The following is a 72089-nucleotide window of genomic DNA, read 5'->3' on the forward strand; positions in this document are numbered from 1 at the left end:
ATGAAAATTACAATCAAGTTTTCCTGAGTCCTGTGTCAAAATTAGAAGAAATGCAACAAGGTTGGCTACCATAATTAATTAAAGTATTTATTTCCAGTGCAAATATTTAAAATTAAATTAAATGGAGACTTTGCAGTTTTGACATGCTTTCAGCACCCCCTAGAATCCAGTTACTAAAACAAAAAGTGAAACGTATCTCCTCGCTGTGCGTTTGTCTTTTTAACACCTTATTCTAACAGCTGAAACGTCTCCTCAGCCTATCTGAGTCATCACTAAATAAAACAAATCAACTGTGTTCATGATCTAAAATGTGCAGTAAATGTGGAAAACAGACTCCAGTGCCAAGCATTTCAGCTCTCCTTTTACTAAGTCTAATAGGAGGTGGTCAACCACTCTGAAGTTGCAAGTGCAATATTCTGGCAACAAGGGGTGGTGGGAGTCTGAATAACATTTCACTAACCCTGTAAATGGTCATTTTAGCACATACTGGCTCAAAAAAGGTGTGTGTGGGCTACGGCACAGGGCGTGTGTGATGCATCTGTTGCAGTATCACAGTACCACTGCCGCTGGCCAGCTCCGCCAGGGCAAAAATGGGAGCCGAGTGTGTAAGCCTCCTCAGGCCAGTACATAGCCTCTCCACCACCAAGACTCCTACGGTGCCTCCTCATGGCCACACATGGTAACTGGGTACTTTGCAGTCCCAGGCTAAAATGCAGGGGATCTCTGAGCAGCAGGGGGCCTTAAAGACAATGGATGCAGGCCCACAACTTGTTTGGGCATGCACTGACATATGTCATCCACTGCCCCAGCTAAGGGAAAATAGCCCCACTGCTTTATGGGTATCCCTAATGAGGCAAGGCTAAGGGAGCACACCGCTACAGAAAAGGAAAGTGCTGGTGGTGCACTAAGGCAGGCCTAAATAAAACTAGGACCCGGCAGCCTCATGCAGCTATAATGAGGGGCCTACCCATGCCACTAGGTTAGCCTCGTCATGGCGAAGATGGTGCAAGTGGAGATAACGCACCTCCTAAGGCACTTTAAAAAATCTCTTTGCCCAGGTATCCACTTTTATTTTTCACCCATGTCCTGTCTGGCTGTGAAGCAAACAGAACTAGTCTGAATGCTGGTGACAAGCCTTACAAATTTACTCTCAGGTGGAGCATCAAAGCATCTGCTTTTAATGTCACGCCTGATACTTAAAACTTTATTGTTATTGTTCTTTATATGCTTTTTAATTTCGACCAGACACGGAGACAGAGGTGAAAGAGAACACAAGAGACAAGGGGGCCCACAAAAATAAACAATAAATGATGAAAAAGAGTCTGCTTCTAGACCTGCAGAAAAGAAAAACACAACAATACAATAGGAGCAAGCTATCACTGCGTCAGCTTGATGAAGAAATATAAAATCAACATTGTTTTATTGAACAATCACATGATGATAAAACACAGTGCATTAAGTGCCAACCACAGCCTTGTCATGTGTCCAACTCCATACTTATGAGAGCACCATGTGAGCACCTGTGCGTGTACACGCACTTGTAAATGTAAGGTTTCTCTATAGGAGCATCCAATAGAGAGTGTGAGGGGCCACAGATTTGCCCCCCCCCCAAAAAAAAGATGTGTAGGAGATTAAGGGAGCTCCAAGTCCCAGAGATCCAGGAGCTGCCCCAGAGCACAGGGACCCCAAGGAGACTGTGACCAGAAAAGCCCCTGCCCCCCTCGAGAGACGCATAGGATCGCCCCGTGGGGCCACAACCAGCAGCCAGCAGAGCTCCGACAGATATCAGCGGCAAGCTTACAGGCCCGCCCACAGCCTCCCACCCCCCAGCCGGCCAAGCCCAGGACCCAGGGGCGACCATCCCTGCCGGGGACCCAGCTGAGCTCAGGGACCCAGACCCCACCAGGCAGCCACCGGGATTGATCAGTCAGACGTCAATAATCTTAAACTCCCTGACCCGGGACCCACGAACACTCAGGCAGACCAAGGCACCACACTCCACACCAGGTGTGGCAGGGGGAGGGGAGACAAAGATCTATATCATCAAAAGAAGTCCCAGGAGAAGGGAGGAGTCAAAGGTCCCACTTGATGTATACAGTCATACACAGACACAGTCACACACTCCCTCCCTCATGCTCGCACATACACATACAACCAAAATGCATGCCAGACACCCACTCATACTCCCCATACACATCCTATTCACTTTGGTCCCGGTACTGCTGCACATTGGGTACAACCATTACCGGTTCCCAGAGTTCAACCCTTTCTGCTGGGGTGCTGATAAGCAGACCCCCCCCGCCCAACGCTGAGCAAAGCAACCCACCACCCCAGACCCCAACCAGACGGCCAGATCTCCCTCCTAGCCTCCAGCCCCAGGAAGCCAAGCGACAACAGAGGTGTGCTAAGACCCCTAGTCTCACTCCGCCTGCTCCAATATAGTGTTAGTGCATATTGATGAGGTGTATTCCAAGGCTGTGGTGAGCAGGTAGTGCGGGCATCGTCTGGCCTACGCCAGCTGATGCACCACACTACCCCACTTACACCCACAGCCCTCAGTGTCTAAGTTCAATTTAAAAATTGGAAGTGGGCACCGGCACTCGGGATGAGGCTGAAAAATCCCCCTGCCAAATGCCGTTGAATGTACTCACTCCCCAGGCCCTAAGTGTGTGTTTGCATGGAATGTCGTTGGTGGGAGTGTTTAAGGTGCAAATAAAATTGGGGGGCAGGTTGCCACAGGAATGCGGAAATGGGGTCCATACCCGCACCCCCTGACTTGTCCATCCCCCAAGGTCCTATGTGCATGATTGTGTGATGATGTGAGCAGTGATGGGAATAACGTCGTTTAAAATAATGGCGTTACTAACGGCGTTCTTTTTTTGGGTAACGGAATTATCTAATTAATTACTTTTCCCGCTGTTGCAATGCCATTACCGTTACTGGGGACGGAAGGTTGTGCGTTGCTATGTGCTTGTCGAATGTTGAGCAGCAGTGTGACCTCCACACTTCAGCTGCAGCCAGGGAGAGAGAGGTGTCGGTAACGCACTTACAAACACGATGATGATTGGCCGGGTGGGCGGAGACCCTCAGTGTTCTCACTGTCTCAGTCACTGCCTGCTGTAGACACCACAGAGCAGTGATGGGAATAACGCCGTTTAAAATCACTACGTTACTAAAAAAAATTTTTTTTCAGTAACGAGCAAACTAATTAATTACTGTCTTCTTTTATCAAAACGTCGTTTCTGTTACTGATGAGAAAATGCGTGCGTTAAGCTGCGCGGTGTGTTGAAGCTGTCATCAGCTGATCAGGAGCTAAAGAGGCAGATGTTTTCATCCAAACGCATCACAGCCCATAAAGAACGAGGAAGACGTGATGAATAGTCTATGGCTGCAGGTGTGGATCTGCAGCCGTGCCCTTAGCATGACAGCGGGACATCCCGAAGGTCCGCTCACCTGTTCATCTCTCAGACGTCCTGATCTTCTACCTTCCTAGATCATCCAGCTGTAACCTGTTTCTGATCATGTCTTTAGTCCCGCTGTAACACTGGTTACATCAGTCTCAGACGTCTTGAAGCTCAGGTGTTATTAGAACTACCATGTGTGTGTTTACCTGCCAGCTTCAGCTTTTCTGTGGTTGGGTCTGACCCACGTTAGTACATTTAAGTCCTCCATCAGGTTTGTGCCTCTTCTAGTGTCATTTTAAAGGATTTTATTTATTTATTTAACCATTACTAGATTAGCAGCAACAGAAATGCTAATAAAAATGGGCTGCATGGTGGTGCAGATGTTAGCACTGTTGCCTCGCAGCACGAAGGTTGCAGGTTCGAAACTTGGCTGCGGCCTTTCTGCGTGGAGTTGCTTGTTCTCCCCATGCATGCGTGGGATTCCCCCGAATACTCCGGTTTCCCCCACAGATCACAACATGCCCTATATTGCAAGTCGATTTGGATAAAAACGTCTGCCAAATAAATAAACATAAACATAAAAACACACAATTATGTGAAGCTGGAACAATTAAAATACTGTACATTAATTTCTGTAATTTAACTAGACTGAGAGACCATGTAAAGGCTCAGGAACCTTTACAGGTATTTCTATTTGCAATTTTAAATTGTAGCTGATTGGGGTCTTGTTGAATATCACACAGTGACCTTTTAATAGTCTAAATAAGTGTAATGTTCCTGTTAGTAGTTCCTCCTGTTAGGTTCTTATTTATTTAAATAATTCAGGTTCATAAAAACATTTGGACTTACATTTTATTATGTCCCAGTTATTAGTCATTTATATTTCACTACTGTAGCAATTTATAGTAAATTAAGTAAGTTTAATTAATCAATTTTTCTTGCATTCTTTAATGAAACAAAGTAAGTAAGTAGTTATTTTTCTTTGTAATAAGTTACTTTTATAATCTCATAACTCTGTAAGTAACTGTTACTTTTTCACATAGTAATGATTAACTATAACTAATTACTTTTTAAAAGTAACTTTCCCAACACTGGATGTGAGGGAGCAGGAGGAGAAAAATGTGTGGGGATGGGGAGGAATGGCTGGTTGGACTTAAGCCCTCCAGGGAGGTATCCACTTCTGACGATGGTGAATACTACTTGGCTCAAAAAAAGATTTCAAAATATGAAAAAGTTGCAAGTTGTTTTACTTGAAGGCCTTGGTTGTTGTCCCAACCCCCCCCCCCCCCCCCAACCCCCCCACCCACCCACCCACACCCACACACACACACATTTTTAAAAACAGACGGCACGTTTTTGGAAACCTTGGTTTTTGTTCCACAGACAACAAGCCTTTATGGCAGTCTTGCAGCCAAAAAGGGAACTGTCTTGTTAATTTCTTTGGTAGGTTCAATAATTTTATACTTGGGGTTTGCACTCAGAAAATAACCTAATGCAGTCTGGTAAGAAGGCCTTTAACTTCTCTGTTTTCTTTTATTTGGGGTATCTGCCTAAGACACAATCTCTCTGGGCTAACCAGCTTCCTCCCTGCCTGTCTGGGTTTACTGGGACCGCATGCAGACCAGTTTGCTGCATTCAAAGGATGCCAGTAACAACATTTAACTCCTTTTCTTTTATCTCAGCTTCCATTGCTAAATGTAAGAACATGCTCATGGATAGATTCCAGTGTTCTTAGGATAGACTATTAACACATTCCTTTTCATCTCGCCTCCACCATATTGTTTACAGCGGTTCCTTTTGCTTTCACACCACATTTACAGAGCATTGCAAAAGTCTGTTCACATTCATGTGCCACTTAGTGTTGGTCCCTGACAGAAAAGCTCTAAGTAAAAAGTTTAAGTTTTTGGTTGTAAGGTGTTAAAATGTGTGCATGTTCACTGTAACTAGATGAGTAGCGGAGTCTGTGTTACTATATCGGTTCATTATTCAAACAGATGGGATAATGTAGTCTATGTTTTACATAACAAGTAACAAATAGAAACTTGTGTTTATGATACATTACTCATGATTTTAATCTTGAGAGGCGCTATATAAAAATAGTTTCTTCTTCTATTACTGGGACAGCAGTAGCTCAGGAGATAGAGCGGGTTGTCCAGTAATTGGAAGGTTGCAGGTTCAATGCCAGTTTGACCAGAGAATGCTGATGTTGTGTCCTTGGGCAGGACCGCCTTGCCTGCTGGTGGTGGTCGTAGGAATTGGTGTAGTCAGTGTTAGGCAGGCCTCACCTCTGTCAGTGCATCCCAGGGCAGCTGTGGCTACATCAAAGCTCATCTCCAATAGCATTGTGTGTGTCACTGGGTGAATGACTGATTGCGTTGTGAAGTGCCTTGGGGTGTTGTAGAACCCTAAGAAGGCACTGTACAAATACGGGCAACCCTAACCCAATACCATTTACCATTTACATTCCACTAGATCAATGGACTGATAAGCATAAAATGTTTTATGGCTGTGTCTCAATTCAGGGTCTGCATCCTACCTCGGCCGGATTCGTCGGCCGGTTACGTCACAGCGCCGCGACTCGGCCTGTCCCAATTCGAAGACTCCTTCAAATGCGGTCGACGAATGCGGCCTTCTTTTCGCCTGAATGAAGGATGGGTCGGGTGTATCCTTCAATAGGTAGCATTTCCCAAGATGCCTTGCGGGCCGGCCGGCAGAAAAACTTAAAAACAATGGCGGACAGTGAAGCGGGAGCTGTCGGAGAGGATTGCGCTTATAAATGTAAGTATAAACTTGAAAACTGTCAGTTTAAGGACTTTTTGTGATACATGAACGTTATTTTAGTTAGAAATGTTACAGTAAAAGTGCTTGTATTGCGGTCTCGGCTCGTATGTTCGGCCGCGCTCGGTGTCGTACTTCTCCCACTACGTTTCCCCCTGATTTTAATAGAAGTTTGTATTTTAGGACCAAAAGAGAAAACCAGGGAATTTATTAAGCTTAGGGCGGAGATGGACCACATGATCACCGGAGCAAAGTATTCGGCGGCTGTGGCATGGAGGTACAATAACATCTCATATTTTAAAAACTCGTTTGAGTATATTTTTTTCTGCGAAAACATGAAAGGAATAACCCGTTGTCCTCTTTTCTCTTCCTGTTTCTTTTCTTACATGTTTGTTAAGACTATTCTGGAGAAAATGGGCATCCAGGGGAAGGTGCCAGCGATGAGCTTCTGGAGCTGATCAGGGAGGATATGAGGCTGCAGAGCAGCAGAGAGCACAGGAGAGAAGGAAGAACTTTGACAGCTTTTTACTTTGCTAGAAAAAAATGGTTAATGAAGATTAAACATGTACATGTAAAAGAAATATCTAAATAAAATCAGTTCTGCATTAAACTCTTGAATTTTATTTTTGTTTACAAATGAGAATTGTTTACTAGAGGGTATCCGCTGGGTCTTGAAAAGTCTTAAAAGGTGATCAATCGGTTTTGGTCAAAGTAAGACCCTTAGAAAGTATTAAAAACTATTATCACATCTTTGCTCAGGCTCAGCTAGTCTAAAGTATTTTCTCTGAATTAGCTCTCCAACAGTCAAGGAAATGATTAACCCCCAGAGACCCACGGTTGTAGTATTACAACATCAGATTTAAGTCTACAAAAATAAACCTTCCCCATTTTTTTTCTTTTTAAAACCACATTTACATTGCTAATAGGTCCTATTCAGTTCTGCAACACTATTGGCTGTTAAAATGTGTAAATAGGCCCGTTTATCTGGCCTCCTAGAACAACATGTGAAAGGTTAAAAAATATTTTGCAGTTGTTTTCTAAATTTGGGTTTCTGGGGGTTAAAAAGCTAAATAAAACGTCGAGCTCCATCGTTTAAGGTTCCTTCTGCCTTCTGCCCAGCGGTTCCACGGTTGCTAGGCGACGGAACGTTCGCCGAGGGAGTTCATGAAGGCTAGGCCTGTCCAAATTCACAGCCGTTAACATCCGGTCTACCCGGCCGACGGAGGACGCAGCCCACGTCGGCCGGGTGGGCTGGGTCCTTCGAAGGATGCAGACCCTGAATTGAGACACAGCCTATATGTGTAGCGACATGAATGGCCTCATTTGTGACCCAAAGGTCACACTTCCCCAGCTAGGTTGAGCTGGGTCAAGCTGTACTTCTGTCCACAGATTATCCATCACAGGAGACGTAAAGTCTGCTAAAACCATCTTTAATCTGACTGCCTTTTATCTTTCTGCTGTTCCGTCCCAAGACGAAGGACACTTCAAGATTTAAAATATTCATTTTTTATAAACTCTTTTCACTGTGTATTACAAGGTTCATAAATAATCATCATAAATAATCATCATGGTTCATTATAAATGTATTTAATTACTGAAATGACTTATTATTCTTTGGTTAATAATAACAATTATTTATGATAATCAGTAATGTTTGATCAGTAACCAGAAGGTCATGTACACGTGTACACACCATGCAGGGGACTGAATCAGGGTAAAGGTAACTGCACCTCACATGTCTTTGCTCCATAGCCAAAGCTTTCTGTCTCTGAGAGGGCGTGTTCTGAGGTTTTGTTAAAACCAAAAACTCCTCAGTTCAAGTTCAGTTCTGAACCAACCAAAGACTCTCTGTGGCACGAGAGTCCCAGAGGACAAGGGTCGGCTGCCCGAAGCCTCACTAAGCTGTTCTGGCACGCCGATAGAATCGCTCTGAATAAATGCCACCTGCACCAGCTGACGCAAAACTCCTTCAGAGTTATTGATTTTTTGAGATGCAACCAGTTCCATCAGTCGTTGTGACCCAGAGACATCTCAGGACCGATTTGGTCGCACCAAGGTTCCTCTACCCACCTCGTGCTCGGAGGTCATCATCTCCTCCTGACATCTCGGATCCAACAGGGGGTCTCCTAACTGGTTGAGATAGACACTTCCGACAGATAGCGTCCAATGCTGTTCTCTCTAAGAAACAACTTAGTTAGCTGCAAAACAACTCTTTAACCCAGAACGCGTTTCTCTCTCTGATAGGAACCTTCTGAGATTCCATCCACGCATCCAAACGCACACATTTCTATTTAGTTTTCACCCAGACACAGGTTGTTTTTAACACCAAGTTTTAATATCAAAGCTGTTATAAATTGTCACTTATAAATGTCATTTTTAAATTGTCATCTTTAAATTGTTAGTAATAAATTCTTAACTTTTTAAACCTGACTCTTCTTTGAAATGAAACACAGAATGATGTATATTTGGTTATTGAACAAGCAAAGATTCCATTAAGTCTTCTGGTAATAAATAAACTTTTGCTATTAATTTAAATCTCTTAAATTAAATATTAATCTTTGGATTAAATATAGACCAAGCAGGTTGAAGTATTAACTTCTATCCATTGTATAAATATCCTGGATATTTATACATGATATAAGCTTCATATGCTAATATTGTTTGATCTTTCTCAGGATCTAACAAAGCTGATGGTAAACAGCATTAAATCCTAGTATGTAGATTGTCAATGCGACATATGAATAGACGAACGAGTACTAAGTGGACAACTAGGCATAATAAAATAAGTTATGACATCAAAGTTAAGCCCACTACACTTTATCTGTTGTTCACTTGTCCTCTTTCCATATTTATAAAAGGTCTTAACAAAAATCAACATAGGTTGAGTTCAATGGTGTACTTCAAAACATACATTCCTTTTCTTGTCTCTTATAAAGTAACACAACATTGATCGACCTTTTTTATTCATTAACCACACAGATGAATCTGGAAATACTGTAAATCCTCTAATAGAGGCCCGGGCCAGTATTTGACTCACGCTCATCAAGCTCCAGGCCTTTATTGGACGGAGGACCAGAATTAGAGGCAGGCCTCAATTTCTATTTGAGCAAAATGAACTAATGGTTCGCTGGAGTTTTTGACAATTAAAATTGCGGCCACATTTTCAAAGTTAAACACATTTCTTTTAACAACGGTAGTTTCTGCTTCAGCCCCCCCCCCCCCCCCCCCCCCCCCCGCACAGCGGCCGCAAACTCACTGATGCGCCTGCAGCCTCTCAGAGTTCCTGCTGCTCTAAACATTAAGATAATTATTTCATTTTCTCTTCCTCACTTCTGATTACCTTCAATGGTGTCTGTTTGTTGCAACCACCAGGTACAAAAACTAACTTGTTTTTTTTAGTCTATTTTTCTGTTCTCTCTGTTTATTATCTTCCTGCATCTCCTCTCAGTCCTAAAGAAAAACTCCTACCTGGCTTCATATATATTCACCTTATGAGTTACCTTTGAACTACAGTTCTAAAAGATCTACCGACCGCAAAAACAGCGGAGTGCTCGCCGGCCACATCAGTGATCGGTGTGTCACCGAGGACAAAAGAGGTGATGCGCCCCGATCCACAGCAGCAAAACGCATCAGGCACAAATAAAGAATAAAAGACAGAAAGCATAAAAGGAAATGAGCCGACATGAACGATCGCATGTTAAATTAGTTTTGAGGTGGCGACACCTGATTTGATAATGTTACTGTGGCCGTGCTCAGGACGCAGATGTCTGGAGCGCGTCAACAATCAGAGCTTTGCATGCGCAAGCTGGTTAAGGTTAGGATGGGGGTGAGGGGAATGTTAAATTGCAAGAGGGTAAACGTCACAATTTGGTTAAATGTCCGTTTTACGACGGGTGTCAGTACCGACGCTCTGGCACAGCGCGTTGCCTCCCGACGCTCAGGAGCTTGTCACCTGCAGACAGCAGGCTGCTGTCTTTTCTGAGGACTGCATCTTGCCGGCCATTATCACGTGACAGCGACTAGTTGATGACAGGCATAAAAAGTCACTATAGAGCGGTGAAGTCGACTGGTGACTAGTTCATACAACCCATGCTACTGCTCCCCAGAGTGTTCTGCAGCATAATCAGCACGTTCTCTTTGAACTTGATATCAAATTTTCGCCTCCTCTTCATCTCCGCAAGGTTAAAGTTATCCTCGCGGTCTATCACTGGCAAATCAAAAGTGAGACGGATGACACAACCACCCCCCGTACTTGTTTGTTACCACATTCCACCCGGCCACAATGAAAAACCGGCCATTATTCACCTCCGCCGACTACGACACCGGCCAAAATATGATACCTGGCAGTTAATTAAATACAGACTAATATTAGAGGATTTACGGTAAGTAACAAAACTACTAATATTCACAGAATCGATGCAAAAGACCTTTGGAAAGCAGGAAGTGCTTTTGCTCAAAATCACTCAAAGAGCAAGTCACCCCCAAATCCACTTTTTTGCTGATAACTATAGAAATGGTTGTCTAATCGTGCTGTAGAAACATCTAGTCAATAATTTGGCACTTTAGAACATCTTAGTTAAAATTTAAATAATCTGCCTAAAACTTTCAGTAGTGCAGTGCTTCAGGTAAAACTTTGTACTGCATTTGAATTTAAATCTGCCATTGCTATTGGCTAAGAGATACCGTATGACGTTAGCTGGTACCATATGATGTCAGTGTTGCTGTGAGCCTGAGTGTGTGTATTTGTTAGCGACTCCACCCTCTCGGTCTGACAGCAAACACCTCCTTGTGGCGCATTTTTCAAACAGGAAATGGGAGTTGAGTTAGACTCTGGTAGAGGGGGACTTACTTTTTAAGAAATCTTAGACTGCTTGCTTGGAAATGAAGTATGAGTGTGTCCACAATATATACATGACCTGAGTTAGACCACAATTAGTAAAAGATCTGACCAAATCTTCTGACTGGTCCATCATGTCTTTGATCCGAGGAGTGTTGTAGTGCATTTGACCAGACTTTCTCATGTTCTTGACAGAAAATTAACATGACAGTAATGTTAGAGCATTTGTGTGGTCAACAGTGACAATTAGAGACAGATTTTATTTATTTTTTATATGAAAGGAAATTCTTCCACTGGGGCACAGTCAAGGCAATGGAATGCAAGAAGAAACTAGCAGAGAAAAATGGAGATGATGAAGAGAAAAGAGAAGAAGCTGAAGCATTAGGCTTAACAAATGATGGGTTGAAATAGTGTGAGTACCATCTCGCGAAAGTAGCGCTGCTTTCTCCGTTTTTATCTCGGTGTCTAACAGCTTTTTAGCCTCATATTTATCTTATGATGTCTGATACAAATTACATGAGTGCAGGAAAACTAGTGAGCTCAAACTACAAATTAAATGAGGTCTGCATTTTAGAACCATAAGCTTTCAGTCGTCATGTGATGGTGTAAAGTGGCAGAGTGGAGGGTGGATTTTTGGAAATGGTGTCGGTTTTATGGAAATTAACACAACTAGGCCTCAGTGGGATAGATGGTTCATACAAATGTTACTCAGATGATTCTCTTTATCTCTCTGAGCGCGAGCGTGTGTGTGTGTGTGTGTGTGTGTGTGTGTGTGTGTGTGTGTGTGTGTGTGTGTGTGTGTGTGTGTGTGTGTGTGTGTGTGTGTGTGTGTGTGTGTGTGTGTGTGTGTGTGCATACGCGAGCATATCAGTTTGAAACAAAAACAAACAACATATTTTTCCCTCTGAAGGATTGGAGAGTTTTGTTTTTCATTATAAAATTTTTGTGATTGTCTCTTGCTTGTTGTGCCATTGTGGTGTATGCATTAATACTTTATCACTTCATTACTTTTCTGATTATGAGGTTTAAAGTGCCAGAAGCGATCCTCCGATGAGACCAATAAGATCAGCAATAATCTCAGGGAAACAATTGCTGTTGTCCATGAATGTAGGAGATGTGATTGTCCACTTTTTTCTTTGAGCTCATTATTGGAGTGGCCCAAAGAAGTTTTGGTAATCTGCTTGTTTGGAGATCAAACAACAAAACACTCCTTCATTTTATTTTAGAATTATTTTTGTTTTGGGCTTATTTATGGTGTGACAAAACTACAAGGTCCATGATGCAACAGGATAGCAACCCTATCAGAATTGGTCAATAAACATTTAGGCCCAATCCCATTACTCGCACGTCCACCCTTGCACCCTTAAACTGCATGTTCCAGTCCAGGAGTGCAAGTGCATTGGGTGTCCTGATCCTCAAGTGCAGAAGTTGACCACGCCCCTTTTACACCCTTGATCTGCAGTTGGCCCAAGTCTGCATCGATGCAAAATTGGGTGAAGGGTTTTACCCACAATCCATTGCTGCATAGGAATTTTGAGAAGAAGGTCAAGTGCTCAAGTGCTTTTTCTGAAGCTATGTATTTTCAAACAAAAGAAGTTAATTTTAGGATGATTAATGGTATTTATTAATGCTCTAAATGTTTTAGACTAACCCCTTCCTTGTACTGCACATGAAAGAATTGTGAAATGACCGCAAAACGTACTACGTGCCAATTAGCCGCCATTATAGTGGATGAGTTCCTTTCCACCAGCAGCTAAAATTATGCACGTGCCCCAGAAAAAAGGACATGCAATCATTACCCTCAGAGTCTATTTTGACACTCAACACTTCCCAAACATGTCAAATTCCGCAGATGAGATCGGGTCAGATGGGAAGTCAAACACAAAAACAGTGTAAAACATCCAAAATCCTTTATAATAAAGAGGATGTGCTGTGATGTGCCTCTCCCTGGGCTGCCACCTTACTGTGGTAGAGAGGTTTGAGTGCCCCAATGATCCTAGGAGCTAAGTTGCCTGAGGCTTTATGCCTCTGGTAGGGTCACCCATGGCAAACAGGTCCTAGGTGAGGGATCAGACAAAGAGCAGCCCAAAGACCTCTTATGATGAATTATATAAATGGAAACCATGAACACCATGTTCAGACATAAAGGTGTCCATATGTGCTCTTGGCACAAGGATACCTTAGGTCGCAGCTCGATGATCGACTTTGTTGTTGTTTCATCTGACCTGCGGCCGCATGTCTTGGACACTCAGGTTAAGAGAGGGGCGGAGCTGTCAACTGACCACTACCTGGTGGTGAGTAGGCTCAGGTGGTGGGGGAGGATGCCGGTCAGACCAGGCAGGCCAAAACGTATTGCAAGTGTCTGCTGGGAATGTCTGGCAGAGTCTTCTGTCAGAAGGTGCTTCAATTCCCATCTCCGACAGAACTTCCAAAATGTTCCAGGGGAAGCGGGGGACACTGAGTCTGAATAGACCCTGTTCCGTGCCTCCATTGTTGAGGCGGCCGACCGGAGCTGTGGTCTCAGGATCGTTGGTGCCTGTCGTGGTGGCAGCAATCCAAAGCTCTGATGGAACATTCTGCCCACAGGACAAATGTAAGTCATGTACACCACAAACCTGCCCTAAATGGAAGAGTGGCAATAAGAAAGCCATTGTCGACAGAAAAACACAAAAAGAGCAATTTGCAAGGAGTCATGCAAGGGACACAGGACATGTGTGGGTGCAGGTGTTCTGATCCAAACAGACCAAACATGAACTATTTCCTTATGTGTGGCAGAAAAGAAATGCTGCTCATCCCCACTGTGAAACATGGTGGTGGCAACATCATGCTGTGGGGATGCTTTTTGTCACACCCTGTCCTGTCTCTCCATTTGGTTCAGCCTGTGTCCCTGTTGATTGCTCCCACCTGCCTCTTGTTTCCCAATTACCCAAGCTCCCAGCCCTCCTGTATTTAAACCCCTCCAGTCCTTTGTCTCTTGTTGCTTCATTGTTTCCATGTCCTGCGTGCGTGAATCATTAAAACCCTTTCAGTTGTCCAGTTTGTCTGCCTGCCTGCTTTCTCCCCTGCATTTGGATCCTCACCTCCGCTCCACTCACCAGCGCACCCTGACAGAATGAAGCAACCCCCAGTTGAAGGACCCAGCGGGGAGATTCTCCCGAGGGAGTACCTGCTCCAGTGGCTCGCTCCAAGCCACCACCCAGCTTCTCCAGCTCCAGCTCCAGCTCCGCCTCGCCGCGGACGACGGCGTCAGCGTGCACCCTCGGCCTTCCTCTCCACCCTCCCAGCGCCTGATGAGAGACCGGATCGCGAGACGCGTTCGGATCACTCCAGTTACGTGGGCACCCGTCTGGCTGTGTGCTCCCCCGGCGTTGGTCCACGGCGTGGGGAGAGACGCCGGGCTGCCCCGCAGTCCTGTGTACCGGGATGGAGTTGTGTGCCCGCCGCTGCCCCTGCTCTGCGCAGCAGTTTGGACAAGCCCCCGGCCAGACCTCCGACCCAATCGGCGCCTCCGTCATCTGCTGAGGGAGGAGCATTGGCCGCAGCCCAGCTGACTGAGCTCGTCAGTCTCCAGGCGGAGCTTGGCCGGTTCCGCCAGCTCATCAGCTTCCAGGAATCCCGCCTGGACGCTCTATCCTCCTCATCTCAGGACCAGACGAGCGAGCATGGTGTTCACCCAGCGGAGCTCGCCGATCTCCGGGCTAAGCTGGCCCAGCTCCATTGGACCCTCAGCCTTAAGGAGCGTCAGCTGGACGGTCTGTCCTCCCTGCTTTCACAGTTCTCAGCACCACCTGCTCTGTCGCAGCCAGCTCCAGCAGTGGCCCCGGTGGACGCTCCGCATCCAGTTCCAGCGGTGGTCCCGGAGGTCGCACCGCATCTGGTCCAGCCTGGCCAGGCAGCTCCTCCTGCAGCAGCTCTGCCTCCAGCCCAGAAACTGATGATACCGGTCCGGAAGCAGGCGGTCCCGGCCCAAAAGCAGAAGGTTCGGGCCCCGAAGCAGACGGTTCCGGTTCCGGCCCAGAAGCCGAAGGTTCGGGCGTCGAAGCAGACAGTTCCGGTTCCGGCCCAGAAGCAGACGGTTCTGACCCCGAAGCAGATGGTTCTGGTTCCGGACCAGAAGTCGACGCCTCCGGACCCAAAGCCGACGCCCCCGGACCTGAAGTCGATGGAAGTCGACGCTCGTTCCTGTCCTGAAGTCGACGCCCGTTCCTGTCCTGAAGTCGACGCCCGTTCCTGTCCTGAAGTCGACGCCCGTTCCTGTCCTGAAGTCGACGCCCGTTCCTGTCCAGAAGTCGACGCCCGTTCCTGTCCAGAAGTCGACGCCCGTGCCTGTCCAGAAGTCGACGCCCGTGCCTGTCCAGAAGTCGACGCCCGTGCCTGTCCAGAAGTCGACGCCCGTTCCTGTCCAGAAGTCGACGCCCGTGCCTGTCCAGAAGTCGACGCCCGTTCCTGTCCAGAAGTCGACGCCCGTTCCTGTCCAGAAGTCGACGCCCATTCCTGTCCAGAAGTCGACGCCCCTGATGACGTCTCCTCTGAAGTCTGCTCGTCCGACGACGTCGCCGCCTCCCAAGTCTGCTCGTCCGACGACGTCGCCGCCTCCCAAGTCTGCTCGTCCGACGACGTCGCCGCCTCCCAAGTCTGCTCGTCTGACGACGTCTCGTCTGACGACGTCGCCTCTGAAGTCGCCGCCTCTGAAGTCGTCTCGTCTGACGACGTCGCCTCTGAAGTCGCCGCCTCTGAAGTCGTCTCGTCTGACGACGTCGCCTCTGAAGTCGCCGCCTCTGAAGTCGTCTCGTCTGACGACGTCGCCTCTGAAGTCGCCGCCTCTGAAGTCGGCTCGTCTGACGACGTCGCCTCTGAAGTCGCCTGCTCTGCAGTCGGCTCGTCCGATGACATCGCCTCTGCAGTCGGCTCGTCCGATAACGTCACCTCCTCCTCCGAAGTCGGCTCGTCTGAAGTTGCCTCGTCTGAGGATGCTCTTTCCAGTCCAGAGGTCGACGCTCTCTCCTGTCCAGAGGTCGGCGCTCTCTCCTGTCCAGAGGTCGGCGCTCTCTCCTGTCCAGAGGTCGGCGCTCTCTCCTGTCCAGAGGTCGGCGCTCTCTCCTGTCCAGAGGTCGGCGCTCTCTCCTGTCCAGAGGTCGGCGCTTTCTCCTGTCCAGAGGTCGGCGCTCTCTCCTGTCCAGAGGTCGGCGCTCTCTCCTGTCCAGAGGTCGGCGCTGTCTCCTGTCCAGAGGTCGGCGCTGTCTCCTGTCCAGAGGTCGGCGCTGTCTCCTGTCCAGAGGTCGGCGCTCTCTCCTGTCCAGAGGTCGGCGCTCTCTCCTGTCCAGAGGTCGGCGCTCTCTCCTGTCCAGAGGTCGGCGCTCTCTCCTGTCCAGAGGTCGGCGCTCTCTCCTGTCCAGAGGTCGGCGCTCCCTCTAGTCCGACGTCTCCACCGTCTCCAGTGCCAACGGTGGTTCTGGAGGTCATACCGTATCCGGTCCAGCTCTTCTACGAGTCTCCGGTCCAGCCCGTCCAAGGGGCTTTGTCCCCGGCCCAGTCTACAGAGCTCCTCTGCCATAGACGCCGGCCCCCAGGAGCCCGTCGTCGCCTCCTCCTCTACCCCAGGCGCAGGCCCCCAAGAGCCCGTCGTCGCCTCCTCCTCTGCCCCAGGCGCAGGCCCCCAAGAGCCCGTCGTCGCCTCCTCCTCTGCCCCAGGCGCAGGCCCCCAAGAGCCCGTCGTCGCCTCCTCCTCTGCCCCAGGCGCAGGCCCCCAAGAGCCCGTCGTTGCCTCCTCCTCTGCCCCAGGCGCAGGCCCCCAAGAGCCCGTCGTCGTCATTGCCTCCTGATCATCGGGCCCTCTGTCCCTCTCGGCCCTCCATCCGGGTTCCCCTCCTCCGGCCCTGTTCTGTGTTCCTGTGGGCTTCTGGAAGCCGCCCTTTGAGGGGGGGGGTACTGTCACACCCTGTCCTGTCTCTCCATTTGGTTCAGCCTGTGTCCCTGTTGATTGCTCCCACCTGCCTCTTGTTTCCCAATCACCCAAGCTCCCAGCCCTCCTGTATTTAAACCCCTCCAGTCCTTTGTCTCTTGTTGCTTCATTGTTTCCATGTCCTGCGTGCGTGAATCATTAAAACCCTTTCAGTTGTCCAGTTTGTCTGCCTGCCTGCTTTCTCCCCTGCATTTGGATCCTCACCTCCGCTCCACTCACCAGCGCACCCTGACACTTTTCTTTTAGCAAGGTCAGGAAAGCTGGGAAGTTCTGGAACATAAAGTAGTGGAGGCAGCAAAGGGCTTGAGACTGAAGAGATTCATCTACCAAAAGGACAATGATCAGGTGCAATAGAATGGTTTAGATAAACTAATTTATGTTAGAATGGACCAGTCTAATTCCAGACCTAAATCCCAGCATCTGTGGCAAGACTAGCTGTTCACAGATTCTCTACATCCAATCTGGATGAGCTTGAGTGATTTTGCAGCAAAGAAAAGGCAAAAATGTCATTCTAGATGTGCAAAGCAGGTGGAGACGTACGCCCAAAAGTAGTGCAGCTGTGATTGCAGCGAAAGATGGGTCTACAAAGAATTGATGTTAGGGTTTGAATACAAATGAATGCAATACTTTCAGATTTTTTATTTGATTAATATTTTAAAAACCACGAATGATGAATTATGTACACAAGTTTAAGGGGAATGAAAATGTTTGCAAGGCACTGCATCTCAAATACATCTAGTTCTTGGATTTGAAATAAATTAGAATTTTGGCTATTTTTGTTACAAATTGTTTTTATGGTTAGATTTAGATGCGGCTGAAGTTAAATTAACACTAAGATATCAGTTTATGTAAATTGGTTAGCCAGGGAATACATTGTGCCTGGAGAGAGAGAGAGAGAGAGAGAGAGAGAGAGAGAGAGAGAGAGAGAGAGAGAGAGAGAGAGAGAGAGAGAGAGAGAGTTTTCAGGTGTGATGTTGAACAAAATGGCAAAAGAAAATACCTCATTTATATACACAGAGACACGGGCTTAATGAAACAGAAGCTCTTCTTTGAAAACTGGCACATTTCACAAAGTAATGATAAAGCAGTCCATAGACTAAAGAGATATTTATAGATTTTTTTTCATGATTTTAACAACATCTTTAAAAAGAAAACTTCAAGAACACTGAAGAGGTGCACTCACTGATTAAACACTATTAAGTTTTTGGGTCTAGAAGCTATAACATGGTGTATTTAAATCACTTTCTATGTTATCTAAAGGTGAAAAACTATATAACTAAAAAATACTTCTTTTTGCTAATCATTTGGGTAACACATTTGATTGAGGCTTAAACAAACAGACAAATCAATATTTAATGATATTTCACAAGTTTTTTTCTTAACAGTCTGTTCAAAACAGCAGGCAGATGTTGTCTATTTTTTCTTGTTTGTTTGTTTTACAAATTTACCAAGTTCTTTTTTATAGTCCATAAACGACTGAAATTGAGCTGTCAGTGTTTCTCTTCACACTTTGGGCCAGTTTTACTGATCTCTGGACTGGCTTGTGTTGGAATAGAAAACTGCCACTATATCTATTCATCTACTCAAGCCTAACGCTGAATCTGACAATGCTTGTATCAATTAAAAGAATAATTTTAGTCTTCCGCAGTTACACTATTCATTTGATGTCTGTTCTTTACTTTATATGCGTTGACTTGAAATTGAACCGACTTTTATTTTCAAGACTATTTAAAAATCAATCAGAATTCAGAAACCATAAAAACATTTTGGAATCATCAGATACTCACTGGTTTATTTCCCTTTTGGCAATTTTGTGTGTGTCACACGATCAAAAACATGGATCCTAAACTTGCAGACAGGTAGCAGATCCCAACGGCACCACAGCCCTTGTTTCATAACAGCAAAACAAACATCTGACAAATGACTGTGCCTATATGTTTACAGGAGTTAGCATGCCATTACTCATACAAGAATAAATATCATTTTGATAACAATGTATTGTTATGATTGTTATATTGAGATGTTACAGCAAACTGGGACAATAAAACTGATTACCGTTTGGAGTCAGCCTAATTAGATTTTTTTCACCTTATAAAAGCGTAATACATCTGGAACGCACTCAATTCTACAGATACTGTGAACAAACCAGTGCTTATTAAGTACTAAACAGTCAACTGGGTGAACAGGGGAAAATATGAGAGTTTATTAGTCAGGTAGACCAATGTGTGTAATTTTGCATAGAAGCTGATGGAAATAGAGGATATTCTAAATATAAAAAGTGAGCCCAGGGTTGCACGCTGTGGAACACTACATGCAGATTTTTGTAGGAAATTTTAGAAGTCTGATGGAAGCGGCTGGGATGAGGATCAGCACCTCCGAATCTGAGACCATGGTTCTTGACCGGAAAAGGGTGGCTTGCCAATTCCGGGTCGGGGGAGAGGTCCTACCTCAAGTGGAGGAGTTTAAGTATATCAGGGTCTTGTTCACGAGCGAGGGCAGGAGGGATCGGGAGATCGACAGGCGGATTGGTTCGGCGTCTGCAGTGATGCGGACGCTGAGCCGATCTGTCGTGGTGAAGAGGGAGCTGAGCCAGAAAGCCAGGCTCTCGATTTACCGGTCGATCTACGTCCCAATCATCACCTATGGTCATGAGCTTTGGGTAATGACCGAAAGAACGAGATCGCGGATACAAGCGGCCGAAATGAGTTTCCTCCGTAGGGTGGCCGGGCTCAGCCTTAGAGATTGGGTGAGGAGCTCGGACATTCGGGAGGGACTCGGAGTAGAACCGCTGCTCCTCCGGATCAAAAGGAGTCAGTTGAGGTGGTTTGGGCATCTGGTCAGCATGCCTCCTGGACGCCAACCTGGGGAGGTGTTTTGGGCATGTCCTGCCGGCTGGAGGTCCCCGGGTCGACCCAGGACACGTTGGAGAGGTTACATCTCCAGTCTGGTCCGGGAACGCCTTGGGGTCCTGCCGGAGGAGCTGGTGGAGGTGGCCGGGGAGAGGACGGTCTGGAGCTCCCTAGTTGGGATGCTGCCCCCACGACCCGGGCCCGGATAAGCGGAGGAAAACGACAACGACAGTTAGGAAGGAATGACTATGGTAAACTATTTAGAATCAGCCGTCATCAGTGGGTTTTTATAGACTAGAGTCGCTTTAAGGTCATCGCTAGAACTATTATCATGTGTCGGACATAGTAGAGTCCCCTAATTTTATACAGATTTTGAAGTTCCTGAGTTTCTGCTAGTGATAGGAAAAAAATTACCAGAGGATCAACAACCTTCTTACCTTCTCAATAGCCTAGTGGTAAAGTGTCCACCCTGGGACTGGGAGACCGAGTTTCAAATCCCGGTCAGCTCATACCAAAGACTTTAAAAATGAGGCCCAATGCCTCCCTGCTTGACACTCAGTTTTGAGAGGCTGGATTGGAGGGTTAAACCACCAAATAGTTCCAGAGCATGACCAAAGCTGCAGCTCACCTCTCCCCATGTGGGTGGGTCAAATACAGAGATGAGTTTTACCAGTGTCTGATAATGGGACTTTAACTTTGACTTTAACTTTAACAAAGTAGAGATGACAGTGGCTCAAAGATTACTGGCGACTGATTTTTGACAAAATAGGGTTAATAAGCAGTGGTTTGCAAAAGCTGCAGCAACACTGCACCAAACAAGACGATAAGTCTTCACAGGGAGCATAAAGGAGAACATTTGGAAAGATATTTCAAACCGATACAGGTACAACCTTATTTATCATAGAGAAACTGACAGTCATATTGCAGGAACCGTGCTCAGTTAGTGTTTTGCCACCTGTTTAACTACTCTGGAATTGATAAGGAATTGGATCGGTAGACAGAATCGACAATGCCATTGATATTGATTAAAAAAACGTACCAAATCCCACCCCTAGTACCTTACCTCCTAGTAAGCAGGAACTCATAAAGTTCCTGAAAACAAACGTTCATCTGGCCTGGTCAAGTGGAGAGACTCGCATGTCGGGAGGGTCTTGTAAATTTACCCCGAAGTTCCGGTCATGGAAACACAGCAAATGACTAGATGTAGTAATTCTATTTAGAACAGTGGTTCCCAAAGTGGATCACTATGAACTGCACATCTAGAATTAGTGAAAAAGTGACAAAGACTTAGGTGTGCATGAAGAAGGGCTATAAAAAACAGTACTCTGTTAAAACGAGTTCCTGATTGTTTCATTACAATTCCTACTGAGGATTCTTCTCTGGATGGATTGTTTCATCGGTTGGACGATGAACAGATTGAAACTCATTCTGGTCCACACAGCCTCTGCTCTCTCATCTGCTCTGTGTCTACTAGGATTTATTCATGGCCAAGTATCAAACTTCTACCAAAACAAAGAAAGTGAAGAGGGTGACTGATGAGAGCAAAGACAGAAGTGAAAAATCTTTCCATCCACAATCAAAATGTACAGAGATTTGACTGAGCGCTATATTCTGCATATCTACATCACTTCACTCTGGCATAAGGCAGATATTTCTTATTTGGTGCTGTGTTTCCCAAATGAAAAATGTCTGCGCTGCATCGGTAATGCCCATTTAATGTTCACTGACTGATGGATGTGTGCTACCTGTGCAACAAAAGAAAATGTAGAGCCAAAAAAAAACAACCATCTGTCGCCTCAGTAAACACACAATGCAGAGCTCATTCAAGCTACAGATTTATTGGGTTTGTGTTACTTAGAAGATAAAAAATTTGCCTTTCTCCTGATTTTGTTTGGAACACTGCTACCTTTGCTCGCCCATTGTTTCCCCACCATACTTCAAGAAGACACTTTCTTCATATGCAAATGTCATTTACACAACCCCATTAAATAAATACTCTGAAACTTGAGACCTGCGGTGCACAAAATCTATGGGATAACTGTGTCAAATAAGCAGGGTTTGGCTGTAATTCTCAGTAACCCTGCATGAGATCAAGGAATTCGGGTAAGAAATGAATCCCACAGAGGGCTCAATATAGAATTTGTAATGCTAAAAGACAGATCAGAAATTGAGGAAAGACCAGTTATAAACATTAGATTTTTCTTTCACTGTCTTTGGAGCACAAACTCAGCCTTGCACAATGGGATAAAAGGATGTTGACTGACATTGACAGGAGGAAGCAAGCGAGTGGAAGAAAGGAAGAGAGATAATGGAGAAGAAAAAAAACATGATACTAAACGTGATAGAGACCGGAGGTGTCTCAGTGCAGTGACTGTCTAATGAAGCCGCCTCGCTAATTACACACATGAATGCGTTTGAACATACAGGCTCACATTGACACACATGCTCGCTGCAGGAGCAAGGTGCCTGCAGGTGTAAAAATGAGTCTATACCTGCATCATTCCAGGTATGCAAAAATAGATGGTTTACATGCAATAAATTCACAAAGTTTAATTACCAATAGAGAAAGTGTAGAATTATATACTTGAGAGAAAACAGATGGTACTAAGCAGATGAGATTAGTCAAACAGGATGAAAGAGAAGACAGGTTACCAAAATGAGACAGACTCATAGGTGGAGGACAAGTCCTCTATTCTTCAGCCAAAGTGTTTTGCTTTTGCAAACCAGCTAAACACTCCTCTAGGTGATTTTGCTACTGAGTGTCACACCCTGTCCTGTCTCCCCATTTGGTTCAGCCTTGTGTCTCGTTAATTGCTCCCACCTGCCTCTCGTTTTCCCAATCACTCTAGCTCCCTCTTGTATTTAAGCCCCTTCTGTTTTGTGTCTTGTGTCGGTTCATTGTTTCAGTGTCCTGCGTGTTTCGTATTAAAGTTTATGATAAACGTCCTACCTGTCTGCCTGTCTTCCTCCCCGCGTTTGGATCCTCGCCTCACCTCTGCACACCTCGCCCACACGCTGTGACACTGAGGACATGCTAAAATGCACTTGTTCTGACACATTTATAAACTTTAATGTACTTTTGATACAGGTGAATGTAATGAAAGTTTTAACAGGTTTTTGGATCAATAGTTTTTGGTCGATCACCTTTTAAATTCAACTGGGAACATTGTTTAAATTTTATTTTTTAATCTGTCAAAATGCTGACAAAAATATTTTGTCTTCAAAATTTAAAAGTAAACTGGCCTTTATACAATAGTTGTCAAGTTTGTACAGCCAAAGCCTCTGGCTTTTCCCATGTCTACGAGCAGAGGGGATCTGATTTTGTTTTAATGCGTAAATTGAGATTGGCACACTGCTTGACAAAACCAGAGAGCAGCACGACAACAGCATTGTTTCTCCTAATGGCTCTATTTAGCTAATCGTTTGTCTTCAGCTGTTTTGTGTTTGAATGTCAGATGAATCAGTCCGCTTGTTGGAACAGACGGAATTGAAGATCTGGTCCCAGGCAAAAAGGAGGATGACAAAAATGTGTGTCCTCTCTCTGAAACAAATAAAAGACACACCTTTAAGCTGCTTTTCACAATTAAAGATCAAGTTCACTTGTTTTTTCAGTACATTTACAGATCTCTACAAACACAAGCCAGAAGGAGTTCTGCTGTATGGCAGAGTTGCTAACAGTTGGCATCTACTAGCCAATGCTAAAACCAACAACAGCATCCCCATCATGAGTCAATATGGGTGAGTCCATGAATGTTATATGACAGTGTGATGTAGATCTGTTTTTCCATCTATTTTCTATCAATAGCTAATGCAGTAAATATGGGCAGAAGACTATTTTTACACTCAGGCTGCATGTGAAACTCGGAGTGATAAGTAATAAGTAAAAAATGGTTTCTAGTAAACTTGTTCTAATCTAATCTATCTGGTTTAATTAACCTTAAAAAATTAAACCAAAGAAAAGAAGAGGAAATATATTTGACAAACAAATCAAATTGTGTGACTGAACTGGCTGAAATGGGTCATTTTTATTTATGAAACGTTTTCCTGACCTGTCAAACCATCCCAGGAAAACATTGTTAAATTTTAATGGGATGCTCGGGAGTGCACAGCATAAAGCTGATCTCCTCCATTACCTCTTCAAAGAAGTGACGGCTTTTCTTCTTCATGGGACATTGGTGTTTCTACTGCACAGATGAGGCAATCCAAGTATGAATAAAGCTGGACAGGAACAACATGTTTCTTTTTTTTACTTCCAGTTGTAATTAATAATTAATTGGCTTTACTGTATGTCACTGGTCACTACATCTTCCCAAGCTATGCATTAATTTTACAGTTTGATTTCTGCAAACTAAATTCTTGCAAAAATAAGGGTCTAGTCCTCAGTGCATTATTTAGCATTAACGACATTTTATATAACTTTTTTACATTTTTAAATTCTTTTCTTGAGCCAGTATGTGCTAAAATGACCCTTTACACGGTCAGTGAACTGTCACTCAGACCCCACCACCCTCTGTGGCCAGAATATTGCACTTGCAACTTTAAAGTGGTGGGCCGCTAAAGTGGAGCTGACATGCCAGCAATGATGTCTGCTTCCAGTATGTTTCCTGCATGTTTAGATCATGAACACAGCGGATTTGTTTTATTTAGTAATTGCTCCTGTAGAAACTGACAAAGGCTGAGGAGACATTCCAGCAATTAGTTTAAGGTGTTAAAAGATGAACACACAGCAATGAGAAGAATTTCACTTTTGGTTTTACCACAGTGAATTAATAACGAACACTAGAGGGTGCTAAAAGCAAGCCAGAACTGCTAAGTCTCCCTTAAAAAAACAAAGACTCTCTTTATTAATGTTACCATTATTTTTAAAGTGGCAGTGCATAGTTTCCTTCCGCTAGGAGGCAGTACATACATACATTTCTGGATAGTTTTACACTATACCTTCCTGACTGTTGCTAGTTTAAAAAACATCACAGTAAATGTTGTTGCCTGTGGAGCAGAAAGCATGCAGCCTCAGCGTAACTCCTCAGACTTTGATGGTCCTTAAGTTAATGCTATAAGGGAATGCAATGTCGATTGTAGTTTTCTAGCAGCTCACTTTCTGGAAGTACTCGGGGGGGCTGCACCTGCCAGTGATGTCATCATTGTGTTTTTTTTTGTCAGTTCTGCTCTTTCACATATGTTTGGGAAAGAGTTTAGAGGTTTTGTTATTGAATTTGTGTTTCTTACTGCCAAAATGATTTTGAGCGTTGTAATGTGAGGTCTGTGATTTGTACGACCAGCCAATCCTCTAATGTGACATCATCAGCAGGCATAGGACCCCAAATTGGCCAGAAGGAAACACGGGGTCCCCCAAAGATGCTAGACCCACGTCCTATGTACTTTCAACCTGATTTTTATGGTTGTATGGTACAAAGCCGCCAATATTTTTTTAAGAACTGGACATTGTTTAATTAATTTTCAACAACGTTAGGAGAATGAAGATAAAAACTATGGATTGACTCTTTAACTATGAAGTGTCCTTATACTGTTAGGAAAAAGGGCCAGGGGTGTCTGCTTAGTTATGCATTACATAATGTTAAGCACAAATTTAAGCAGTTGCTCAGTTTCATTTAACTCTTAAATAATGCTTAATAATGCACTAAGTAGCATCAGTAAAGGGACCTCGATTGTAAAGTGTTACCCACAAATTTAAAATGTGTTTAAAATGTCATGACAAGATCAATTTGGAGACATTTGCAAACACACCTTCAATGCTATTTACAATAGTTAACAATAACATGCTGATTTTGTTCAGTTGATTATTATAATTCAACATTGTCAGTCTTACACATTTACAGCATTATACGTAGCATAGCCAAAACACTTCACTGAATGAAGGAAAAGTAATGAGACATATCTGTGTAAGTCTTCCTTTAGGATGCAGTCACACTCACTCATGTGCTGCCAGACATCACACATAAGCTTTTGTGCTGTTGCTCATAACGCATTTCCTCCTCATCATCCAAACTGTCTTGTCTGGCATCTTGGCATGAACTTCACTTTTCCTCCTCCCCATTTACTAATACTCTCTTCTCTGGTGCCCTATAGCACCACACCCCCTATCACCTTGGCAAAAAAAAAGTCTGTGTGTATCCTCTAAAAACCCTCAATAAGGTATACATTTATAGGTGCTCATCATTTTGTTGCACAGTTTGGCTATGCTTGGCAAAAAGAAAGTAAATCATTTAATTTCTCTTTTAAAAGTGACAATTGATTGTGTTTCCTGAGGGGATGTATTTGTGTGTGTTTTGACAGAGAGCGTTCTTACCTCCGACAGGCTGACAGAGGGGTGATGACTGAAGCAGGATGCTGCGGGAATACATTTCCTCAGGCTCCATTAGCAAAAATAAAACATCTGGTTGATGCAGGCCTCTTTGTCTCTATGCGAGGACTTGACTGAATAAGACTGTGATGCATTGGGACTCTGCTAGCACTTTAAATACTAAAAATGCATGTCTTGCATCCCAACCTGCCAAAGGGAGAAACCTGATGTGGCTCCATACTGTGACACCAGCAGTGAAGCAGAATGTCCCACAGCGAGCACGGTGAGCTGGGTTCTTCCTTCATCCCCTTTGGCCCAAGTGCAAAATCAGTCCATCTTACAATGTTACCAGTTTGTGCTTGTAGTTGCAATAGGTAGTGGTGAGAAAATACACACACTTCTGTGTTTTCACAAGTAACACAAGATATCTTTATGTTTTGGATAAGACAAACACATCATTTGTCACATTTTAGATTCAACATGTCCCAGATCATTTGCAGCCATTCAGCATACAGTATCAGATCATTTACGTTTTTAAAACTTGCAAAAGTAAATGTTATCATTTTTCTGCCAACACTTTGATGTGCCTTTACAAATTAGCAAGCCAGTAGAGATTTGAAGGTCTGTGAGTGTTATATAACATAATATCCTATTCAGCCCATCCCTCTAACCAACATTTCTAACCAAATCTTGTGGGATATTGGCTGTTTATAAGATGTGGAGAAGGGGAGGGGGTATAAGCTGCTCAAGCAAAGAATATCACAAGTAGACATGAAGGTACAATTCAAAATTTTGGGAAAAAGTTGACTCATTTCTGAATAAACAAAGCACACCGTGGTCATTGAACTAGCTTTTGCTACCTTTGGCAGTGTGGGCAGGTTCCAAGTCCTGGTGTGGAATTCCCAGAACCCAGTGGACCGACACCAGCAGATGAAATGATGCCCCAAATCATCACTGACTGTAGAAACTTCACCCTGGACTTCAAGCAAAGTGGATTAGGAGCCAATCCACTCCCTTATATGTTTGAATGAATTTTGCTTGGTAATTATTTGTCAACACCAGTTCTCCACGTTGCTGGTGCACCTTTTCCTATCCCACTTCAATTCAGTTTATTTATATAGTGCAAATTCACAAAATCAGTCATCTCAAGGCACTTAACAAAGCAAACGCTCCAAATGAACATGTTTATCCATGCAATGAGTTCTGTTCATTAGTCCAATTTGTTAAACATTTCCTTTTTGTAAGGAAATCCATCAGATTGCATTGAATCACTGACCTGTTTTGTCAGGGTCTTTACAGCAATCCTCACACTAAACAAGCATGTAGTGACAGTGGAGAGAAAAAACTGCACTTTAACAAGGAAAAAAACTTTGATCTAGTAGTAGCACTTTCTATGTTAAAGAAAGTAAAAAGTTTATATCAGGAAAGGGGGAATGTTCAGGGGTTGGATGTAGTGTGACTGCCGAGGGCCCCCTTCAGGGAGGTATCACAGCACCAGCAGAATGCCAGACCTGGTATAGCTTCTCTGGAGAGAAAAACACTTAGAGAAAAAAATGTTAAACAGTTGAAATGGTGCCATGGAGAGTAATGGTAGAAGAATGTAATAGAGTGTGGAAAAGTGTTCAGTATGTCCTCCAGCAGTCTAAGGTCAACTTAACTTTCTATGAATATGCTTGGATAAGACACTCCCTAAATTACCAGAGGCTGTGCTTGTTTACATGCTATAATTCTGATGCAGTGGATGGCATTCTGGCTATTTTTACTGGACTTTTTCAGCAGCTATCTTCTGAGTTGACATGCAGAGGTAACATTAAGAAATGGAATTAAACAACAACTCTTAAACTCACTTTATTTCTCAGCTTGGGCACGTCCTGAGCACAACTATTTGGATTTATATGGGGGGGGGGGGGAAAGCAGCATTTCAAACTATAAATGAGTCTATATTGCAGTCAATTTATTTAAGCAGGTCTGTGAAGCATTTACATTTCATTAGCATTTACTCAGCACTTGCTTTCATCCAAAGGAACTTACAAGTGAGGTACAAGATTTATGCTGCAGTATAGTTGGAAAACCTGACAAAACAGTAAATACTGAATGTATTTAGATTAAAGTAAAAGCAGGTTTGGCATGTCAGGGTGTTAGAAGTGTTAGAGGAGAGTTCTGTGAGGAGTTTTCAAAAGAGAGACAATCTTACTGAAAGCAATTTATATCTTGTTCAAGAAGCAGTGAAGCACAATTTAAGGAATCTGTATTGAGACCTTTTTGTGGATAAGTGTGTCAATATCACCAATCAAAGTGCACTACATGTATCTAAACCATCATTGGTTTAAGAAATGTGTACACTATATCACTGTAGCCTTTCACTGAAATTTGGTCTTTGGTTCCAAAACATTTCTAATGACCCATTACCCCAGAAGATATCAATTGAAAGGTAAAATGAAAGCATATATAGGCTGAATCCCATTTTCTAATCTGATCACAACTCTGACCTTTGACCCTAAAGTAAAAGACACATGGGACAGGGGTTAAAACATTGCACTTTGCAATGGGACATCCTGTCGCAATGCTGATACACCATCAGTTTTCACCGATTATTTTAAGTACAAAAATACTCTATTTATGTTCTCAGTTGGGCTGCGCAGTGGTGCAGTGGTTAGCGCTGTTGCCTTGCAGCATTATGCCCTGGGTTCGCTTCCCGGCCTGGGATCTTTCTGCATGGAGTTTGCATGTTCTCCCTGTGCATGCGTGGGTTCTCTCCGGGTACTCCGGCTTCCTCCCACAGTCCAAAAACATGATTGAGGTTGATTGGTCTGTCTAAATTGTCCTTAGGTGTGTGTGAGTGTGTGTGTGCATGGTTGTTTGTCCTGTGTGTCTCTGTGTTGCCCTGTGATGGACTGGCTCTCTGTCCAGGGTAAACCCCGCCTACTTGCCCGTTGACTGCTGGAGATAGGCACCAGCCCCCCCCACGGCCCTACATGGACTAAGCGGGTTCAGAAGATGGATGGATGGATGTTCTCAGTTTTTTTTATTAGAGAATCTCACGACATTTACGAGTTTCTTCGTGCGTGCAGCTCATATCGCTTAATTTCATGTCTGTGCTTTTGAATGTTTGAATGGCCAGATAATTCTAACCTTTCAATCTTATTTGCGATTACAAATACATTTGGAACACCCTCTTTTAACCTGGGATGAATGCACAAAAATTAGGAACTAGGCTAAAGAAGAGAAGAAATGAAAGGGTATTCAGCCAAAAGATGTCCTCAAAAAGGTTCCAACGTTTAGGTCTATAAATAAATAGGGTGGTGCCCTTTGCTCCTTCACAGAAAGTGCTGAAGGCACCGTACAGCAAAGAGATGCATTGATCAATCTCAATGCTTATGTATGGCCAAGAACCTTGACTAATGACCAATAGAAACAGGTCAAAAGTACCAAAGGCTGAGAAGAAGTAGGTGGATTTCGGTCTCTCACAGCAGACCCCTGCTCTCTCACAATAAACAGGCCCAGCGAGGGGATTCAAGGTTGTCTCTTTTTAGAGTTCTATCAGGCTTGGCCAGCTGGTCAGAGGTCATTGATGCATCCCAGTTCTCACCTGATAAATTATGTTTCCCACTTGGCCAGGTATGACTTGGATATCTCCAGCAGAACACCAATAATTAACATTTATTTTTAAAGCACCACTGTCGTAGTTACTTTAGTAAGAGATTGATTGCATCATGGGACCGACACAGGCACACACACCTAAGGTCAGTTTAGAACCCAACCTTTAACCTAACAATGGTTTTGTGGGAGGAAGTGCCTAGAAATGTCACACATGCACTGACAGAACATGCAAACTTCAAAAAGGAAATGCCCCAAGGGAAATTTAAACCAGTGACCTATTTCCTGTGGCGTTGCACTACCGACCAACGCACCTTCATGAAGCCCATTTGAAGGATCTTTCTGCTAAAAGCATGTCGGACTAGAGCAAAGAAAATGGGATTTGAATTTCGAGCATTTGTTTCCTCTGAAAATAAATGAAACACCACACAGGGAGTTGCTTGTCAGATTAAACTACTTAGCACACTTAATCTATTTCCCTCTGGGATTAATAAAGTATTTTTGAATTAATTGAATAAGGCCACCATGATGTGATTGAATGTATACAAAGCTGTTTTCTCTTGTTATTTCAAAACAGGGACAATGGTTTAACTGAATTTTATGGTGATTTTCTGATGGTTTCATGTATTTAAGTGTGTAATATAAAAAATGTAAAAAAAATCAAATACATTAAAGCAAGATCCTTCTGTCTTTCATCTTCATGCCATCCTCTTAGAGCAAGGCTCGGCTGATCTTTTTTATGCTTCACCTTTTTTGAGTCATTTTTGCTTTTGTCAGGATATTGAATCATCGTCTGATTTGCTTTTTCTGCTGACTTTCTCTTTCAGAATTTCATAATGTCAAAGTGATATCCTGAGTGATGCCTTCACGGTGTGTGTTTTATTCTTTATTCATCCATTATTCAGTGTTCTTCACATTTATTTTCTCAGTAAATTGACCCAAAGCTGTTGTCTTGTTTCGAGATGAGCGTCACATTGATTGTTCTTGTGGTGGAACTAAAATATTATGGATTTTCACTTGTATTTATAGATGTGATTACAGCATTGATGCGTTTTTGCATTTCATCCATCACAGTCAGACCTGACAACATTTAGCCAAACGGCTATATGGAGAATACAACTAGAGGACAGTGAAAGACGTATGTAAACAGCTCAATGGTTGCACCTGTGAAATCACTTCTTTAAAAATATATTTTTTCATCAGAAATCAAAGTTTCTAAAACAGATTTTTTTTATAAAAATAATCTGACCATCTGTTTATTTGTCCCCATGAAATTAAGAATCATAATTTAAAAAAAAAATGTTGGTTGGTTTTGTTTTCTACAGCTTGTAAGTTTTATAAAGTTGTTTAAAGTTGTTTCCTTTTTCCCTTCTCTGACCTATTTTGTTTGAATTTTGAATTGTTAATATTGTCAAAAATTCTGTTTGATTTCCAGTTCTTTTGATTTGGTTCTTTGTTCCAATAAAACAATGTCAGAGTTGACCTGCCTGCTCCCTGCTGCCGCATCTTGTCTGCACAATACATTGGTTTAAACCTCTCCGTTACATTTATTTTTCTAGATTTTAATTGAAATGGTTTGAATACCAACTCTGTGTTGGGAACGAGACACTGCACTGGGTAGAAGAGTTTGTGTGAAATGGGATATTGTGCATGAGTGAAGATAGAATGGAACAGGAGATTGATCGGCAGATTGGGGAAACGCCTGCAGTGACGCTGAGGGTGTATCCATCTGTTGCAGCGAAAAGAGAACAGAGTTAAAAGATTTACTCTCAATTTACCAGCCAATGTTCCACATCTCCCCTGTGATAATTGGTAATGCCTAAAACGATAAGATTGCAAATACAAGTAGCTGAAGTGAGGATCCTCTGCAGGGTGGCTTGCCTCATCCTCGGGGTTGGAAGCTTTGCTGTAAAATGAAAAAGGTTGAGGATGCTCCGGATGTTTTCTATTAGAAAGGTTTCAGGCATGTCCTACCGGAAGGACAGGTCAGCTTGCTTGGTAATGCCAGTCCCTCCCCGTGGATGAACAGGAGGTGGTAGCTCGGGAGATAAACATCTGCTGCTTTTGCTGAATTAAAACCTTGTTTAGGGTAAGCAGCAAAAGACTGATAGGTAGATTAAATTATTTTACCCCTTTATCATTTATTCATTTCCTTGTCCGTCTTCTTTTGTGTATGTGTCTGTATGTGTTGTCGTGTCATCTCTCATTTTTTTAGCACCTTTGTGAAAGTGTGGTATGGCTGATAAAATGTGTGGTTTACAGTAAATAGCACAAGTATAAAAATACCTTTTTCACACCACAAGGACTTTATGATATTCAAAATTGAAAAGGCTTTTTCTCACCTGCCAATTTATGTAAAGTATATTAAATCAGCTAAATTAAATATGATATCCTTGAATGACAAAATCAAGAGAGCTATTATTCATTTATCTTCCATTGTGCTTTTCCACATCATCGTGAGTTAGATCAGAGAAGGCCAACAATGGTACCAGTTTTAGTAAGAAGGCCAGAGTGATGGAATAACATGCTTGATAATGTTCTTGCAGTCAGATGAACATTTTATTTTTTTATGAAACTCATTTGAAGGTCAGCTCACAATGTACATTTTATAGTTTTGTATGTTTATGTCACCAACATGAAGACAACTTCCAGCCTCCTGCTGAGCCTCTTTTGTACATCAGTCTGAGCGACGGTTGAAAATGTAGATTTTGACACACATTTTAACAATCACGTTTTTTAAACAAGCCTTTTCTGTTCACACGTTATTTTTCTATACAATAACAGCACTTTAGGTGTTTTTCTAGGTGTTTTTCTTGTGATACATAAGTCTGCATCATTGAGGATTAAAACCATCCAACCTGAGAGACATTAAACAAAATTTTTTTCCCACTGAGACAAACCCCAGAGAGACACATCATCTTACTCTACAGCTTTACTTTCGGACATATTTATGGGATATTGTGGTTCAGCATAACCACACTCAGAATTCTTAGCTGCAGTGATGAAAATGTTTTTAAACACCTCACCTGCAGAGAAGAAGCAATTAGCTGGAAGAAAATTAATGGCATTCATTATATCTGTACTTTTCACGCTGAGGCATCTCAAAAGGTAGGATTTTGAAACTGACTCTCGGATTAAGCATCTGTCGATCAAAAATATGAAGAGAGAAAACTGAAGCCAGTCTGTGACTGAGAGCCCCCATTGTTCCAATAAATCATTTAAGACTTGCATCCATCATAGGACTGATCCAAATTTGTGTTTCGGCTACAAAAGGAATTTCCTCGTTTGTGTGATCTTGTGGATCGTGGATGATGTCAGTTGCCTTGTAGCATAACTGTCACCACCGCCTGATGGAAAGATGTATTTTTAAAAATGGTGCACAAGTCATTAAATGATTATTACAGGAAATCATTTTGAATTAAAAATGGCTCTAAAGGTTTTTTAATTATGAATATTAACTCATTCACTGCCAGCCGTAATCTAATCTCAAAGCCCCTGACTGTCAGCGTTTTTGAGCATTTTTACTGTTTTTGGAAGAGTCACAGAATATTTTGCTCTATGACCATGTAAACATGGACGTCATTTTGGGGTGGGGGGACGGGGGGACATGTCCCCCCCCCCACACACACACACACACACTTTTTCCAAAGTCAAGTTTTGACCCCTGCACTTTTTACAATCCAAAAACAATATTACGCTATATTAAATTAACACTGGTTGAGCTCTAGGACCAAGTGGAAAACAACCGTTTGTGTTGAAGCCTGTTTCCAATTAGAGCATACTGTAAAGATCCCCCCCCCCCCCCCCAACTTCTAAAGTGAAAATTACATCCATGCATGTAAACACTAAGACTACCAAAAGAAAGAGTAGACTCATTTATTACATCAGGAAAAATCTAAGTGTTTCTTGCTGATTCCATGCTTTCACTATCTATTGTCGACGTGTGAGCTGCAGAACCTTTTCCACTTTGCGTCTCGTCTTAGGGCCAGGGTTTCCCAACCCCGGTCCTCAGGGCACACTGACCTGCATGCTTTCCATGTCTCTGCCTCAGCACATTGCCTTCTCAGGAGGACATCAACTGCTGCAGATGCCTGTTAATCACTCATTCATTTAAGTCAGGTGTTTGGCAGCAGGGAAACTCTGGTGTTTAAAAGAGCAACATGGAAAGCACACAGTAGAAGAAGAAGAAAATATCTTTTCTATAGTGCCTCTAAAGATAAAAATCACGAGGCGCTTCACAAAAACAAAAAACTCTAAAAATATAAAAGTAATTTAGAAAATGATTAAAAATACATCTAAAATGAGCAAAAAATAGACAATTGTGATTAAAAATGCAAAGAATGAGAGAGCGTGAATAGGAAAGAGGGAAATTAGTGGATCCTGACAAAGGAGGAATAGGTAGGGAGAGCAGAACAAGGGGAGGGTGATGAAGGTCACACAAAAGCCAGCCTGAACAAGTGAGTTTTCAGCTGCTTTTTAAAGGAGACCACTGAGTCCACTGATCTCAGGCTCAGGGGGAGAGAGTTCCAGAGTCTGGGGGCCACAGCAGCAAATGATCCGTCAGTACAGTGTGCCTTGAGGACCAGGGTTGGGAAACACTGCCTTGGGCATAGCGGCGTCCCCAAACTGTCTCCTAATTCATGGACTGTTCATGTGACGTGACACACACAGATGAAAATGAACTTTAGAGCCGTGACGTTTACTCTCAAGGTGTGCAATCTCGTTCCCAGGCCCGCCGCATTAAAAAATGTTATAGATGATTTAATTTGTCAATGGCAGTGAAAGAGTTAGGTGAGTGTATGCCTTGTCTATCGAGGTGAGAGACCAAACCAAATATGAAAACCTGGGTGACCATTTCACGCTATAAATAGCAAAGCTGGCTTTCAAAGGTCAACATTAAAATTTTACTAACACAGCTTGGAATTCATTACAATTTAGATCTTTGGAAAATGGTTGTGTTAATAAGTGCATACTGGCATAATTAAAACAAAAGCAGAGGCTCAGTCGGCAAACACACATTGTCGGAGAATCATCGCAGCTGCTCGAGCATTTCAGTATCAGTCCGATATCACAATCTGTGTGAAACTGTGGTGTCCATGGGCTGTTGTGTGTAAGATTTACAACAGCAGTGTAATAAACACCCTAATCCCTTATAATTACAGTGGATCATTCACTCATACATACAGCCCAGGTGGGATCCTCATGTACTTTCTGGTAATTACGTCGTCTGTCAAACAAACGAGCTGGGAAGGCCGAGCAAGACTCAGATGAGGGACGAAGGAGCAAAGGAGGAGGAGGTAATGGGAGACCACATGGGAGTCCAGTGAAGTTGAACTGAAGGGAGGAAAAAGCTAAAAGCACCAGAAAGACAGTTTAAACAAAGTAAAAGACGAAGCAAAATGTCAGCTCACTTTTAGTCTCTGCTTGCTCTGATTTCTCACCGTTTCTGCCTCCTTTGCAGCTCCTTCATTTCTTCATCCTGCTGTCAGAGTTCCTTTGCTCGGATTCTGCACCTGTGGTTGTCAAACATAATTCTACAGCTTGCCTCTCTCCTAGCACCACATCTTGTGAATAACTATCATTAAAGCCCACACCCAAACTGTCCCCTCTCTCCCATATGTCTCCCAAACAACCCTCTGCCTCCTCGTGTCACTGTGCTCTCTCACTCACTTTTCCTGCTTGAAAACACCAACGTGGTTGTTTTATCAGTCAATCTCAGCTCCCTGTCATCGCTTGATTTCTCACCTCCACTCTCATGTTTTACTCCTCTGTACCTCGGAGATAACAGTAATGGGTGTAACATCATGCAAAACAAGATCAGGATCAACTTTTTCCAAAGAAAATGTTTTTTTTCCATTATGTTACAATGCAGGTGATGTAAAATTGATACATAACAGTAGTTTAGTAAAATATTCAATGAGTTTGTATAATTCCATTACATTAATTACAAAATTGTGTTCAGTTTTTTTTTATTCATCTCAAAAGTCGACTCACCACCAGGTAGTGGTTCGTTGACAGGTCTGCCCCTCTATTCACTCGAGTGTTGAAGACATGCGACCGCAGATCAGATGAGACAACAACAAAGTCGATAATCAAACTGCAGCCTAAGGGATCCTGATGCCAAGAACAGCTGTATGTACCTTTCTGCTTGAACATGGTGTTCATTATGTTCTAAACACTGCTCAGATTTAGATCAGGGAGGTCATTCCTCCAAACCACACCTCTCCAGGTTTCACTGCCGTTGCTATGAGAGCATTGAAGTCCCCCAGGAGACTGATGGAGTCACCGGCAGGGGTGCTCTTCAGCACCCCGTTCAGGGACTCCAAAAAGGGTGGGTAGTCTGATCTGCAGTTTGACGCATTAGTACAAACAGTCACGACCTGTCCTGTGAGCTCATGTGAAGGGGAACCCATGTGTCCTCTTCTCAAAGGTGACACATCATTTGCTGCTGTGGCCCCGAGACTCTGGAACACTCCCTTTAATGAGCCTGAAACCATTGGACTCAGTGGTCTCCTTTAAAAAGCAACAGAAAGCTCACTTGTTCAGGCTAACTTTGCATGACCTTCAGTTGATTCTTCATCACTACATTCTCCTCATTCAGCTCTTTCTACCAATTCTGCATTTCCCAGGATCCACTGGATTGGAATAGATCCACTGCTCCTCTGCATCAATTCTCCCAGAGGGTCTGGCTCAAGTGGCTGGAGGGAAGTCTGGGCCTTTCTGCTTACCCCAAATCCACACTGGAGGCATCAGTGGCACGGAATGGCAGCAGTACGGTTTACTTGCGTGTTTTGCAGCACATAAGTCCACATTGAGGAGCGTCTCAGATGGAGCGTGGCATCTCTGCTGTCCTCCTCGTTGGACTTCAATAGTCAATGTTTATACCATCCAGCATTAAACCAAGAAGGAGTTAAGTTAAGTCTACTTTATTTATGTAGCACTTTACAACAGCATAAAGGCTGACTAAAGTGCTAACAAGCCAAAACAAGGAGAAGTTTCTTATAATGCTAAAAATAAGATAAAAGTTCATTAAAAAGTAAAAACATGACAAAAAACAATCAAATCTAACTGACATAAAAGCTACTAAAACAGATGCATTCTCAAACTGAATTAAAAGCAACTGAGAACAGATGAGTCTTTAAAAGTGATTTAAAACCAGACAGTGAGGAAACCATCCTAATGTGGATTGGCAGTCCATTCCACGACCTTGGAGCTGCTACTGAGAAAGCTCTTATCACCCCTGAGCTTTCTCTTCATTCTCAGCACCTCCAGGAGAATCTGGTCAGCTGACCTCAGTGACCGAGATGGGGAGAGAGCAACTAAAAGTTCACACAGATACTGTGGAGCAAGGCCATGCACAGCTTTAAAAGCCAATAAAAGAACCTTGTACCGGACCCTAAAATCAACAGGTAGCCAGTGCAGCGAAGCTAAAACTGGGGTGATGTGATCCCTCTTTGTCAAACCTGTCAATAGGTGTGCTGCTGCATTTTGCACCATTTGAAGACGGGAGAGGTGAGACTGAGGGAGACCAAGGTACAGTGATTTGCAATAGTCAAGGCGTGATGTAAGGATTGCATGAATCACTGTCTCAAAGTCATGGATTGAGAGCAGATGCTTAACCTTGGCGATCCTCCTTAACTGATAAAAACTAGCTTTGGTTACGGCACTGATTTGCTTTTCTAGAAGCAAATCACCATCAAACCAGACTCCCAGATTGGTCGCTGCAGGTTTCAAAAATAGGGCTGGTGGACCAAGGTCAGCTGAACACGGCCCACTGGACACACTGGGACTAAAATGCATGACCTCAGTTTTGTCAAAATTAAAGTGTAAAAAATTTGCTGACATCCAGTTTTCACCTCAAGAAGAAGGAAATTACATTTGGCATCGCTGTTTGATGTAATATATGTTGTGCCCCTCCACTGCCAGGATTAAAACACATGAAAAAACACACCATTGAATAGAATAGAATAAACTTTATTGATCTCACAGTGGGGAAATTAATTTGTTATCACTTGTCATTGCACTTCCATTGAAAGGTGCTGGGAGCAAATAAACCATTAGGTCACATATATTGCTGTACTTTTATAAGAAATTGCATCTCTGCAATATTGTTTTATTTTGAAAATTACCGGACATTTTACATTGATACAATGAGTGATTTCCTGTCTAGCCCTGTGACTTGTGGAAATTGACACATCCCGAAAGTTTCTCACGGCAAAAAAAGAACCCGTTTCTATCTGTCATGGTGTGAGGGTGGAGATGGCGGACCAAGTGTGGTAGAGGGTTCAGGAGGCAGGAAAGCAGGCACGGATGAAAAAATAAAAATGGTTTAATGGTGGAACGGGAGAGACGGGACAAAACACGCATGAACAAACAACAATGATCCAACGAAGACAGCAACAAGGAGGGAGATATAAATACACAGGGAAATCAGGAACACATGGGCAGAGTAATGAGGGACAGGTGAGAACAATAAGGTTAATCAAGGCAGGAGAGACACAGTCAGGGAGGCCGGGGCGGATCATGACAGTACCCCCCCCCCCCCCCCCCCCCAAGGGGGACTCAGGAACAACGAAGACTAGACTCGGGCACACGTGACTAGGGAACACAGAAGACATGACTAGGGAACAAAGAACTCAGTCCGGGGCTGCAGAGCAGGGGCCTCTGGGATCAGGCGGCACAACTCCGACTTACAAAGGGTCTCTTGAGCTCGGACTAGGAAACTCTGACTCGAAGACTTGGCTTGGGACGGACTAGGAAACTCAGACTCAAAGACTTGGGACCAGGAAACTCAGACTTGAAGACTTGGGACCAGGAAACTCAGACTCAAAGACTTGGGACCAGGAAACTCAGACTCGAAGACTTGGGACCAGGAGACTCAAAGACTTGGGACCAGAGACTCAAAGACTTGGGACCAGGGAAACTTGAACACTTGACTTGACTGGAACACTTGACTTGACTGGAACACTGAAGACAAACCGCAGCAGCCGGGATGGGACCCTGTAGTATCTGCAGCAGCAGGCATGGAACCCAGCAGGAACTGCAGCAGCAGGCGTGGGAACCAGCAGGAACTGCAGCAGCAGGCATGGGACCCATCAGGAACTGCCGCGTGAAGGACCTGCAGGTATAGACCCTGCAGGCGTGGACCAGGAAGTGGGACGAAATAGCAGGAGCGACGCGAGGGAACCAGGAGCGGTAGCAGGTACTCGACCACAGTACGGAGCAGGTGCACACCGTGACATGACAGGATCCACAGGCAGGCTCGGGTGAAGGGAAGCAGACCACGGAGAAGGAAGACCAGCCCTACCACCCGGAGAATGATGGCGTGCGTAGGGGTTTTTACTTCCATCAGAGAACTCCAGGAAACGGCAGCTTCCGTAAAAAACAGGACAGGGCAGAACAGCAGGAGAGGAGAAAAGACCTTGGCCACCCCAGAAACTGATAGGATGCGCCAGGATCACCCAGCGGGCTCGACCACCCCGAGAACAGGTAGGATGCGCAGACAAACACAACTCCAGGCCAGATTTTATTTGAAAAAGAGATGTTCTGCTGCTGTTCCACACCGCTGATGCCTCCAGTGTGGATTAGGGGTATGGCTGCTGCCCCTGCATTTTATCTAAGGCCAGTGGCTGAAAATCCCTCTATACTGCAGGCATGTTGACGCATACTTTTGTATGATGTATTATACAAGTAAAGGTAATCTTGGTAATCCAGGAAATGATCAATCAATCAATCAATCAAATTTTATTTCTAAAGCGCTTTTCAAACAAAGTGTTATTCAAAGTGCTTTACAAAATGACCCCAGATTCCATAACAGGTTAAAAACATTAACAAACATATGCAATCACACCAAGCCTAGGCAGCCACCTAGGGCGCCATCCAGAGGGAGGAGCCAAACTGTGCCCACACCACCACCAGCAACTCGCCCACAGAAAAAGAATAACGTTCTGCTGTCCATCTATATCTACATTCTGCAGTAATAAAAAAAAAGATTACACTTATTTACTAATGGTCCCATCCCGGAAGTAAGAAAAATTGCAGTTCCACCCTCATCCGCTGGGGGCTGGTGCCAGAAGCGAGCAAATCCTCATTGACTCCCATGTTAAAAATGCCGATTTCACAGCAGAAATAAACATGTTTACAGCCTGGTACCAAAACATGTTTTTTGTCTAAATTATCTAGTTTATACTCATGACAACTCTGAGGGGGGTGAATTTTTTTTCTCACTCTTCTGTTTAAGTGTATTGAAAGCCTAAAATTCTGTATAATTAATGAGCATCCGACACACGTGACCGCCGCCTCAGACCCACGTGACCACAGAGCTAGCTCCGTGGAAAGGCCTCAGTACAGCCTCGGTCTGGCTTGGAAACTGCTCCGGCATTTTGAGTCTCTGTGTTTGTGTATTCTTCTTTGGATATTATTGGTGCAATTGTTGGACAAAATGACTTGCAGTGGTATTAATTGCACTAATAGAGCGTCCAAGGAGTCTCCACTTCATTTTTTTTGGTAAGTTAAAATCTATAGTCGTATTTATGTCACTGCCACCTTTAAACTAGCTGAGTTTACCGAAGTAGCTAGCTAACTATCAGTTTAACATGTAGCATGTACTGTTTAACCATGAAATTTAAATGTAAAATACGGTAAAATAATTAATAGGGCATATTTAGATGGGTAATAGGGTAAAACCCAGTGCATTTAAGATAAAAATGGGTTGAAATATGACGGAGCGCTAAGAGGGAGACTTCTGTGTCCAATCTTCCATCCGGTAATCCCCAGCGGTCAGGCCGGGAATCCTTACCGATCCGGCGCCTACTTGCTGCGCGGTCTGACCGCTCGTGGAGTTTTTCATGTCTGACTTTAACCGCATCTAATACTGTATTACGGCGTGAGCGCAACAGCGACAACTTAATATCGATGTGTAAGCAGCCTGTTTGGTAGGGTGTTTTCATCTGAACCCTTAAAACCTCCAGCAGGCTATGCTGCACTATTGACGTGTTAGCGCGTGGCGCTAACAACTTAGCAACGTGACATGTCTCTGAGAAAGCGTAAAACACGGACGCTTCTTCTGAAGCGGAAAATAACACTTCTTCTTAAGCAGAGCAGGATGTCGCCTCGGCTCGTTCACGGCCGAGCCGGACTGAGCTCGATAACATTGACCAAGCACAGCCACTGGGTCGTTGTAGCTGCCACCAGGCCTGCTGAAGGAACTCCAGCGGGTTTCATCAGACTCGTAAAGTTTCTTGTTTTTGCTGGGGATTTCTGTATTTTACCGCTCCCTCCTGCAGTCTTCCCCTATTAAAATTTAAAATGTTTAACTTTATGTATTGTGATGAATGACTAATATTCATGTAAAACTAAAACGTTAGGCATTTAGGGGGAAAAAACAAAATAATAAACATTATACAGATGTCAAATAAATCAAACTGTAATTAAACTATATATTTTCAAAGTCATATAGACAGCATGATGGTTTGTGTGATCCGCGCGGTTTCACTTACACCCCTTTAATGATCAGGCTGTTTTTTATTATTTTTATCAGCTGATAGCAGTTAAAATTATGGTAAAAAATACTTTTATCTGTTTTTGATAACTTAATGCCCAGGAAGAGCATCTTCTCTAGACATTAAATATAACCCAAATGTTTTACTATGAGCAGATCTGATGAAGGTGTAGACAAGCAGTCTACAAAGTAAAACTTGTTTAGAGTCCAAACTCTTACTAAAGCTTTTGAAAAGAAAAAATGGTTGAATTTTGAGAAATATCCACAACAGGGGAGCGAGACCTCTGAAAAATGTAAATTTTCTCTGAATTCATAGAATAATGTGAAGATTCTGGGAAAAGTTGGGATTCTGAGATTAAAACGTAAATCTTTCTTATCATAATTCTGGCAGTTTTTGTGTCCTTCTGCTGTGGAAAGTCGTGCAACATGAAGATACTGAGAAGATGCTTACAACCTGTATTTTTATTCCATCCATAAATAAAATCATGAGCTATTTTTTTAATCCAAATTTGATCCAAAGGGCCATCGTTGGTTCCAGACCCGTTCTAGAACATTCCTCTAATCTTAAAGTCATCATCAGTTTCTTCCTTTTAACAAATATTTATTTGTTCAAATATTTAATATTTATAACTGGAATATTTGTTCCTCCCTCTCCCACTGCAGTTAGCCCTGTCCTGCAACCCTGTTTTTGCAGCTTAGTGAAGCCAACCATCACTAACCTGGGGGTGGTTTTGGACCCAGAGATGCGGATGGACTCCCACATTAGCCAGGTGGTTAGATCCTGCTTTTCCCGGCTTTGCCAGCTACCAAAGATGAAGTCCATCCTGAAAGACGTGTCATATTTTCTCCCCAAGCCGGACCTGACCGTCATGTATCGGTCCAAAATAGTGTGATGATATTGTGTTTTTTGTACATAACAGACTTTTTAACAGACAAATTTGTCGCATTCTCCTACACCTCTTCACGGGCTCGCCACAGTAAATATTCTATTTGGCGAGAGATAAACTTTATTGTATTTATCCTAGTGAATCTATAATTAAACGGGTAAACTAGTAGCACCACATCCAACATCAAAGAAAGTAAAATGTTACTATCAGGAGAGGGAGAATGTTTAAGTGGTTAGCAGCAGTGTGCTAGTCGATGGCCCCCTCCATGAGGCCACCACAGCTCAGCAGAACGTCGTTGTAGCTTCTTCTGGGGAGAAAAACACTTTGAGAAAAAATAAAGTTAACAGCTGAAATAGCAGGAAAGAATACAGTTAAAGAGCAGATTGTAGAAGAAAGAAACCCCTGGGTTAAACTGGTCTGTCTACTGCATAATGCTGAACTCTAACATGTGTCCTCAGAGAAGGACCTGATTGGTGTCCAGAACCTGCTGAAGAAGCACCAGGCTCTGCAGGCTGAGATCACAGGTCATGAACCTCGCATCAAGGCTGTCACCCAGAAAGGAGAGACCATGGTGGAAGAAGGTAGAGCAGGTCTGGTCCTGACATGTTTCTGAGGTGTCTGCAGGTTCTGGCTCACTTTTTTTGGGTCCAGGTCACTTCGCTGGTGAGGAAGTGAAGACTAAACTGTGGGAGCTTCATGGACGTTGGGACACGCTGAAGGCCAAGGCGTCCCAGAGGAGGCAGGACCTGGAGGACTCTCTGCAGGCCCAGCAGTACTTTGCGGATGCTAATGAGGCCGAGTCCTGGATGAGGGAGAAGGAGCCCATCGTTGGAAGTCCAGACTAACGGAAAGACGAGGACTTGGCCGAGGTATGGAAGTCCCTTCCTGAGAAACTCCAATCGCTTTTCTTTGCTCTCTTTCCAGTCCTTCATAATTAGTGTTTCTGTATTTGTCATTTCCTTCGGTTGTCAACCAGACGTCGTTGCTCGTTTGAGCGTCTCATGGGTTAGGGGTAGAAGTGCTGGCCTCGCACAGGAAGTGATGACAAACGTGTTCCCGTCGCTCTTATTTCAAACGGTTTACAAGCTGTGATGTGTGTTCCCGCTGCAGAGCAGCCATGACACGTGGCAGCCGGCAGAAGGCTCACGCTTTTCCACTAAACACCCGCAGAGCTGCGTCTGCGGTGAACTGAGCAGGGTTTGTTTTACGGTGGCGGATCCGATTGGACCATCGCTGCGAGAAAGCTCCACTTGTGTCAGACGAGCTGAAGGTTCTGAAGTTCTGCTGCACAGGCTCTCCTGAAGAAGCACGAGGCCCTGATGTCGGACCTGTCGGCTTACGGCAGCAGCATCCAGGCCCTGAAGGAGCAGGCCCAGTCCTGCAGGGTGAGTTCAGAACCCTCGGCCCGTCAGAACATTCTTATCCACCACGTTCTAACACCAGACCTGTTAACCCGAACGCAACAAGGTAATCAGCAGGTGCTTTTGTCCTGCAGGACCTGAAGGCCAACGAGTCCCGCCTGAGGGACATCAACAAGGTGGCATCTGAACTGGAGTCAGAAGGTCTGATGGCTGAGGAGGCTCCTATGGTTCAGGCTCAGGTGAGCGTCACCTGTCTGCAGCAGCTGGTCCCTCTCACTTCCTGGTTTAACTCTGCTCGTCTCTGTTTGTAGCAACAAAAACATCTGGGTTCTGCTCCTGGAAAGGTGCATGTTGTCCTCCGCCTCCACCAGAACCAGACGTGGTGTTTATGTTACCACTCATTTGTTTGTTTGTTTGTTTGTTTACAGGATGAAGCCGACTCTAACACGGCGTCACCCTGGAAGGTGAGTTCATTCAGCTGATCAGAGGTCACCTCTGATGGCAGCAGTCACGGCCGACCGTGCTGACATCACACAGGAATTCAGGTGACCCGGCAGGCACCAGGTGCTGGTGAAAGTGGGGACATGTCAGCTGGTTGCCATGGCTACAGTTATCTTTATGCATCTGTATGACTGCTGACTGGTGTGTGTTTCCTGTGACCTTTGACCTCAGACCGTACGGTTGGGCGTTCAGACGACGGCTAACTTTAATTCCATCAAGGTAAGAGGAAGCTCTTCCCTTCCTGTCTGAGCGATCCGTCTCCAGGTTTCTTCGTCCGGCGTCCAGCCCGCTGGCGTCCACCTTCATCTCACCTTCATCTCATCTCACTTCATTTATAGTGCAATACTTTCACATTATCATTTTCCCACACTTCTGTATACCTGTATTTTTTTGTTTTTCAATAAAGAATGACAAATTATTTAAGTTTGGTTTTTGTTGCACACAAATATATATCTGTAAAAAATATCTACAAAGCTAATGTTTACATAACAAGTATGATTGGGTTTTGCAATACGGCACTCAAGTTTATTTTAGTAAGATTTTCAAACCAAGTAAAGTTAGTAAAGAACACATTTCTATTGTCTGCTAAGAAACTGTTGGGATTTAAAATGGGCCTGTTGTACAAATAACTTGTAAATGATTATTCCTCACTTTTGTCTTAACCAAAGAAATTCCAGTAATTGAGCAAAAACATTTATTTTTAACACTACAGTTTATAAAACAGGGCGCAAAGTGTCGGCACATGTATGTATGTCGATGGTCCGCCCCAACCAAACCAAGAGACACAGACGTCAGGGAGGCCAAGGTTGTCTCTGCAGCTCTCTGGGCACCACGCCTCACTCAGCTGTCTCCAATGATCCAAATGGCTATGGAGGAAAAAATAACAGGTTTGGCCTAGCTGTTTAAAGTACAAAACCATTCATGAAGTGGTCAAGACAAGTACTTGGTACTTACACTTGCTGCTTTGTGTAGCTGACGTTGACACACAGGCTGCCATGGTGACCTTTTAATAGATCTAAGAAAAAAATGTAATAAAAGAATGAAACTTAAAAACTCCCAGACCTCATGTCATATTTACTAATCAGCTATGGCTGATTTGTTTGGATCACAGTGAGTTACACTAATTCTAATATATTTTTATTTCTATTATACATACATACTTTTTAACTGTTATTTTCACATGACTGTTATCAGGCTCTCTTGTTCTGGTTCTGATGATAACTCTGTCTTCCAGTAAGTTATCTTGTGCTTACTTCATCTGTAGAATGTCTCTTTACTTTTGGTAAATTGTACTGAGTCCAGAATAAAGACTAGTTGGCTGTACAAGATACAAACAAGTATTACGTTTTGGAAATATATGAAACACCGCCAGCATCTGTTAGAGCCTGTGGCGGGGTGCTGAGGGCCGGCTCCAGCCCAGGAATGAGCTCTACACGCCGGCCGGGAGGGTTTCAAACACCGCCATCCTCTCCTCTGCTGGCTGTTCATTCTGTTATGGTTACCGGTGCTTGTGTTGCAATGTGAAACGCTTGGTCTCAGATTTTGTAAGAAAGATAATAAAATATCCCCCCAAAATACGACTTAAATATATTTTCTCTTCTTCATGATACATTTAATGGCTGGTGCGACTCAGGAGTGATAGCGCCGAAAAAAACTGTACTGAAAACTTGCTCAAAGCAAAATGTATTCATTACGGAAATAAATTATAAACTTACCGATTTAAAACTTTTTTAATACAGGTACTTCTCACGAACAGGCGCAGAAAACCTCCACCTAAACTCCGTGTGAGGTTCAGGTCGATGGGTGTTCCAGTTAGCTCCGGTTGGGTTGAAGCTAGGTGGCTACATCCGTTAGCTCGGCTCCCACCTCCGCTTTAGCTTTGGGTTAGCCAGGGTTAGCTTCAGGTTAGCTCGTAGCTAGTTCGCCTGGGTGTCGTCACTCGAGCCCAGCCTTACAGCCACACCCTCAGCGCCTCCTCTCTTCCCTTTTATGGAGTTGTCTGGGCTGGACGTAACCTGTGACACGGTCAAAATGGCGGTGGTGGCCACCTCCCATTATAGACAACAAACGTGTTATTGAAGCCAATGGAATCCGTTTGTCCAGTATTTACAGTCTATGAATCACACGCACACACACACAGACTCACACACACACACGAGTAAAAATTATATTAGGCTGAGTCCAGATGAGCCAAGTATGGTAACGCAAGGAAACGCCATCAGAGGAGCCGTCTGTCCCGGCAGCATCAGGTCTTCCACACTAACTCAGGGCGCTCAGTGGAGGGGGAGCATAGACCCCCACCTATAGAGCGCCCAGGAAGCTACAGTCGACCACCGCTCTCGGGGCAGAGGGCCCCCACAGAGGAAACACTGGATTAAAATGAGTAAAAATGTAATAAAAGAGCTAATATAAATGACAACAATTAGAAAATAAGTAATAAATAAAATCATATAGACAGTAAAATAATAATTTAAATAATAAAACTGTGCTAAAATATAATCATATAGAATATGCAAAGCAAGTAATGAAATATAATCATGTAAAACGAGAAATAAAACTGTAGTAAATATTTAGATAAAAGCTAACCTAAAAAGATGGGTCTTGAGTCTTGACTTAAAAACATGAACGTTCTCTGAGGCCCTGAGGTCCTCTGGCAGCTCGTTCCAGAGGCGAGGGCCATAACACTGGAAGGACGCCTCGCCGTGAGTTTGTGTCCTGACTTTAGGGATGACCAGGAGACGCCTGCCAGAGGAGCGCAGAGTCCGCGAGGGTTCATATTGTAAAAGCAGTTCTGATAGATAAGAAGGCCCAAGACCGTTGATACATCTTTACAAGGTAGTAAAACATTTGAGCTTTATAAATCCAGGATAATAAGGGCCAAGATATACTTGCTGTTTGACCTCACGATGGCGCAGGCAGCAGGCTGCGTCTTTGTTCACCTACTTGCCTCTACATGGCACAGCACTGCACTGCTTGTAGTACTGGAGTGTTCCACTAGGGGTGGACTAGAGAACTCAAGACTGGAAAGAGAGCCGGGTTTGTGAGTACAACCAAAACAAACATGGTGTCAATAAAATAGCTTACTAACTGGTTAATTTTGAGATAACAACAGAAAAAAAAGACAGTAGCTGTAGCATAGATGGTATGAAAGACATCTAAACTAGGGACAGTCACCAAGGTGAGCGTGTCTCACTCGTTTTGTTAAATTCACCTACTGGTTATTCATATATTACAGAGTTGGGACGCCTCGAAGTAATTTCGGGGGATGTGTTTCAAATCAACGCAAATGACATGTAGCAGCCTTTTAAATCATACGTTTGCGTCATTAAACAGCAAGTATCTAAGTGATTAAACTGAATCCACAAGGAAGCTTTAGTTTAGGAGCAGAATGTGACCAGCAACTCTGATGTCAATCAGAAATAGGAATGCCACATTTGGGACCCGAATCTGAAATGTTTGGATTGGATCAGGATAGCCCTGATAATAATGGCACATGCAGATCTGTGATTGTTGGGTGCAAGGGCGGAAATCCCATTTCAATTTTGGGGGGGACAATAAACAGTAAAACTTCAGAGTAATTTTTGGGGGGACATGAAAAAAAAAGCTCTCTACATACAATTTGTACGTCCTTATAAGCAGAGGTGGAAAGAGTACTAAAATTTCCTACTTAATTACGAGTACCAATACTTTGATAATTTTTTACTCAATTACAAGTAAAAGTACTTGCCTAAATTTTTACTCAAGTAAAAGTAAAAAGTATCGTAAACAAAATGTACTCAAAAGTAAAAGTTACTTAGTTACATTTTGTCAGCGTAAGGATGGCTACATCTAAGTAGTGCTAAATTACAACGCCAGTTCACAATTCGCTCATGTGTGTGCGCGCGCGCACACACACTCAAACACGCAAGGCTTGAAGGAGGGATTTCTATCCATTCAGTGAGAACAGGACATGCACATTGATTGGACGAGGTTTTTCTGGGATGGTAAGTTTCAATTGTGATCAAAATTATTCTTTATTTTGAGAAAAAATAATTTTTTTAGATGCCATCAGGATGTGAGATATCTCAATGTTTTCATGACAAAACTCTAACATGAGACTGTGCTCTAACCTGTCACATAACAAGCTAAATGAAAGTCTAACATTTCAGATGGACCGTATGACAGCTGCTAATGTTGGGCCTGCCCTACTTTACCTCTACATTACAGTTCCTTTATCCATGTCCATCCTAGACCTCCTCTCTGACCTTCATGCTTATTTAGAGCAGCTGATTTTTAAAGTTAGCAGAGTTCATCCTTGGTAGTGGGTTCACTCACTCATTTAGCCGATCACCACTGAAATCAGTTTGTTCATTCCAATCCTCCTAAATAATCCTCCAATCATCCAACTGGAATCCTTGAGGGTCCCGTAACGTCCATCCTGTCAGAATAGGCCTTGGGAGCCCAGGTGTTACTAGAACTAATGGTGTCTCCTCACCAGCGTGAGCCAGTCTGTGTATGGTGCGGTATGGGGGCCGAAATTAAGACTACTGCCCAGCAGCAGAAGGCTATATAGCAAACTACCGACCTGATTAATGATAAGCTGGCACCGGTAACTGAGAGGCTTGCGCTGCTTACTGAGGAATAGCACCTTTACCGGTGTTACTACTACATATGCTAGGGACTAGCAGCCCTCGGCTGGTCATTGACTGGTTCAAACACTCCCTCTGCTGTCTATTAGCATGGATAGGTTAGCGTTAGCCTGGACGGGCTGGTGTTAGCATTGGAGAGGCTAACCATTAGCGTGCCTAGGCTGGCCACTAGCTGGATTTCCTACCCACTTGATGGACCATTAGCATGGATAGGCTGGCATTAGCATTGGAGAGGCTAGCCATTAGCGTACCTAGGTTGGCCACTAGCTGACTAGTGACTCTCCGAGACATGCTAATGGCTAGCCTCTCCGATGTTAATGCCAGCCTATCCATGCTAATGTTCCGTCAAGGGGGTAGGAAATCCAGCTACTAAAATCCAAATAGTTCCATATTGATAGTAATATATTTGAAATTTCCTTCTAAATATGTCTAGAAAAAATAACAAACTTCAAATCAGCTTTCACAAGTCAAGTATCAAAATGACTGAAATTGTCACAAACTCCTCCAGCTGACTCCATTTTCCAGCATTCTCACCACCATTTCCCAACATTCCCGCCACCAACGTGGCCGCCGACGTCATCACGCCGACACTATATAAGGAAGTGCCGGCGTTTCATTCATTACTCTGTCATCGTTCTCACCTGACTTTGAATCGAGTTCTCAGGCTTACCAGCCTTCAAACCGAACCTAAAGGAGCTAGACCCCGCTATTTATCTCCACCACTCCGCGTCTGGGCAACAGACCTTCTCAGCCATGCTTCAGCTCTGCCACCAAACCTGACAGGATGACAGAGTCTAAAGTTGACCCAGCGGAGTTCGCTCGTCTGCCTGTTGAAGTGGTTCAACTGCGCGCAGCTATCGATCAGCATACGGCAGAAATGAACCAGCTCCGTGTCTCTTCGGAGAATCTTGTGTTACGTCCTCTATTGGTGGATATGGAGAAGGACGGGGAGTAACACAGAGGCATGTGCTTCAGTTGTGGAAATTGTAAACATTGATTTATTAAAAAGATTTTAAAATGACAAAAAGCTCCAAATCTAAAAGTACTTAAACACATTGTTAAAATGGCCAAGGGTTTAAGTTTAAAACAGACATCGAATGCTCCCAAAGATTCACAAAACAAAGTCCACTGACTTAAACACAAGTTTGGGAGCCACGAGGTAACCAGCACTCTGGTCCCTCGTCTGATAAAAACCTTTAAAGGCTCTTAAGCTTCACTAAGCTTAAAGAACTAAAAACCCATTTAAAAGCCATTAAAACACAAACAAATGGAGCACATGAGAGAACTGGCACAGATCCAGTCGCTCCCTTCCTCCTGGCAGCTCTCCCTTTTATGCTGCTCAGGAGGTGATCAGCCCAAGTGAATGCAGCTGTGCAGGTAGGAGGTGGAGGCAGCACTGATTGTCCTCTGCAGTGTCAGCTTTCTGAGGCAAACAGCAACAGCCGTAACACTTCCTCCCTTAAAAGAAAGAAAAAAAAATTAAAACACGTTCAACCACAATTTTTTTTCTTTCACCTTTGTCCTCCATGGCTTTTATCACAAACACTCCCAGGTCTTTTGTCCAACAAGAATTCCCTCTAGCTAATGGAAGGAGTTCTAGCTGATCTCCACCTTAGTCTTCATGGGGCGTAGAGATGGGCTGATTAAGCACATGTGCCGAGGCACATTCAAACCAGCAAAGGGAGGGGGTTAGCCACAGCCCTTCCTGGGGTGCTCCCGAGATGGTGAACTGAATCACCAACACTAACCTCCATAACCCCAACTCTAGAAAAACAAAAACCAGAACGCATCCTAAGAGGGTGCGCTCCTACAGCCTATAGGGAATTCACTCTGTTCACTTTAAAATTTAACAAGCACAACAGAATAAAACAAAAAGGGCATACTCACAATACCTGAGAGGACACAGCTGACCACACATCTTGAAACCCTATGAATAAAACCTGTTTGCAAAAAGCAAATGCCATTAAAAGTCCTTCATGGGATGGTTGAGAATCCCGGACGAGCCCCCATTGTGTTACATCCTCTATTGGTGGATATGGAGAAGGACGGGGAGTAACACAGAGGCATGTGCTTCAGTTGTGGAAATTGTAAACATTGATTTATTAAAAGGACTTTAAAATGACAAAAAGCTCCAAATCTAAAAGTACTTAAACACATTGTTAAAATGGCCAAGGGTTTACGTTTTAAAACAGACATCGAATGCTCCCTTAAAAGAAAGAAAAAAAACAAAACACGTTCAACCACAATTTTTTTTCTTTCACCTTTGTCCTCCATGGCTTTTATCACAAACACTCCCAGGTCTTTTGTCCAACAAGAATTCCCTCTAGCTAATGGAAGGAGTCCTAGCTGATCTCCACCCTAGTCTTCATGGGGCGTAGAGATGGGCTGATTAAGCACATGTGCCGAGGCACATTCAAACCAGCAAAGGGAGGGGGTTAGCCACAGCCCTTCCTGGGGTGCTCCCGAGATGGTGAACTGAATCACCAACACTAACCTCCATAATCCCAACTCTAGAAAAACAAAAACCAGAACGCATCCTAAAGAGGGTGCGCTCCTACAGCCTATAGGGAATTCACTCTGTTCACTTTAAAATTTAACAAGCACAACAGAATAAAACAAAAAGGGCATACTCACAATACCTGAGAGGACACAGCTGACCACACATCTTAAAACCCTATGAATAAAACCTGTTTGCAAAAAGCACATGCCATTAAAAGTCCTTCATGGGGTGGTTGAGAATCCCGGACGAGCCCCCATTGTGTTACGTCCTCTATTGGTGGATATGGAGAAGGACGGGGAGTAACACAGAGGCATGTGCTTCAGTTGTGGAAATTGTAAACATTGATTTATTAAAAGGATTTTAAAATGACAAAAAGCTCCAAATCTAAAAGTACTTAAACACATTGTTAAAATGGCCAAGGGTTTACGTTTAAAACAGACATCGAATGCTCCCAAAGATTCACAAAACAAAGTCCACTGACTTAAACACAAGTTTGGGAGCCAAGAGGTAACCAGCACTCTGGTCCCTCGTCTGTTAAAAACCTCTAAAAGCTCTTAAGCTTCACTAAGCTTAAAGAACTAAAAACCCATTTAAAAGCCATGAAAACACAAACAAATGGAGCACATGAGAGAACTGGCACAGATCCAGTCTCTCCCTTCCTCCTGGCAGCTCTCCCTTTTATGCTGCTCAGGAGGTGATCAGCCCAAGTGAGTGCAGCTGTGCAGGTAGGAGGTGGAGGCAGCACTGATTGTCCTCTGCAGTGTCAGATTTCTGAGGCAAACAGCAACAGCCGTAACAGGCTCCCAGACGGCGGCTCAGTACACCTCTTGCTTCCGGATGACAGCCGCTCGGTTGAGGTGGGATGACGACGCCCTAAAGGCCGTTTACCTGGAGGGGTTGTCACCTAGAATCCGAGAGGGCATGATCGGACACGAATCCCCCACCTCCCTGGACCTGGCAGTGGATCTGGCTCTCCAGCTGGACAGCTGCATCCTGAACAGGCCGAGCACCACGTCAGCTCCCATCCACACCAGAACGTCACCCCGTCGTCCGGCTCACCAACCGACGGAGGAGCCGATGCAGCTCGGACATCTCCCCCCTGAGGAATGGGCACGGCGCTATCAGGAGGAACGATGCGCTTACTGTGGGGATTTGGGTCACCACTGTGGCACGTGCCCAAAAAGACCGGGAAACGGTCTCCACGTGACTATTGACCAACACCTGGAGAACCTCCACTTCCTGGTCATCCAGGCTCCGGCTACACCACTCATCCTGGGTCACTCCTGGTTCTGCCGTCATGAGCCTCACATCTCCTGGTCCACCAGTAAGGTCCTTGCCTAGGGCATGGGTTGCCAGAACCACCGGGGCTCCCCTACACCTCGGACTGGAGCAGCTCCTCCCAAAGACGTAGACCTGACGCTCGTCCCTCCTCAATACCACGACCTCGCTCAGGTCTTCGCTAAAGAACCCACTACCAGGCTACCTCCTCATCGACCCTATGACCTGGAGATCAGGCTCCAGCCCGTCAACCCCCCCCCCCCCCCCCCCCCACCCCCCCCACCCCGGGGTCGCCTGTTCTCCCTCTCTCCGGCGGAAACCCGGGCAATGGACATTTATATAACTGATGCCCTCCAGAAGGGATTCATCCGTCCCTCAACATCCACCGGGGCCGCAGGGTTTTTCTTTGTAAAGAAGAAGGAGGGGGATCTCCGGCCCTGTATTGACTATCGAGGGTTAAATAAAATAACGATCCGGGACCGTCACCCTCTCCCTCTCATTGGCACCGCCCTGGACGCCATCACACAAGCCGCTGTATTCACTAAACTGGACCTGTGCAGCGCTTATAACCTCATCCGTATCAAGGAGGGTGAGGAGTGGAAGACTGCGTTTATCATGCCCACCGGCCACTATGAATATTTGGTGATGCCTTTTGGCCTCTGCAACAGCCCCGCCGTCTTCCAGCAGTTCATTACAGATGTGCTGAGAGACATGTTGGGCCGCTGGGTCTTTGCTTATCTAGATGACATCCTCATCTACTCCCGCACGGCCGAAGAGCACATCCGGCATGTTCGAGCTGTTCTGTCCCGCCTCCTGGATCATGGACTGTACTGCAAACTGGAAAAGTGTGCGTTTCACCAGGAGTCCACCTCCTTCCTGGGTTTTACCATCTCCTCCCGGGGCCTGAAGATGGACCCTCAGAAGGTTCAGGCAGTAGCTCAGTGGCCTCTACCCACGACCCTGAAGCAGTTGCAAAGCTTCCTGGGTTTCTCGAACTTTTATCGGAGGTTTATACGCAACTTCAGTTCCCTCGCAGCACCTCTGACCTCACTCACCAAAACCACCAATCAGCCTCGCCCTTTTCGCCTTACTCCAGAGGCTGTCCGGGCTTTCCATGATCTGGTCGGACATTTTAATAAAGAACCCATCCTCCTCCACCCGGACAAGACCCGACCCTTCGTTGTGGAGGTGGACGCCTCTGATGTGGGAGCAGGGGCCGTCCTCTTGCAACGGGGTCCAGACTCTAAGCTCCACCCATGCGCCTACTTCTCCCGGAAGTTTTCCCCCACACAGCAGAACTATGGGGTCGGCGACAGAGAACTGCTGGCTATAAAATGGGCTCTGGAGGAATGAAGGCAGTGACTCTTGGGGACCACCGATCCCTTTCTGATCTGAACCGACCACCAGACTCTCATTCATCTACAGACTGCCCGCCAACTCAACCCTCGTCAGGCTTGGTGGGCTCTCTTTTTCGAGCCATACAACTTTCATATCGCCTACCGGCCCGGCTCCAAGAACCTCAAGGCAGATGCTCTCTCTCTGCGTTTTGCACCAGAGTCAAGCCCCCTGGAGCCTCTGACCATTCTGCCGACTCAACGCTTCCTGGCCTCCCTCCAATGGCCGTTGGAGCAGTCCATACGGGCCGCACTTCCAGGCGATCCGGCGCCTCCAGAGACTCTACCAAACCGCCTCTACGTTCCAGCCTCCTGCCGACAAGAGGCACTCACGTGGGGGCATTGTTCACCGCTCGCGGGACATCAAGGACAAGCCCGTACCCTCCAGTTCCTCCATCGGGCTCGCTGGTGGCCGTCCATGAGGAGTGATGTCCGCGAGTTCACTGCTGCATGTGAAGTGTGTGCACGGACCAAGTCATCTAACTGACCCGGCGCTGGAGATTTACAACCTCTCCCTGTGCCCAAGCGGCCGTGGGCACACATCGGGCTGGATTTTGTCACGGGACTGCCAGTTGTCGACCACTTGGACACCATACTGACCATCACGGACCGTTTCTCCAAGGCCGTGCACTTGGTGGCCCTGGCCGGTCTCCCCACTGCCAAGAGGACGGCCAAACTACTCCTCGAACAGGTGGTGCGGCTCCGTGGTTTCCCCCAGGACGTGGTCTCCGACCGGGGACCCCAGTTCATCTCACGCTTCTGGAAAGTGTTCTGTCGCCTGGTCTGCGCTTCCAACAGCCTGTCCTCTGGGTACCATCCGCAGACGAACGGTCAGACGGAGAGAGCTAACCCGCAGCTTGGACGCTACTTGCGGTGCTTCGCTTCGTCCCAGCCAACCACCTGGCCCCGCTTCCTCCTGTGGGCGGAACTGTCCCACAACCTCCAGACCTCCTCTGCCACGAGTATGTCTCCCTTCGAGACCTGTTATGGGTACCAGCCCCCTCTGTTCGATCATCAGGTGCCAGAGGTGGAGGTCCCTGCTGCCCAGACGCTGGTCCGCCGCTGTCGGCTCGCTTGGATCTGGGCACGTGCGGCCATCACCCGGACCAACACGGAGTATGCCCATCAACATCGCCGCCGCCACCAGCCTGGCCCCGTCTTCCGGTCTGGTGACCAGGTGGGCTCTCCTCCGCTAATCTGAGGATGCCGGCTGGCTCCAGGAAGCTCACTCCTCGCTTCCTGGGTCCGTTCCCTGTCCTCAGGGTCATCAACCCGGTCACTTACCATCTGCGCCTCCCGGCTGCTCTCTGGATCCGCCCGGTCTTTCACGTCTCCCAGCTGAAGCCGGTGGTCTCCTCTCCTCTCCACCCTCCGACGACCCGGGTTCCTCCGTCCCGCTGTGTGGAGGAGGATCGCATCTACACGGTCCGCAAGGTTCTGGACGCTCGCTGCCTGGGACGTGGTTGGCAGTACCTGGTGGACTGGGAGGGGTACGGCCCGGAGGAGCGCTCTTAGGAGCCCACAAGCTCGTTTGTCGACCCTACCCTGCTATCTGACTTCTGGGCCCGGCGTCCTGGGACTTCGGGAGCCATCCCTCGGGGGGGGGGGGGGGGGGGGGGGGGGGGTCCTGTCACGAACTCCTCCAGCTGACTCCATTTCCCAGCATTCTCGCCACCATTTCCCATCATTCCCGCCACCAACGTGGCCACCGACGTCATCATGCCGACACTATATAAGGAAGTGCCGGCGTTTCATTCATTAGTCTCTCATCGTTCTCACCTGACTTTGAATCGAGTTCTCAGGCTTACCAGCCTTCAAACCTTCAAACCGAACCTAAAGGAGCTAAACCCCGCTGTTTATCTCCACCACTCCAAGTCTGGGCAACAGACCTTCTCAGCCACGCTTCAGCTCTGCCACCAAACCTGACAGAAATCTCTTTAATAAATCATAGAAATGTGTGTAGGCTATTAGAGAATAACTCTGTAATATTTAATAACTTTATCTAAGTCCTACTGAACGAAAAGATACACAAAATCTAAAATTATATTCTTGAAATATTTGTTTCATTTTAATAATAAAAATTTAAAACATTTACTTTACAAATTCACTAAACATATACATGCCTATAGTTTAACTTTCAATTTAACGATCTCTCACTTTTCTCAGTTTTCATAGTGTTTTTGGGTCTGTGTGGCCAACGGGATCTTTGGCTCTATGTTTTACACTGAGAGCTTTGAGCAACGTGCCTCCACCACACATTTGCTTCAACCAGTTCATCCCTAAGCTGCACGGTGCACCTGCACTTTGACATATTGTAAACAACTGTAGAGCCTGGGGAAGACGAGATAAGAGCGGTTAAACGCTGTGGTTTTCCATACATCGGACCAGTTAGTTTTGATTCTACCATATTCATTTGCTAAATAGAATGAAGCGCAGACATTTTCATCGATCTATAAATGCTCCGCAGATTCCTGGGGCAGACCGTGAAAGCGTACGTGTCCGGAAAAAGGAACTTTTGGTCTCCTTCGTGAATGGAATAATAATATCGGAATAATCCTGGAATGACCAGAGAACAAGAAGTGACAACTTTTTTTTTTTTTACTGTGGTGGTGGTGGTCTGTCATAAAGGGATCTCCAACCGGTGATCAAAATCTAAAGATAATCGGTGTCTATATTTGACATTTATGACCACATTTGACATACATATTTAAGTTGGTAGAACAAGCGTGTGATAAATGACTTACTGCTGGAAACTGCTGGCTTTTTGATTCTTGCCTCCTGTGAGCCTGCGGGCCGCTGTGAAGCTGTGAGCGGGGCAGAGCCGGCAGCCCCGCCCGTTGGAAACAGCGCGTGTGGACCGACCGTACCAACTTGAGGAATTGGGGGGGGGGGGGGGGGGGGGGGACTATAATTTCTCAACAATTAAAAACACATTGTTTTGTATTCGCAGAATAACTTTTACGTTGTGGTTTTAGAAGACAATACAGGTTTACTGATAGCATTTATGTGTTTACAATAACTTTTTTGGGGGGGACTCGGGGACTCCCCCCCTCCCCCCCCCCCCCCGGGATCTCCGCCTATGGTTGGGTGCAAAAGAGGATGAACAAATGAGGAAGCAACATCATCAATGTGTGTGAGCAAGGCCTCAGAACTCCTTGTCGCAAGATTCGAGGAAGACAAGCTGGTATCCAACCTCGTCAGTAGATAACCACTAGCTTTTACCAAAAAATGTAACTTTCTGTCACCATCCCCGTGTCTAAAGCCCATAGATTTGTTTTAGACATGGAAGAGGGAAAAATTGATCCACTAAAAGGACCAAAACACAATACAATGAAATTCACAGAGCAGGAGGACTGCACCGGTGTAGCGCAGAGCCCCAAAATGTTGCACAGTTTCTCCTTCACACACACACACACACACACACACACACACACACACACACACACACACACACACACACACACACACACACACAACGGTGTGAGTGAGTGTGCCTGGAACTATCATGCTGTCTTGCTCCAAACAACTGTGACATGTAGACACGAAAAGCGAGAAATCACACCACACATGCTCTTACCAGTGGACCAGCCGGCACATTTATCGATCACTTCCACTGCTTTTTACACTCATTTATACATTAGTAATTACCTTTATTCACACACTCAGAGAGATGTTGCCATAAACATGAGAGATGTGCATCGTGGAGAAAGAAAACAATCTTCAAATTATTTTAATCTTTTTTTCATACCTTATATCATCTTTTAGTGATGCATATTTCAGAACTATTAGGCTGCCTATAAATCTGATAACTTTACTGACAAAATGCTTTGTGTAAATCTTGAAAAGGATTGAGGGTCTACAGCTTCTCTCCAGCGCTGACTTTTGTGCTTTGATGTAGTTTTGGTTATATTGCCCTGGAGTCTGTTGCTTGCAATAAAAAAAAATGATCAGGTAGTTTCAAATGCAACATACCACCATCTCTATTTAGGCTTTCTCAGCACTATGATTTTCTATGTCGCTTTATAACAATTTAAAACTGCTTGGTAACAAAACACAAAGAGCTTGACTATTATGGTACCTGTAGAGTAAACCTTATCTTCAAAATGGTTGAACAGGTTTTAAAAATCCACAGTTACTTGAGTTATAACCACTCAGGGCATGATTTATTCAGGAAGAGCATTCAGAGACACAAACCATATACGGTTCCAAATATTACAGGGAAAATAACTGACTCTTGTTTTGAGTGTGTTGGATTATTTGTGTGTTATTTGTAATGCTTCACTATGCTTTTCAATGCCTTTTTAATAAAAAAATGTAACTCTCCATTTTATGTTGTAGTCTAATGAGCCAGGTCATAACCAGTGTTGGGAATGTTCATACTACTGCAAAAACTCAAAATATTGTCAAGTGCATTTGTCTAATTTCGAGTAAAAATATCTAATCATACTTAAAATAAGACACAATCACCTAAAGAGTTAAATTTCTTTGAGATAAAGGAACTTATTTTTAGACAATACATCTAGGATATCTTGTTAAGCAAAAAAGTCTTAAAAACATATTGTTTTGAGTCATATCTCACATGAAACCAGATTTTTTGACATTTTATGAAGTTTTTTGGCTACTGTGGTACTTGGAAAAGATGATTTATCTTGTTTCAAGAAAATAACTTAAACTTGGACATCAAATTTTCTTTATTCTGCTCTTACATTTTAAAGTGTCACTGAAAAAGAGGGAAAAGCTGAAACTAAGTTTCCTTCTCTGTTGTATGATTTGGCCAGCACCAAATCACACCAGAAGTAAACAATCATTTGCAAAATAAATAAATAAATAAATAAATGTTGTGCTTATAAACATTATAAGATACAAGAATGATGTTTGAGCACGTCTGTGAGGTCATGCTTTACTGGAATGTACTTGGTGTTGTTAAAGTTTACATAATAATTTGGTGTATAATCAACAAGATTTCCAGCATCTACAAAAATATTTGCCTGAGCTAGACAGGGAACTTCCACCTCGTAAGCTAAATAATGATTATTCCACTCAACTGTTGAGAGAGGTTGGCATTCAAAACAATACACAGAGGCATTTACAATATAAATGTTTTTAACTAGTGCAAACTCTGGCATGTCATTCATGACATCAGAAATAACCAAAGATTCTCCACAAGTATGCTTATTTCCATGTAGCATAATCCATGGTACAGAAACTACCTGTTCAACTTGCCCTATGAAGTCTTTAATCTTTCCTTCTACGTAGTGAACATTTTTCACCTCAGAGGCTGGACCCATGAGAACTTCACTTGAGAAAATTGGATGTTTGTCGTGCACATTCTGACTACATTCATAAAGTTGGTTGTGCTTCACAAGGGATTTACAAATATTCTTAAAACTACTTTTCAGAGCCCACTGCTTGAAGAAACAATGCTTTGACTCAGAGCGCATGCACATATGTCTCATTGTAGGACCACGTGCCTTAATCTGAGAAGGAATATGCAATAAATAATGCTGCTTAGGTATAATATTTTCATCTGGAATCAGTTTTTTGAAATGTTTTAAATGCTGCTCTATTAAAAGTTTCAGCCTGGAGAGAGTTGAGACAGCAATAATAGGTGAAAAAAAGAATTTTGATTATCGCTAACATCTCAAAGAAGCATTTGTGTGTAAGGATTTTCTCCAATTTTGTCAATAACAAATGGCAAGATCTTTAACAAAACCAGCATCTGCCCTGCTGATTGTTTCAATCTATTGTCATTTGATGACAGTGTAGTGACAGATATGGGGCAAGGCTTATCTCTAACATCTACAGGAGAATAAGGAAAACAAATAATTTCACTGTTAAATAAATCTAAGTTAACTTGCCCTGAGGTCACAAGAGTCTTCAAAACACATTTGATTTCATATGGAGCAACACCTTCGAGAATAACATGTATGATGTCTTGTGGGGTCTGATTGATTATGTCAAAGTGTGGAAATTCTGTTAATTTGCTTCTCCTGTTTATACCATATGTTACTTTTAAATTGTCTTTTACAAAGTCAGTAGTTGCCTTTTCAATGACATCACATTGCTTGTTATGACTGGCCATGGTCCTTTTAATAAAAAAGTCTTCAAATTGTTTCTGCATGTCTTCAAAGTGGCATTCACGATGCCTGCATTTACTGTAGGCAAACCCCACTCAATCCTTAAACCCAGCCACTTCATGTTGAGCTAGTGTGTCTCCACACACAGACATGAGTGCCCCATGAATTGTCCTCTCACCACTTGTGGTGACAACTTGGACACCATCACCACCATACAGCTCAATAAATTCATGGTTAATCCTCTCAAACATTTTATCAATACCACAGTGGGAAAGATCTTTTGATTTTACCATGGCAAGCACGCGAATAGCAGGGAGTCTTGATCTGTACTTAGGGTTGATGTTACCAAAGGTGTAATAAATCAATAACAACTTGTTTTTGTTTGTCCAGGATCCTAAAGAATTGCACAGCTCAATTTCATCTGTACATAAAATCAACTGCAATGCTGTGGGGATTTTCATAAACAGTGGGTGCGAATTAAAAATATCTCCATCAATGAAATCATGAAAAAAGCCATCCTTGCATTGCATCGTCAATCATTGCAAGAATTCTTGGATGTGATAGAAGCTGTTCCAAACTTTTCACCAACGGTATATAATAAAAACAATGGTCTTTAATGGTAAGAGCTCTGGACTCTCCACATTTCACATAACATACTGTTTGTTTTGCAACAATAACCTCTGGTTCAACTGGTTTAAATAGTTATTTGATAGCCTTGTCCTGCAAATGGGTGGAAGCTATTTGAGTGAAAGGATCAACAAACTGGTCCAAAACCCCCATTGCATCACTCTTTAGTTGATCCAGATTCCCAGAATGTCTATCAATCATGTCACACATTTGTTGTTTTAGGTGCTCCAATAAAACGGCCTGATATTGTTGGACTCCACTGATGATGTGGTTAACAGCTCTCAGTGTAGGAGGAAAATGCAAAAAGGAAAATACTATATTATAGAATTTATATAAAAACACAGTCAGCATAGTCACTGAGATGCACTTTTCTAAAGAAACCCTTCAATTAATTATTCATATGAGATGCAGTGGTCAAAATAAACAATTTCTTCAAAAAAGTCTAATTGAATAATAATCATATTGTCTTATGCAGTTTTAACACCTTGTTTCGACGTCATTATAGTGTTTTGAGTAATCAAATCACAAGTGGAAAATGCCAATTGAAAGTTTGTTGTGCGTATTGTGCTATTCACGCTGTCTGAAAAGTGCTAAAGTTATTTATCAGTTAAATACTTTTAATTTCACTATTAAAAAATAACAAATCACTGAAATATATAATGGCATGAATTACCTGTGTCAGTCGATGGGTTTCCTTGGCTTGAATAAGAAAAAAAAAGAAAAGAAAAAGAAATGTCAATATTTATGTGACCATCTTCATCTTCTTGAAATTCACCCTGAAACAGATCAACAACAAAAATATTAAAACAGGAGATAAACATTGTTGCATTGTAGTAATTGGCTTGGCAAGCTCGTTAGAATTATGTCAATAAGGCCTTAAATTTGAGTATGTAAAGTACAAATAAAATAACAAAACAGGACACGAGAATAGATGACTAAGACTAGCAAAGCACTCAGAGTGCACACATACTAGGGCTGGGCGATATGACAATTTTAGACCGTTTTACGATCTAAACATCTGACGGTCTGTCATTTTTGAGAGACCTTTTCATCACGATTCACAGCTCTGCTGTTGAATTTCTGCCTCTCAATGAAAAGGGAACTTACCCCAGGCGAATGACACGCCTTTGTTTGACCCTTAACCAATCAGAGTGAGTCATAGTAATATATTAGTGCCCCACTTGTTTTCAACTGTGTGTGAACAAACATGGCTTCGGCCGTGGCTGAGAGCGACAACGAGGTTTTCGTTCCGAAGAGGAACGCCTTTTCTATAGTACCGACCGAGCACAGATTCACGTCATTTCAAACGGTGCCTCGTTTCGGTACCCGTCCTTCATAACGAGAACTTGCCAAGAAAGCTGCGCATGCGCAAGAGCGTTATGTCGTCGGTCCCTGCGAGCGAGTTGAACAGAGCAGCACGGTAGAAAGAAGAACGCACGCTAACGCTTGGGTCCACTTCACTAAATGTGATGGGTAACTGGGTGACGATGAAACCAGCGACAGACAACGATCTAAGTGAGACATCCTCATCTTAATCTGCTCCGGTAGGTAAATAAAATGTTTAAGATAACGTTACCTTGATATGTTAGCTTCCGTTTCGCTAATGGTGCGTTCGCTTTCTCCTCGGAACTCCGAATTTCTGACTAGATGAACATGAACGCGCTCTAAAGTTTGGCTTCACTTTACTAAATGTGACGGGTGATTGGGTGAAGATGAAACCAGTGACAACGATCTAAGTGTGAGGCATCATCGTTTTAATCTGCTCCAGCAGTTAAATAAACTGTTAAAGATAACGTTAGCTTGATATGTTAGCTTCCATTGCCACCGTTATCAGCTAATGGTGTGTTCGCTTTCTCCTCGGAAATTCTAACTTCCCAGTAGGAAAAATTAAATGAACAAAGACGGCCAAAGGAATGAAGATACACAGTACATTTAGTTCACAGTAAAGATGTTTGCTTCAGTTTAATTATCAGCTTATAAAACTACAAGGACAATGTTAAAATACAAAGAGTTGAATGTTATTTATCGTGATATTTATCAAATATTGTTATATAATGAGAAAAATATATATTTAATTATAAAAGAGAATTAAAATATGAAACACTCAAAAGTATCAAATTGGTACCGTTAAGTACCGGTATCGATTCGTAGGTACCGGGAATTAGTACCGGATCTATTCAAATGTCAAAGGTACCCATCCCTATCCATTATATGGAACTGGTTTGGTTTTTCACCAGATGACAAAGAGCAGCAAAACGTCATTTGCAAAGTTTGCAAGGAGAGCGTCAAGGCAAGTGATGGCTACACCACAAACTTGTTTAATCACTTGAAAAGAAGGCATCCCAAACAATACAACGAGAGCCAGCTGGCAGCTAAAGCTAAAAAGTCTGCGGCTGCAGCAGCTAGTGCTTCTTCCAGGCAGCAAACACTAACAGAAACACTCACAAAACTCACTCCTTATGACAGAGACAGCAGACGATGGAACAGTGTGACAGATGCAGTGACATACCACTTGGTTAAAGATTTGTGTCCCGTGCGAACAGTAGGAGCGGGATTTAAGAAAATGATAAAAACATTGGATCTGCGCTACGAGTTTTCCAGCCGCAAGTATTTTTCGAACACCGCCATTTAATCTGCTCCATAAAGGTAAGGGCTGTATGGGCTGCTTGTGTAGGCTCCCTGTTGCTGGGCGCTGAAGCCACGCTTCTTATTATTCTTCCTCCGAATCTGAATCTGCCAGTACTACACGAAGAGCTTCGTCAGCACTGAACATTCCTCTCGGCATTGTTTTTTTTTCCTCCACCACTCGCTCGCTCTCACTCGATCTGACTGCTCTGACAAGCGACTGGTGGGCGTTGTTCAAGCACTAAATACTCCATAAATTTGAATAGTAACACACCCACAAATGCTGCTTGGATTGAAGTTACCGGTGTCTGCCACCCTGCTGTGTAACATATTAACTGCATGAGGGCTCATTTCTGCTGCTGTGGCTTATGAAATCCAACATTGCTGCTTGTTGCAATTCTGCGACTTTGGCATTTAAATGGTTAATTATGGGATCCGTGGTTGACTGTCCCTTTCTAAACCCACTTTGAAATGGGGATAATTATTATTTTTTCTGTTTCTACATAAAAATTTAACCTATCCACTATCAGGATGTAGGATGTTTCCCTGGTTTTCTAATGGGAATAATAATGGATCATTTCCATTGATTCAGAATATTCCCCTGTTCCCAAACTTTATTATATAACATTTGTCACGTTGACGAGCAGGAGGTATGGACCCAAGATGCCGAACCACTGAATGACTTGAAGCAGGAGAGGAGGTCAAAGTAAAATCCTTTTATTTAGGATGCAACTCAAAAAACTAGAAAGGCGCAGGACACTTAAGCCTAAAACCAAAACTCAGAATAAACAAAACCAAAAGCTCTTTAAGGAGCAAGAAACTAGAGAGTCACGAGAGGAGGGACAAAACAACGTTGACAAAAACAATGGACCGACAAACACTGAGGGAAAAGACAAGGCTTTTAAACACAGAGGGAGGTGATCAGGGGAACAGGTGACAGGTGTGAGTGAGATCTGGAGGGAAGGCAGGTGCAATCAATAAACTAAATGGGGAATAAACTAAGCAGGAGGAAAGATAAACATTAACCTATAAAACACGGAATAACTTAACCTAAAGACTAAGGGCAAAAAATAAACAACTAATAACTAGAGGGATGAGGAGGACTAATACAAAATCAAGTGGGGATTACCAGGGAGTGACTAGGGGAAACCAGAGGGAAGCCCAGAGGGAGCTGGGGATAATAAAGGGACGTAAGAGGAGAACCTGGAGGAGAACAGGAGGGGGCTGGGGACCAGAGGGACACAGAACATGACATTAACAAGGTATTTAAGGAACAATCATCAAGATGCTTCAACATTGCATAACTGATCCCATCTTTTCCTGGAGTTGCTACTTTTGTCTTATTTACAGCATTTTTTTTACTCATCGAGTGAAAAATAAGCACTAATGCTATTACCACTATCCTTCACAATATCCAAGAGATGTTGATAACACTTTCTTGTTTTATCTCTTTCCAATTTTTCATCATTTTTTAAATTGAAGTCACTATGAACCTTGACTAATTCACTAGCCATCAATTCCACCTTATCTTCATCTTTCACAGTAAAATTCTGACCATTCTTTAAAACCGGACAATTCCAAGACTTTTGTACCCCATTCATTTTTTTAACAACTCGCCAAACATCATTTATTGAAGTTCGTCTTCCTATGGTACCACAATACTTTTCCCATACTCTTTTTTCGATTTCCTAATTATTTTCTTAACTTTAGCTTGTTCTCGTGTATATTCAATAAATACATCAAACTATTCTTACACTTTTTTTTTACTTTATTTATACTCTTTATCGCTTGCGAGCATACTTCCGTCCACCGTGGGACCATCTTTCGCCTCTTACTTTCTTGTTTTGTTTCCAGAATAGATGACTTAGCTGCATCAATAATAGCAGGGGTCCCCAATCCTGACCCTGGAGGGCCAGTATCCAGCAGGTTTTGTGATTTTTCTGCTCCAACAAACTTGATTCAGTGGCTGAAACACCTGTGCAGCAGCTCATCAGGCTCTGCAGAAGCCTGTTAATTAGCTGCTGATTGAAATCAGGTGTGTTGAAACAGAGTTCAAAATAAAATATGCAGGACACTGGCCCTCCAGGACCAGGATTGGGAATCTTTGAATAATAGCTTCACTTATCCTCTCATTAAGAACATCTACATCTTCTATTTCTTCTACTTGACTCATACATCTATCACTCAAGATCTTAAATCTTTCCCAATTAGCCTTATCTAAATTCCATCTTCCTCCCAAACCCAGAACAACTCTGCAACCAGCAGAGACGAAGCCAAATACTTCCCCACCACCACTCAACCCACCTCTGACAAAACATTGAGACGCAGCCAGGATTATATACACAGATTAGGAGACAAGGAGCAGGTGCGTGTAGAGAGAGAACTGAGGAGAGACTGGTGAAATCAAAAAATTAAATGGGAAGGGAAACCCAAGCAGAGGAGTGGATAAACCATAACCTGTGAGACGCTAAATAAATAAACCTAAAAGACTAAGGGCACAGGAGAACCAAAGATAAATAACTAATGACCTGAGGAGAGAGGGAGACTAATAAAAGGAAAAGCTAAACCTATAGAAAACGACAGAGGAGTGACTAGGAGAAACATGAGGGAAAATGGGAGGGAGCTGGAGACACAAGGGGCACAGAAGACTTGAGGAAACATGAGGGAAACTTGGAGTGAGCTGGGGACAAAAAAGGGCACAGGAGATAGGGGACATATGAGGGAAACCTGGAGGGAGAACTGGAGGGGGCTGGGGACCAAAAAGACACAGAGCATGACACAACGCTGGACATGAGGGTAAAGGAACAACATCAGAATGGAGGACAGGTTGGTGGATCATCCTTTTGAAGCCAAACCTATGGACACTTGACCACTCCCTGACACACCAAATGTACATGAACAATGTAAAACATTATGTGCTTTTCTGTACCACGAGTTTTCCAAATTTTAGTAAGTAAATCATGTTTATTGGCATTACTTCAGTAAAGATAGCAAAAGTTCCCAAATGATACATAGCCTGTATATCGCCTTTCTAAGGTTCTACAACCCCCCAAGGTGCTTTACAGCATAAAACGTAGTTTATCCACTCTCTCTCTCTCTCTCTCTCTCTCTCTCTCTCTCTCTCTCTCTCTCTCTCTCACACACACACACACACACACACACACACACACACACACACATTTACACTCTGGTAGTGATGAGCTACATTTTAGTATGCTGGTGAAGGTTCTCAGTCATCCAGGTCATATTACTCCAAAGAGGTTTGAGTAAAAGTAATTGGACTCCTTTGGTTTCTTGAAGACGTTTAACTTTTCATCTGAGGAGCTTTGTCAATTCTGAATTGGTGGAATATGGGAGGGTCAAGTTTATAAACTGTAGCTGTCTAGTGTTGCTTAACAAGCAGAACCAACTTATGGATACCCTCCCTCCTACCTGCTGATGAGTCATTGGGGTCATTAGCCTCTATTGGGTGGGAATCGATATATTGATTATATGCAAGAGGGTGTGACCTAGACTGAAACTGTTTAGGAATTAGGTTCAGAGCTGCACTATAGGTGAGGAGGCCTAAGGTTTCACTGAGCTACGTTGTAGCCATAGCTGGCCTATGGAGCACTGACAGAGAGTATGCCAGGCACAGGCACCACCAGTCCCTCTGACAACTACCAGGAGGCAAGGTGGGTCAAGTGTGTTTGCAAAGGACAAAAAGACTGGACATGCTGAACGGGGTTCAGTAAGTAACAGAAAAAAACATGTGTTTTTTGCACTGAAGTAATCCTACAAACATTTGGTTTACTTCACTTGAGGGTTTGGGTTAAAATAGATTCATTCTAAACCAGTGTGCCTTTTTTCTTTTTACTTAAAATGTTACAGGTACATTTTCTATGAAAAATGTGTTGTTTACATTGTCTAAAATCAAAGCAGAAAAACACTGACAGCTGAATATGTTTTCATGGTGAAACTGAGCGTTATTTGCCACACTTTTTGGCTTTATTGCTGTTTTATTCATGTTTTACAATTTTTAAAGTTCCCTCTTTCCCTTTTAGCCTTGCCAGATAATGAAATATTGCTTTGGGGCTCCATTGCTCTGACAAATATTGCATTTTAATTTGAAAATAACAGAAAGCAGTTCTGCCTGGTACATTTGTATAGTGCTTCTAACACAGTTCAGGAGCTCTGTTTCGACATTAAAATTTCCCCTTGGGCAAGAAATGTGTAAGCAGAGGGTGATATGGTCTTTAAGTGCTCTGAAGCTCTGCTGTGACTCTAAGCTGTCAGCAGATCTCTTTATAGGATGACATCTTCTTCTAAGTATATCCTGCTAAAACTATCCTTCTTCTCAAGAGCAGCTGTGTCAGAGTTCAACTCTCACAGGAAATTAACTTCACTTCCAAAGGGCCTGGTACCCCATACTGCCGAAGTATCGCCGTCCACGCGATAATGCAGAGCTGCATCAACCAACACAGCCTCACAACATCCAGAGGCTTAAGGAACTCCAGGCAGATCTCAACCACCCCCTGGGGCGTTGCCATGTAGGAGCTTTTTGACCACCTCAGTGAATTCAGCACCAGAGATTGGAGAGAATCGGCGCCATCTCCAGATGGATCCACAGCTCCTACTCCCAGGACAAAGAGAAACCATGTATGTAACATTCTTAATTTTTAGTACACGCCTAGAGCAGCTCTGTACAGCGTAGTTCAAGTCAGCTCATCTGAGTGCAGTGTATAAGTGGTTTTCGTGACTGGAAACATGCAATAGAATGTGGAAAGGGACTGAACAAACATGCTGTATCCAAAGAACACTTGACTTGAGAAGCCACGTGGAGGGACAAGAAAAAACAAGTTCACATGAGTAAGGAAATATCAACATGAATTAACACTGAACAACTACAGCGCAACAGATATTGTTTGTCTGCAATTATGGATGTTGTGGAGTTCCTTGCTGTGATCCAGCTGCCCTTTAGAGGAGATGATGCATTTATTAAAATGATCAGTGATAGATGTGGCCTTTTTTTTGTCTCTATTTGAGCTTTCTTTAAGGAAAGATGCAGAATTAGCAACGATAACCAAAAACTATTCCTCACATCGCCATATACACAAGTCATGACTTTCTAACCGACTTAATAGGTGTAATGAGTGCTTTAATACGAGAGCAGATTGTGGGAAATGTTGGTGAATCATTCTACACATTAAAAGCAGATGGAACCGAGAGATCCAACGGGGAGAGGAAAGCATATCCATTGTTCTCTGCTTTTTTAATGAGCAATGTTAACCGAGTGCCTCCTAACTAGCTACTTTGACTGACAATATCATAGGAGACGTGAGCACCGCTAGCCTGAGTCCTGACAAAATCATCAGTCAGGTGTATGACAGAGCCTCCCTCATGTCAGGTAGACATGGGGGGGTACAGAAGCGGCTGCAGGAAAAAGTGGACAGAGATGCCCACTGTTAGAACCATCAGCTGCATTTGGTGGTCACCCATGCCCTGTCAGTGGAAAAGGCTGTCATGGACTTTTTCAGTGTGTGCAACATAACGGACACCTTTATTCTGTGGAGAGATATTTGACCTTGTGCAACCTAGGCTTTTGATTCTGGTAAAATCACCTTCATTTTGTTGTAGGAAGACTCTTGCTGCATCAGAACACACTACATGAGCTCATCACGCTCAGAACAGACCCTCGTCAGCTTCCCCTCTGATCAGGCGAACGCTGATGTCACAACCTGGGATGGAATGAAGCAGCCAGCAAACTCACCTTTTGCTGTGCCAGAGAAGGAAAGGAGGCCCCCACGAATTCATTCAAATTCCTTCCCAAAGGAGGGAAAAGTTTATTCCAGACACAAAAAGGAAAAAAAAAGGTAATCCAACACAGGGAAGAACAGCTTAGGCTAAATAGGAAAAGTTCTTTCCAAAAAACCCGAGATTCTAGCAGATCCTAGGAGAACAAGCTCTCTCTGTGTTTACACACACACCTTCAGCCCCAGCAGCCACAACAACCACCACCTCGATCAGAACCAGCAACACTTTTTATTCCACCCCCCCACCTTCATGCATCATAATATTTATTTTTTCTCATTCTTCCGGCCTGTTTCTTTTTGTTGTAATTATTATTATTATTATTATTATTATTATTATTATTATTATTATTATTATTATTATTACTGTCTCTAATCCAGGATCAACTTCTTAACAGGAAGACTCATATTTTATTTTTGCAACACAAAAACTCCCCCTCCACCTTGCAGGCCCTTTTTCTCCAAGTGTGATCTCTGTGGTTTAACGCTTCTTCGCCCAGCAAACAGGAAGCCCCCCTCCTCTTCCTTCCTGTTTCTCTTGCAGTTCTTTTTACATTTCATGCTCTGGTTTCTGAGAAGTCAGGCATGCAGTCTCGGTTCTGATAAACCCAGTCAGCTTGCTCCTTTCCACAGAACTGAGTGCAGGAGAGGGGGGTCAGTAGGGCTGGAGGTCAGAGGTTACCACACAGAGAGGAGCTTGGCTCAGGCTTGAATCATATTATCAGCGAGTCTGCCCCGAGTCTCCTCTCAACATTTTAATAAGGATGAGGATGTATGTTTGCAACTGTGTACTCTGTGACTGACTCCCCCACCTGAAAATAATGTAGGAGGGTAAATGTTGTGCTTTTAAGCTTAATATATTACCTTTGCTTATGACCAATAAGCTGTGATACTTAGGGATGGGTACCGAATTCAGTACTTTTTAAGGTACCGACCGAATTCCATAGTACCGACCAAGCACGATTCACGTCGTTTCAAACGGTGCCTCGTTTCGGTACCCGTCCTTCATAGCGAGAACTTGCCTAGACAGCTGCGCATGCGCAAGAACGTTATGTCGTCGGTCCCTGCAAGCGAGTTGTAAACAGAGCAGCATGGTAGAAAGAACGCACACTAACGCTTGGGTCCACTTCACTAAATGTGATGGGTAACTGGGTGATGATGAAACCAGAGACAGACAACGATCTAAGTGTGACATCCTCATCTTAATCTGCTCCGGTAGGTAAATAAAATGTTTAAGATAATGTTACCTTGATATGTTAGCTTCCGTTTCGCTAATGGTGCGTTTGCTTTCTCCTCGGAACTCCGAATTTCCGACTAGAAGAACATGAACTCGCTCTAAAGTTTGGCTTCACTTTACTAAATGTGACGGGTGATTGGGTGAAGATGAAACCAGCGACAACGATCTAAGTGTGAGGCATCATCGTTTTCATCTGCTCCAGCAGTTAAATAAACTGTTAAAGATAACGTTAGCTTCAGTGTTGGGAGTAACGCCGTTTAAGTATAACGACGTTTCTAACGGCGTTCTTTTATAGGTAACGGAATAATCTAATTAATTACTTTTCCCGCCATTGCAACGCCGTTACCGTGAGGCTTTCTGACCGCCACACTTCAGCTGCAGCCAGGGAGAGAGAGGTGTCGGTAACGCACTTAAACACGATGATGATTGGCCGGGTGGGCGGAGACCCTCACGGTCTCAGTCACTGCATGCTGTAGACACAACAAAGCAATGACGGGAATAACTCCGTTTAAAATAACCGCGTTAATAAAAAATATGTCTTTCAGTAACGAGCAAACTAATTAATTACGTCTTATTTTATCAAAACGTCGTTTCTGTTACTGATAAGAAAATGTGTGCGTTAAGCAGCGCGGTGTGTTGACTTCATCAGCTGATCAGGAGCTAAAGAGGTAGATGTTTTCATCAAAGCACATCACGGCCCATGAAGAACGAGGAAGACGTGATGAATAGTCTACGGCTGCAGACCCCCCATAGATTTGCTGCTGCAGGTGGGAATCTGCAGCAGCGAATCTGCGGGTCTGCAGCCGTGCCCTTCTTAGCGTGACAGCGGGACGTCCCGAAGGTCCGCTCACCTGTTCACCGCTCAGACGTCCTGATCTTCTGCCTTCCTGGATCACCCAGCTGTAACCTGTTTCTGATCATGTCTTTAGTCCCGCTGTAACACTGATGCATCAGTCTCAGACGTCATGGAGCTCAGGTGTTATTAGAACTATGTGTGTGTTCACCACCCAGCTTCAGCTCTTCTGTGGTTGGGTCTGACCCACTTTAGTACATTTAAGTCCTCCATCAGATTTGTGCCTCTTCTAGTGTCATTTTAAAGGATATTTATTTATTTATTTAACCGTTACTAGATTACCAGCAACAGAAATGCTGCTAAAAACACCCAATTATGTGAAGCTGGAAAAATTAGAATACTGTGCAAAATTACATTCATTTCTGTAATTTAACTAGTCTGAGAGACCATTTAAAGGCTCGGGAACCTTTACAGGTGTTTCTATTTGCAATTTTAAATTTTAGCTGATTGGGGTCTTGTTAAATATCACACAGTGACCTTTTAATAGTCTAGATTAGTGTAATGTTCCTATTAGTAGTTCCTCCTGTTAAGTGCTTATTTATTGAAATTATTCAGGTTTATAAAAACATTTGGACATACATTTTATTATGTTCAGTCATTAGTCATTTATATTTTACTATTGTAGTAATTCTTGCATTCTTTAATGAAAAAAATAACTAAGTAGTTATTTTTGTTGGTAATTAGTTACTTTTATGATCTTGTAACTCAGTTAGAAACTGAGTTACTTTTTTGACAAAGTAATCAGTAACTATAACTAATTACTTTTTTAAAGTAACGTTCCCAACACTGGTTAGCTTGATATGTTAGCTTCCATTGCCACCGTTGTTATCAGCTAATGGTGCGTTCGCTTTCTCCTCGGAAATTCTAACTTCCCAGTAGGAAAAATCAAATGAAAAAAGACAGCAAAAGGAATGAAGATACACAGTAAATTTAGTTCACAGTAAATATGTTTGCTTCAGTTTAATTATCAGCTTATAAAACTACAAGGACGATGTTGAAATACAAACAGTTGAATCAGAATCAGAATCAGAATCAGAAGAATTTTTATTGCCAGCGCTCCTTTCAGAGCGTAGGAACTTGACTCCACAGTACAACCTGACCAAG

The 72089-nt window shown here is 43.7% G+C and overlaps 1 protein-coding gene and 1 long non-coding RNA gene across 2 annotated transcripts; both read left to right on the plus strand.

The window, feature by feature from the left end:
- Positions 1-6046: 6046 nt before the first annotated feature.
- Positions 6047-6792, plus strand: LOC129163828 (uncharacterized). Its single transcript, XR_008563616.2, has 3 exons — positions 6047-6182; positions 6366-6459; positions 6581-6792. It is a non-coding gene; the product is annotated as an uncharacterized lncRNA (long non-coding RNA).
- Positions 6793-42782: 35990 nt separating this feature from the next.
- On the plus strand, positions 42783-44395 carry LOC129163826 (spectrin alpha chain, non-erythrocytic 1-like). Its single transcript, XM_054742726.2, has 6 exons — positions 42783-42984; positions 43408-43500; positions 43611-43715; positions 43788-43820; positions 43905-43940; positions 44149-44395. The coding sequence occupies exons 2-6, from the start codon at positions 43435-43437 to the stop codon at positions 44224-44226; spliced, it is 318 nt and encodes a 105-aa protein (XP_054598701.1). The 5' UTR covers positions 42783-42984; positions 43408-43434; the 3' UTR covers positions 44227-44395.
- The last annotated feature ends 27694 nt before the right edge of the window (positions 44396-72089 follow it).

Source organism: Nothobranchius furzeri, chromosome 13 (assembly GCF_043380555.1).
Source record: "Nothobranchius furzeri strain GRZ-AD chromosome 13, NfurGRZ-RIMD1, whole genome shotgun sequence".
NCBI classification, from domain to species: Eukaryota; Metazoa; Chordata; class Actinopteri; order Cyprinodontiformes; family Nothobranchiidae; genus Nothobranchius; species Nothobranchius furzeri.

What these genes read in the sequence shown, in the direction of transcription:
- LOC129163826 (XM_054742726.2), top strand. Translation starts at nt 43,435, where the DNA reads ATGTCGGACCTGTCGGCTTACGGCAGCAGCATCCAGGCCCTGAAGGAG. An exon ending in AGCAGGCCCAGTCCTGCAGG is followed by an intron (nt 43,501 to 43,610) that starts GTGAGTTCAGAA and finishes TTTGTCCTGCAG; the next exon opens with GACCTGAAGGCCAACGAGTC. An exon ending in TGGGTTCTGCTCCTGGAAAG is followed by an intron (nt 43,821 to 43,904) that starts GTGCATGTTGTC and finishes GTTTGTTTACAG; the next exon opens with GATGAAGCCGACTCTAACAC.